The sequence below is a fragment of the Bufo bufo genome, chromosome 2, assembly GCF_905171765.1.
Source record: "Bufo bufo chromosome 2, aBufBuf1.1, whole genome shotgun sequence".
Taxonomy (NCBI): Eukaryota; Metazoa; Chordata; class Amphibia; order Anura; family Bufonidae; genus Bufo; species Bufo bufo.
Genome location: NC_053390.1, coordinates 154,411,064 through 154,483,152, shown reverse-complemented (window position 1 = coordinate 154,483,152; position 72,089 = coordinate 154,411,064). Strand labels below are relative to the sequence as shown.

At 44.4% G+C, this 72,089-nt stretch overlaps 1 pseudogene; it reads right to left on the bottom strand.

Moving 5' to 3' along the window:
• Positions 1-43,593: 43,593 nt before the first annotated feature.
• Positions 43,594-43,772, bottom strand: LOC120992978 (annotated as a pseudogene).
• Between the last annotated feature and the right edge of the window lie 28,317 nt (positions 43,773-72,089).

Below are 72,089 nucleotides of genomic sequence, written 5' to 3'. Positions count from 1 at the left end.
AAGGAGCGAGTCTTAAGAAACTTGCTCTGCTGAAGGAGCCCCCGCAAGGCAAAAGAGAAAGGGTCGGGACACGACCATGACTGGGACCAGTTCAGTCAAGAGTTGTCGCAGTCCAAGAAAGGATGTGAGGGGCCTGTGCAGAAGCCAGGAAATATAAAAAGAGAGTACCTGCTCATGAGATGGGCAAGAAAATCCCAGAGGCCTTGTCAGCTGTGTAAACTCATGAGGGTGACAAACCAAGCGCTGTTGTCCTGGGTCTGGCAGAATAAGGGGAAGACTGTAGGCCAGGTCGATGCCCATTCACGAGCATCTGAATTTGATGCTAGTGTTCACCCCTATGGGCTTGAACAAAGGAGGGGGGTTATGTGAGATAGTGACAGATCTCACAGAGGTGAGAGGCAAGGAAGGGGTGGATAGTGCGGTCCACACCCCTATTCCACCACAGGTGAGACCAGCTGGAGGTGCTCGGGCTGGCATAAAGTACTTCCCAGGGTGTCAGTCTAGGGGAAGAAGATTCGTTGTGCAGCAGGGTCCCACTGGAGGCTCTGTATTAGTGGTCTCAGCCGGGCTGGCTGAGGGATCACTGGGCTAGGTGTTAGTCGGAGCATTGGGGGACGCCGTGATGCCTGGGCGCAAGGTCACAAGGCCGGAGTTCGGAGGGACTACTGGGCCACACTCCCCCATAAAGGTACTGGAAGTGAGACCGTGTGTGAACAGGGCTCTATGCAGGCGGTTGTGGGTCACTGGGCTGGGAAAACCGCTTGTAATTACCGTGTGCGAACAGTACTTTAAGTAAGGTAGTAAGATACCTTGTTTAGTTAGAGCCCAGCCGGGCAGGTGTTTATTTTGTATGATTTAAGTTTGTTTTGCTGAGCATGTTTGGACCTTAAACTTGGTGTCTGGCGAAGATATTTATGTGAATGACCCTGGAGAAGAGCTAACCCCCCACAATAGTCATAAATAGAGATGAGCGAATCAAAGCTGACAAAGTGGAATTTGATCCAAACTTCAGAAAAAATTTGATTCGCACCGAAGCTGAATTTCCTCGCGATTTGTGGTAACTAATCGCATTTTTTCCTAAAATGGCTGCTGCAGGTGTGAGGCCATGGAGCAAGGTACTCTGGGAAGGCTGGATCACCCATAATGCCATGCATGCAGCCAATCAGCAGCCAGCCTTGTGATGTCACAGCCCTATAAATGGCCTCAGCCATATTGGATTCTGCCATTTTTTTTGTGTACTTAGTGCAGGGAGAGATGTCAGCAGGCGCTAGGGACAGTGCTAGAAAAAACTATTTACAAGTGCAGGGAAAGAATTTTCAAGGTGTAGGGAAAGGATAGGGAGGAATCATTTGACAGCATATATGTTGAACAGGGTTCAGTAGGGGAGGTTACAGCCTGGGTAATAGAAACATTCCTATTACATCTTGCTGCACTTACTGGGCACCTAAATTGCCATTATACAGCTCTGTATTCCAGCAAACCGTTGTTGTTATTGGGGTACAAGTGCTGTTTGATATAGCCATTAATAGGATTTATTACAAGGAAATATTTCCATGTCTTATTTGCCCTTGTGCAGTGCAGTTATATGTCCTGAAGCATTTTTGGGCTTATACTAGTGGGAAAAAAAAAAGGCTTATTAGCCGTTCTGTGGTGAAGTGATAAAATTACAACCCTTTTTGTTGTGTATTAGTCTCAAAAGTAAAATGTATTTGCCGTTCAGCTGTGCAGTTATATGTTCTAAAGCCTTTTGTGGCGTGTATTAGTGGAAAAAGAAAAAAAAATTGCTGTTCAGCAGGGCAGTTATACAGTTGTGTTCAAAATTATTTAACCCCCACTGAAATTGAGTGTTTTGGCCAGTTTGACATTGATTTTGATCATTTCAGTCATCTTGTTTACAATTAAATCAAAGAGGCACTTGTAAGTCAGACAAATATAACATAACATTTATTATGAAATAACTACAAATGTCTTTTCTGTGCTCACATCATTATCAGTTTTATTCAACCCCCAAGTGACATTCAATCTTAGTACTTAGTACAACATCCTTTTCCAGTTATAACAGCTTTTAAACGTGAAGCATAGCTTGACACAAGTGTCTTGCAGCGATCTACGGGTATCTTCACCCATTCTTCATGGTCAAAAGCCTCCAGTTCAGTCACATTCTTAGGCTTGCGCGCTGCAACTGCTTTCTTTAAGTCCCACCAGAGGTTCTCAATCGGATTTAAGTCTGGTGACTGCGATGGCCACTTCAAAATGTTCCAGCCTTTAATCTGCAACCATGCTCTAGTGGACTTGGAGGTATGCTTGGGATCATTGTCCTGTTGAAAGGCCCAACGTCTCCCAAGCCTCAGGTTTGTGACGGACTGCATCACATTTTCATCCAATATCTCCTGGTACTGAAGAGAATTCATGGTACCTTGCACACGCTGAAGCTTCCCTGTACCTGTAGAAGCAAAACAGCCCCAAAGCATGATTGACCCCCCCACCATGCTTCACAGTAGGCAAGGTGTTCTTTTCTTCATAGGCCTTGTTCTTCCTCCTCCAAACATAGCGTTGATCCATGGGCCCAAACAGTTCTAATTTAGTTTCATCAGTCCACAGAAAACATTTGTGGTTTGTCCACATGACTTTTGCCATACTGCAGTCGGCTCTTCTTATTCTTTGGAGACAGCAAGGGGGTGCGCCTGGGAGTTCTGGCATGGAGGCCTTCATTACGCAGTGTGCACCTTATTGTCTGAGCTGAACCTTCAGTACCCACATCTGACAAATCTTTTTTCAGTTCCTCAGCAGTCACACGGGGACTTTTCTCCACTTTGCGCTTCAGGTAGCGCACAGCAGTCGAAGTCAGCATCTTCTTTCTGCCACGACCAGGTAGCGTTTCAACAGTGCCCTTTGCCTTGAATTTGCGAATGATGCTTCCTATGGTGTCTCTTGGTATGTTTAACATCTTTGCAATCTTCTTATAGCCATTGCCCTTCCTGTGAAGAGAAATCACCTCTTCTCTTGTCTTCCTGGACCATTCTCTTGACTTCACAATGTTTGTAAACACACCAGTAAATGTCTAGAAGGAGCTGAGTATCACAGTCCTTTTACATCTGCCTAATTGGTGCTTATTATGCTTGATTGCTGCTCCTTGACATCCACAGGTGTTTTCAATACCTGATCGAAAACACTTGAATGAACCTCTGTTCTTAAGAGTGGTAGTCTTTAAGGGGTTGAATAATTGTGTCAATGAAGAAATCACAAAAAAAAAACATTTAATACTGTATTAAAAAAACAATTGATGTCATTTTAGTTGCATTTGGTTCTTTAAAAAGTCCTTGTAAGATTTCATTCTGAACACAATTACAAATGTACACTAAATTCCCTAAAACCCTTTACAGCATTGTGGGTTGAATAATTTGGAACACAACTGTATGTTCTAAAGCCTTTTGTGGTGTGTATAAGTGGAAAAAAAATAAGGGTCTATTTGCCATTCAGCAGTGCAGTTATATGTTTAAAGCCCTTTTAGTGTGTATTAGTGGAAAAAGAAAATACACTGCTCAAAAAAATAAAGGGAACACTTAAACAACACAATGTAACTCCAAGTCAATCACACTTCTGTGAAATCAAACTGTCCACTCAGGAAGCAACACTGAGTGACAATCAATTTCACATGCTGTTGTGCAAATGGGATAGACAACAGGTGGAAATTATAGGCAATTAGCAAGACACCCCCAATAAAGGAGTGGTTCTGCAAGTGGTGATCACAGATCACTTCTCAGTTCCTATGCTTCCTGGCTGATGTTTTGGTCACTTTTGAATGCTGGCGGTGCTTTCACTCTAGTGGTAGCATGAGACGGAGTCTACAACCCACACAAGTGGCTCAGGTAGTGCAGCTTATCCAGGATGGCACATCAATGCGAGCTGTGGCAAGAAGGTTTGCTTTGTCTGTCAGCGTAGTGTCCAGAGCATGGAGGCGCTACCAGGAGACAGGCCAGTACATCAGAAGACGTGGAGGAGGCCGTAGGAGGGCAACAACCCAGCACCAGGACCGCTACCTCCGCCTTTGTGCAAGGAGGAACAGGAGGAGCACTGCCAGAGCCCTGCAAAATGACCTCCAGCAGGCCACAAATGCGCATGTGTCTGCTCAAACAGTCAGAAACAGACTCCATGAGGGTGATATGAAGGCCCCACGTCCACAGGTGAGGGTTGTGCTTACAGCCCAACATCGTGCAGGACGTTTGGCATTTGCCAGAGAACACGAAGATTGGCAAATTCGCCACTGGCGCCCTGTGCTCTTCACAGATGAAAGCAGGTTCACACTGAGCACATGTGACAGACGTGACAGAGTCTTGAGACGCCGTGGAGAACGTTCTGCTGCCTGCAACATCCTCCAGCATGACCGGTTTGGCATTGGGTCAGTAATGATGTGCGGTGGCATTTCTTTGGAGGGCCGCACAGCCCTCCATGTGCTCGCCAGAGGTAGCCTGACTGCCATTAGGTACCGAGATGATATCCTCAGACCCCTTGTGAGACAATATGCTGGTGCGGTTGGCCCTGGGTTCCTCCTAATGCAAGACAATGCTAGACCTCATGTGGCTGGAGTGTGTCAGCAGTTCCTGCAAGACGAAGGCATTGATGCTATGGACTGGCCCGCCCGTTCCCCAGACCTGAATCCGATTGAGCACATCTGGGACATCATGTCTCGCTCTATCCACCAACGTCACATTGCACCACAGACTGTCCAGGAGTTGGCAGATGCTTTAGTCCAGGTCTGGGAGGAGATCCCTCAGGAGACCGTCCGCCACCTCATCAGGAGCATGCACAGGCGTTGTAGGGAGGTCATACAGGCACATGGAGGCCACACACACTACTGAGCAGTGAGTCTGACATCAATAGTAGGCAAATTAATGGAAACCCTATTAAAAGGGTTGTGGAACATCTAAAATCCCATGGATTGCAAGATGAAAAACAACATGGGTTTACTTCAGGGAGATCATGTCAAACAAATCTTATAGATTTTTTTGACTGGGTGACTAAAATAATAGACGGTGGAGGTGCAGTAGACATCGCATATCTAGATTTTAGTAAGGCTTTTGACACTGTCCCACATAGAAGACTTATCAATAAACTGCAGTCATTTAGCATGGACTCCCATATTGTTGAGTGGATTAGGCAGTGGCTGAGTGACAGACAGCAGAGGGTTGTAGTCAATGGAGAACATTCAAAACAAGGTCATGTTACCAGTGGGGTTCCACAGGGATCTGTACTGGGACCAATTTTGTTTAATATCTTCATAAGTGATATTGCAAAAGGCCTCGATGGTAAGGTTTGTCTTTTTGCTGATGACACAAAGATATGTAACAGGGTTGATGTTCCTGGAGGGAAACGCCAAATGGAAAAGGATTTAGGAAAACTAGAAGAATGGTCAGAACTCTGGCAACTGAAATCTAATGTGGATAAGTGCAAGATAATGCACCTGGGGCGTAAAAACCCAAGGGCAGAATCTAGAATATTTGACACAGTCCTGACCTCAGTATCTGAGGAAAGGGATTTAGGAGTAATTATTTCAGAAGACTTAAAGGTGGGAAGACAATGTAATAGAGCAGCACGAAATGCCAGCAGAATGCTTGGATGTATAGGGAGAGGTATAAGCAGTAGAAAGAGTGAAGTGCTTATGCCGCTGTACAGAACACTGGTGAGACCTCACTTGGAGTATTGTGCGCAGTACTGGATGCCATATCTCCAGAAGGATATAGATACTCTAGAGAGAGTTCAGAGAAGAGCTACTAAACTAGTACATGGATTGCAGGATAAAACTTACCAGAAAAGGTTAAAGGACCTTAACATGTATAGCTTGGAAGAAAGAAGAGACAGAGGGGATATGATAGAAACTTTTAAATACATAAAGGGAATCAACTCGGTAAAGGAGGAGAGCATATTTAAAAGAAGAAAAACTACCACAAGAGGACACAGTTTTAAATTAGAGGGGCAAAGGTTTAAAAGTAATATAAGGAAGTATTACTTTACTGAGAGAGTAGTGGATGCATGGAATAGCCTTCCTGCAGAAGTGGTAGCTGCAAATACAGTGAAGGGGTTTAAGCATGCATGGGATAGGCATAAGGCTATCCTTCATATAAGATAGGGCCAGGGACTATTCATAGGATTCAGATATATTGGGCAGACTAGATGGGCCAAATGGTTCTTATCTGCCGACACATTCTATGTTTCTATGTTTCTATGAGCATCATTTTGACTTGTTTTAAGGACATTACATCAAAGTTGGATCAGCCTGTAGTGTGTTTTTCCACTTTAATTTTGAGTGTGACTCCAAATCCAGACCTCCATGGGTTGAAAAATATGATTTCCATTTTTTTATTTTTGTGTGATTTTGTTGTCAGCACATTCAACTATGTAAAGAACAAAGTATTTCAGAAGAATATTTAATTAATTCAGATCTAGGATGTGTTATTTTTGTGTTCCCTTTATTTTTTTGAGCAGTGTATATTTGCCGTTCAGCTGTGCATTTATATGTTCTAAAGCCCTTTTTTTGTGTGTATTAGTGGGGAAGGGGGGGGGGGGGTTATTAGCCGTTGTGTGGTGAAGCAGGTAAATTACAGACATTTTTGGGTGTGTTTTAATTTCCTTTTTATTTATCTATTTGATCTAACAGTATGTCAGAAAGAAAAGTGCCAGACTCTGTACAGGGGAATAGCAGATGCCTAACTGTTTTTGGCGCAGGCACAGGTCGCAGCAGAGTAAGGGGGAGTGGCAGCAGGGGTCACAGGGAAAGGCCTGAGCTCGTGGTGTCATCTACCGGTCGTGTCTTGACCAGCAACCCAGCGGTTCTTGAATAGTTGACTCGAAATCAGACACCCCCAGCCAAGAATCAGTGGGTTTGTCAGACACAACCCATAGTTGGGTGGCCCATGAGTAGGCCCTGTGCCCTCACCTGTCCTCAACCTGCCTCTGTCCTTTTCTGTTCAGTCTGCCAGAGAAGTATTGTATGCTGTGGGCTCAGCTCCACTATACAGTGAGGATGAGCTACTAGAAGACAGTCAGCAGCTACTGGAAAGCCAAGATCTATAGGAGACATCTGCCGCTTCCTCCACTAGGCGGGCAAGTAGTGAGAGGATAGTGGCGTGGGAGCTGGTGTTGCGAGCGGTCAGGCTCCTGACCCAGAGATGGTTGAGGAGGACATCAGTGACGTGCAGACCGTACTCAATAATGATGATGATGTAGCTGATCGCACTTGGAAGCCAGGTGACGAAGGGGCATAATCATCATTGGGAGAAGAGGGTGGCGGCTTGCCCGTGAGGCAGCGGCAAGTCGCTAGTGTGGCCGGGAGTAGGCAGGGTGGCAGCAGTGGGAGGTCGGGAGCCAAACATGCCTGGGGAAGACCACCCGCTTCGCAGGAGCCTATCTGCCCGGGAAGTAGTGGTGCAGGGATTCATGGAGGCAGCGGCGGTAGCAGTCAGTCATTGCGTAGTGTTAAGGGTAAAATCACCTACTCGTCATTGTGGCAGCTTTTTGTTAAGCCGCCGGAGGAGATGAACATGGCCATATGTAGAATCTGTGGGCAGAAAGGGAAGCGTGGCCAGGGTGTCAATGTTGGCACCATGGCCCAGCGTCACCACATGCAGTGTCACCATAAAGTGGCCTGGAGAACCGTAGCTCCGATGTGGTGGTCCCACCTTCCGCAGCAACCGCTGTATCACTCAGTGGCACGCACCCGATTTCAGGCAGTCAAGGCTCCACCACCTCAGCCGAAGGGAGCTGTCTGTCCTTTCTATCATCTGCTGGTCCTGATGCTCCTGCTCCTTGCCCTCCTACTCTTCGTCAGTAATTCGATCACCAAAGCGATTGCCAAGAGACAACAGTATGTGTGCACTCATCCAACGCGCAGAAGCTGAAGGTGCTCCTGTTCAAGTTGCTGGTGCTGCAGTACCTCCCTTTCCAAGTGGTGGACTCTGCACCTTTCAGAGAATTGATGGCTTCTGCCGAGCCGAGGTGAAGAGTCCCAAGCAATCATTTCTTTGCCAAAAAGGCAGTACCAGCCCTGCACACACATGTAGAACAGAAGGTGGGCCAGTCCTTGAGCCTGTCTGTGTCTGCCAAAGTGCATGGCAGAGCCAACGTGTGGAGATCTAACTACGGTCAGGGACAATACATGTCCTTTGCGGCCCACTGGGTGAATGTGGTTCCTGCACAACCACACCAGCAACTTGGCCAGGTGACGCCACTTCCACCTCCACGTTCTCATGCCATTGGTCCTGCGACAATGTCCGCCTCTGCCTCCTCATCCTCCAATGTGTCCTCAGCCTTCACTGCAGGGAAAATTGACAGTGCCCTTCCTGCATGCCGTATGTGCAGGGCACGGCAATGTCACACTGTTCTGCACCTCGTTTGCCTGAGAGAACGGAGTCACACAGGGGAGGAACTGCTCCATGTCCTTCATCAAGAAATCGAATCCTGGCTTTCTCTGCGACATCTGAAAATCATGGAGACAGACAGTGGGAAGAACATGGTGTCGGTGCTGCGTCAAGGAGGGCTGAGCCATGCGCCCTGCATGGCACATGTGTTCAATCTGGTTGTCAAACGGTTCCTGAAGTCTTCCACCAATCTGCAAGACCTCCTAAAAATGGCCAGGAAACTTTGCATGCACTTCAGCCACTCCTACACCGCAAAGCACACCCTCCTTGAGCTACAGCAGCAGAACGGCATCCCCCAACATAGGCTGATATGCAATGTTTCTACCTGTTGGAATTCCACCCTCCATATGTTGGACCGACTATACGAACAGAGAAAGGCCATAAATGATTTCTTGATGATCCAAGCGAACAGGAGTACTCCTCTGTGTAAATTCGATGTCAGTCAGTGGCAGCTCATGCGTGACACCTGCCGTTTGCTCAGGCCCTTAAGGAGGCCATGTTATTTGTCAGTCGCAAGGACTATGGGATGAACGATGTCATTCCACTGCTTCGTGTCCTGGAACAGATGCTGGTAAATCTGGCTGGTCAGGGGATGGGAGACATGGCGCCTAGATCTCACGGCCACATGAGCCCTGTGGGGGCTGAACTGGAGAAGGAGGAGAACACTGGAGTACAAACAATGTGTAGCGAAATTGGTGTTTTTTCCACACAGGTGACAGGAGAGGAGGAGCAGGAGCAAGCAGAGGAGCTACAGGGCGATGAGGAAGACGAAGCAGAGGACCCAGACACAATGTGGCCGTGTGCAGTGGAGATGGACACAGGGAGTCCCTCCGCGTCACTTGCACAAATGGCCCGCTGCATGCTCACTTGCTTGCGTAGTGACAGCCGAATTGTCACTATTCGGCAGAGAGATGACTTCTGGCTCTCCACCTTGTTGGACCCTCGCTACCGGTCCAGAATGGGGGCCTTTTTTACACCCACCGAAAGGGAGTACAAACTAACTACTACTACTACTATGACATCCTATGTAGTCAGTTGGCCGCTGCCTATCGGCCCAATTTATCCGAAGAGATCTACGAAGGACTCGAGAATCAGTAATCTTGCCAATCTGGAATCCCAACCTACCGTCCACCATGACAGGAGCAGGTGGCAAGGAAGACTGTTCCAAGAGTTCCACATATCTCTAGAAAGATTTATGAAAAAAAAAAAAAAATTTCAGAGTCCGAGGAAGTTGTAAACGAAAAGCTACAGGATTAATCCCTTAAGGACCGGGCTCATTTTCACCTTCAGGACCAGGCCATTTTTTTGCAAATCTGACCAGTGTCACTTTATGTGGCGATAACTATAAAATGCTTTGACTTATCCAGGCTATTCTGAGATGGTTTTTTCGTCACATATTGTACTTCATGACACTGGTAAAATGAAGCAAAAAAAAATAAAAAATTATTTATAAAAAAATACCAAATTTGCCAGAAAAATATAATACATATTAATACCTATAAAAAAGTTATTACTTTACATTTCCCATATGTCTTCTTCATGTTAGGATCATTTTGGGAATGACATTTTATTTTTGGGGGACGTTACAAGGCTTAGAAATTTAGAAGTAAATCTTGAAATTTCTCCGACATTTTCAAAAACCAACTTTTGAAGGACCAGTTCAGGTCTTAAGTCACTTTGTGAAGCTTACATGATAGAAACCACCCAAAAATGACCCCATTCTAGAAACAACACCCCTCAAGGTATTCAAAACTGATTTTACAAACATTGTTAACCCTTTAGGTGTTCCACAAGAATTAATGGAAAATAGAGATACAATTTCAAAATTTCACTTTTTTGGCAGATTTTCCATTTTAATATTTTTTTTCCAGTTACAAAGCAAGGGTTAACAGTCAAACAAAACTGATTATTTATGGCCCTGATTCTGTAGTTTACAGAAACACCCAATATGTTGTCGTAAACTGCTGTACAGGCACACGGCAGGGCGCAGAAGGAAAGGAAGGCCATACGGTTTTTGGAAGGCAGATTTTGCTAGACAGTTTTTTTGGACACCATGTCCCATTTGAAGCCCCCCTGATGCACCCCTAGAGTAGTAACTCCAAAAAAGTGACCCCATTTTAGAATCTACGGATAGGGCGGAAGTTTTATTGGTACTAGTTTATGGTACATATGATTTTTGGTTGCTCTATATTACACTTTTTGTGAGGCAAAGTAACAAGAAACAGCTTTTTTGGCACAGTTTTTTTGTTATTTACAACATTCATCTGACAGGTTAGATTTATGTGGTATTTTTATAGAGCGATACCTAATATGTATACAATTGTTTTATTTATGTAAGTTTTACACAATAATTTCATTTTTGAAACCAAAAAAATCATGTTTTAGTGTCTCCATAGTCTGAGAGCCATAGTTTTTTCAGTTTTTGGGGTGATTATCTTAGGTAGGGTATCATTTTTTGTGGGATGAGATGACGGTTTGATTGGCACTATTTTAGGTGCATATGATTTTTTGATCGCTTGCTATTACACTTTTTGTGATGTAAGATGACCAAAAAATTTTTTTTTACACAGTTTTTTTTTTTTTTTTTTTTTTACGGTGTTCACCTGAGGGGTTAGGTCATGTGATATTTTTATAGAGCCGGTCGATACAGATGCGGCGATACCTAATATGTATACTTTTTTTTATTTATGTAAGTTTTACACAATGATTTCATTTTTTAAACAAAAAAAATCATGTTTTAATGTTTCCATAGTCTAAGAGCCATAGTTTTTTCAGTTTTTGGGCGATTATCTTGGGTAGGGTATGATTTTTGCGGGATGAGATGACGGTTTGATTGGCATGATTTTGGGGTGCATATGAATTTTTGATCGCTTGCTATTACACTTTTTGTGATGTAAGGTGACAATTTTTTTTTATTTAGCACAGTTTTTAATTTTTATTTTTTACGGTGTTCATCTGAGGGGTTAGGTCACGTGATATTTTTATAGAGCTGGTCGATACAGACGCGGAGATACCTAATATGTATACTTTTTTTTTATTTATGTAAGTTTTACACAATAATATCATTTTTGAAACAAAAAAAATCATGTTTTAGTGTTTCCATAGTCTAAGAGCCATAGTTTTTTCAGTTTTTGGGCGATTATCTTGGGTAGGGTATTATTTTTGTAGAGTGGTCTGAGCTAGATCCTGGAAGATGGAGACGACATTCCCGTCCCAGGTGATCTCTCCAGACTGCCGCGCTTTGGTGAGGATGGTCTCTTTAACCGGGAAGGCCAGAAACTTCCAAATGATATCCCTTAGGGGTGCATTTGTGGCTGGTTTAGGCCTTAGTGCTCTATGTGCTCTTTCCAGAATCACATCATGAGCCAATTCAGGGCCCAGGAGGGATAGGCAAATTTGAGTTATCATTTGCGGGATGTCGCTCGCGGCGACTGACTCCGGTACCCCGCGGAAGCGCAGATTATTCCGTCTGCAACGGTTCTCTTGGTCTTCCAAAGCATAATATAATGTGTTTAAATTCGATTGAATCGAGCCGATATGATGTGAAACCGCTTGTTGATGCTTTATAATTGCGGTTTGAGAGTCCTCTAGAACTTCCACCCTCCTTCCGATTTGTTTAATATCCTGCTTGATGGTAGACAGGTCGGAGCTTATGGGGTCGAGGGCTGCAGATAAGGAGGACATTAGCGTGTCTTTGAAGTATTCCCTGGATAGAGGGGAGTGTTTAAATCTTCTTCTCTTTCTGCTGTAGCTTCTGGCTGTTCTTTGTGTGAGCGGCTGCCTGAGCGCGGGGAGACCGGCGCCATCTTGCCTTCTCTAGCCACATAGGAAGAAGCAGCTTTTTTGATAAATTTATCCATTTCTCCCTTGCTCACGGCAGATTTCGGTGAGTCGGAGCCTTCACTGGGTTTTCGATCCCCCAATTTTCACCATAGTGATCTCTTAAAGCTTAATATCCAGGCTGTTAGGGCAGTTTCTCACACGGAGCTGAGCACTCACACAGCCATCCACTGCAGGCACTGGCTCTGCCCCCCGGTAGGGTATTATTTATTGTGGGATGAGATGACAGTTTGATGGCCACTATTTTGGGGTGCATATGACTTTTTGATCGCTTGCTATTACACTTTTTGTGATGTAAGGTGACAAAAAATGGTTTATTTAGCACAGTTTTTATTTTTATTTTTTAACAGTGTTCACCTGAGGGGTTAGGTCATGTGATATTTTTATAGAGCCAGTCGATACGGACGCGGCGATACCTAATATGTATACTTTTTTTTATTTATGTAAGTTTTACACAATAACAGCTTTTTTAAAACAAAAAAAAAAGATGTTTTAGTGTCTCCATATTGTGAGCCATATTTTTTTTTTTTTTGGGCCATTGTCTCAGGTAGGGGCTCATTTTTTGCGGGATGAGGTGACTGTTAGATTGGTACTATTTTGGTGGGCGTATGCCTTTTTGATCGCTTGCTGTTGTACTTTTTGTGATGTAAGGTGACAAAAAAATTGTTTATTTAGCACCGTTTTTATTTTTTACGGTGTTCATCTGAGGGGTTAGGTCATGTGATATATTTATAGAGCTGGTCGAAATGGACGTGACAATACCTAATATGTCTATATGACTTTTCCCTATTTTTTTTACTTTATTTTTGGAAAAGGACTCTTTTTTTTTTTTTTTTTTTTTTTTTTTACTTGAAACTTTAAATATTTTTTGTAAAACTTTAATTTTATTAACTTTTTTTTTCCACTTTCTTTTTTGTCCCACTATGGGACAGGGTCTGATCCTTGTTTCAATACAGCACAATACATCTGTATTGTTCTGTATTGAACTGTTAGTGTCTTACACTGTAAGACGCTAACAGTTGCCTAGGAGACCCAGCCTGGGGGCTGGGCCTCTTTCGCTTCCGTACATGACAGGCCCCAAGCCTTGGAATGGCTTGGGGCTGCCATGGCAACCCTCGAGTCCCCGCCACAGCAGCGCGGGGACCCGATGCATGAGGTGAGGGAGCGCAAATCTCCCATATGCAACGGTCAGTGCTGACCGCGGCATATGAGGGGTTAATCCACCGGCATCGGCGTTATTGCCGATGCTGGTGGATGCAGCAGGGATCCGGCTGTCAGTAACCGCCGGATCTCTTCTGCTGATCGGAGGTACCGCACGTGGGGGGAGGAACGACTGCAGGACGAGAGCGCTCGTCCTCTAGCGCTAAGTGCCGGCGATTGAGGACGGGCATTCTCGTCCTGGGTCGTTAAGGGGTTAATAATGGCACTGATCTTATATGGACCAATAAATCTTGGACCCAACTTCCAAGAAGGTACCTTCAACTTAATATTTTTTTGTGGACAGCCACTCAAAATCACCCACTCAGGTCTGGACCATTTATACGTTTCCTGTAAGCCACACGTTTATACTTGTTGCCCATATTCATCAAGTTATTTAGAATTTTCCGGCATATGGATGATAATGACGACGAAAAATGTTCTTTCTCATGGATACCAGAGGTATCTGACCTAGAAAATGTTCCAAATTGTGGGTGAAACCCATATTCCCGAAAAACAGCCACTTCCCAGTGGACTCCTGTCTACGATTATTTATGGCAAACTCTGCCAGAGACTAAAAAACAATGACCACTCCTCCTCGTTTAGCCGACTCCAGGTAGGCCAGGTTTTTGTAATCAGTGAACACAGTGATTGAATGAATTGGCCCTTCCAATCAATGACGCCATTCCTCAAAAGCCAACTTAATGGCCAATAGTGTTGATCGCAAATATTTTAATCGCTAATTTTTATCGAAAATATCGGCACTTCGAGAATTTGCGAATATTTGGAATATATATACAGTACAGACCAAAAGTTTGGACACACCTCATTCAAAGAGTTTTCTTTATTTTCATGACTATGAAAATTGTAGATTCACACTGAAGGCATCAAAACTATGAACTAACACATGTGGAATTATATACATAACAAACAAGTGTGAAACAACTGAAAATATGTCATATTCTAGGTTCTTTAAAGTAGCCACCTTTTGCTTTGATTACTGCTTTGCACACTCTTGGCATTCTCTTGATGAGCTTCAAGAGGTAGTCCCCTGAAATGTTTTTCACTTCATAGGTGTGTCCTGTCAGGTTTAATAAGTGATATTTCTTGCCTTATAAATGGGGTTGGGACCATCAGTTGCGTTGAGGAGAAGTCAGGTGGATACACAGCTGATAGTCCTACTGAATAGACTGTTAGAATTTGTATTATGGCAAGAAAAAAGCAGCTAAGTAAAGAAAAACGAGTGGCCATCATTACTTTAAGAAAAGAAGGTCAGTCATTCAGCCGAAAAATTGGGAAAACTTTGAAAGTAAGGGCTATTTGACCATGAAGGAGAGTGATGGGGTGCTGCGCCAGATGACCTGGCCTCCACAGTCACCGGACCTGAACCCAATCGAGATGGTTTGGGGTGAGCTGGACCTCAGAGTGAAGGCAAAAGGGCCAACAAGTGCTAAGCATCTCTGGGAACTCCTTCAAGACTGTTGGAAGACCATTTCAGGTGACTACCTCTTGAAGCTCATCAAGAGAATGCCAAGAGTGTGCAAAGCAGTAATCAAAGCAAAAGGTGGCTACTTTGAAGAACCTAGAATATGACTTATTTTCAGTTGTTTCACTCTTGTTTGTTATGTAAAAAAATTCCACATGTGTTAATTCATAGTTTTGATGCCTTCATAGTCAAAAATGACTATAGTTATGAAAATAAAGAAAACTCTTTGAATGAAAAGATGTGTCCAAACTTTTGGTCTGTACTGTATATATGTGTGTATATATATATATATATATATATATATATTCGTAATCGTGAATATTCTTTATATTTTTTTTTTAACCAGTACACAATATCCCTCCCTGCTTTTAGCTTGTGGGCCAATTAGAAGGCTGCAATATCTTTGTCTGCGCTTAGCAAGATCCCTGGCAACCAATAGTTGCCTACCCCTTACTATATAGGAAACTCCCCAGTAGATTTGATTAGTGTTGATCACGAATATTCAAATTTCGAATTTTTATCGCGAATATAGGTACTTCGAAAATTTGTGAATATTTCGAATATAGTGATATATATTTGTAATTTCGAATATTCGATAATTTTTTTTTTTTTATATTCGATTATTTTTTTTTTAATCAGTACACATGATCCCTCCCTGCTTCTAGCTTGTGGGCCAATAAGAAGGCTGCAATATAATTGACTTTAGGAGTAGTGTTGTTTGCGTATTTTGCTCTATATTCTTTTTTTTTTTCTTCGAATATTCGCTATATTGCTATATATTCTTGTTTTAGCAATATAGCGAATATTCGAAAAAAACCGAATATAGAGCAATTTAGCTAATATAGTGCTATAATATTCTTTGTCTAAAAGTTGAAAAATTCGCAATAAAAATTTGAAAATTCGAATACGAAAATTTGCATATTACACGATCATTATCTTGCCGATTTTTTGGAGTAAAAAAAAATCGGAGAATATAACGAATATTCGAATTTGCGAATATTCGACGAATATTCTACGAAATATTCGCGAAATATTGCGAATTTGAATATGACCCCTGCCGCTCATCACTAGTGTTGATCGCAAATATTCTAATTGCAAATTTTTATTGCAAATATCGGCACTTTGAGAATTCGCAAAGATCTAGAATATTAGGCAAAAAATTGGGGAAATATCGCAAATACGAAAATTGCCTATGCTGCTCATCACTAATGGCCAGCAGCTCTTTGTTACCCACATCGTAATTTCTCTTTGCGGCAGAGAGTTTGTTTTAGAGAAAAAGGCACATGGACGCCATTTACCAGGTGACTGGGCCTGCGATAAAATTGCTCCTACCCCCACCTCGGACGCGTCCACTTCCACAAAGAAAGGTTGTGATACATCCGACTGCACTAATATAGAGGCAGAAGCGAAGCACTCCTTAACAGCAGAATAGGCTCGCAATGCTCGAATCAGACCACACTGAGACATCCGTCCCTTTCTTAGTCATGTCAGTTAGAGGTTTTACCACTGTCGAATAGTTTTTAATACATTTTCAGTAATAGTTGGTGAACCCTAAAAAACGCATAAGAGCCTTCAGATTTTCAGGACGATCCCAGTTCAATACAGCATGGACTTTCTCTGGATCCATTTAAAAACCTGAAGATGACAGCAGGTAGTCCAAAAATTGCACCTCGTGTACAGCAAAACACACTTTTCTAATTTTGCATATAAACTTATTATTCCTAAGAATCTGCAACACCTGTCTAATGTGATCCTGATGTGTCTCCACGTCTGGAGAATAAATTAGTATGTCATCTAAATATATGACTACAAACCTCCCCACCAGGTGATGAATTTTTTTTTTTTCACAAAATGCTAAAAAACCACAGAAGCATTGGTCAACCCAAAAGGCATAACCAGGTTCTCAAAGTGACCTTCTGGAGTAATAAAAGCTGTCTTCCATTTATCCCCTTCCTTGATCCTGACCAGATTATATGCCCACCTTAAGTCCAACTTGGAGAACACCTTGGCACCAACAATCTGGTTAAATAAATCAGGAATCAAAGGATAACGGACAGTAATACGATTGAGTTCATGTAAAATCCAGACATGGCCGAAGACCTGTCTTTTTTTATTTTTTTACAAAAAAGAACCCTGCTGCCACCTTGGAAGGTTTTATGTGATCCTTAGCCAAACTCTCAGCAATATATTCTCTCATGGCCAGTCTTTCAGGTCCAGAAAGATTATACAGCCAAGACTTGGGTAACTTAGCCCCGGGGATAAAGTTAATAGGACAACCATACTCCCGATGCGGAGGTAAATCCTGACATTCACTCTCAGAAAATACATCGACAAAATCAGATATAAAAGAAGGCAATGTCTTGATTGGTAAAACAGAAAAAGATGTATTCATACAATTGTCTACGCAATAATCACCCCAATTCAGAATCCGTTTAGCTTTGCCATTCAATGGTTGGATTGTGCTTGCTTAACCATGGTAAACCCAGAACTACCGGAGCGGGGATACCCTCCAACATAAAGCACAGGATAAATTCCTGATGAAAGTCACCCACTCTTAATCTGATATTAAGCACAAATTGAGACAAACAAAAGGTGCAGAATCAATAGCAAAAATGCAAATGTTTTTCTCTAATGCACTCGGTGCCAAACCGTGCATACGAACAAACTGAGCATCAATCAGGTTCACCCCTACCCCGCTGTCGATAAACACCTCAATCCCCACAGTCTTTAACTCTAGCGCCACCTTAGCAGTCAGGAGAAATCGGGTACTACCAGCCAAAGACAAATGCACATTCTCTGACTCTCCTCTTACCCCTCCAAGAGTCAGATGGTAATTAGACATCCCCTTTTTTTTTTCTTTTTTACACTGAATGCATGGACATACATCGATAAAATGTCCCTTTTGTCCGCAGAAAAAACACACTCCCTTCCTACTACTAATACGCTTAAAAGCAGATCCAGGAGTAACTCCCCCTAATTGCATGGTTTTATCCCCAGACATAAATCTAGGAGTATTTTCGCCCAAAGTGTCAGAGGAGGACAATACATCATGTGATAGTACGTCCCAAGAGTGGGGGCCCCTAGATCTCTCTCTCTCAGGCGTATATTTATGCGTATGGCAAGAGACATAGCAGCCTCAAGAGACACCGGAGTTTCATGAAAGGCAAAAGCGTCCTTCAGCCTCTCAGATAACCACGGACAAAACTAGCTGCAGAAAGCCGGATCGTTCCACTCAGTATCCGTAGCCCACCTCCTAAACTCTGAACAATAAATTTCCGCAGAACGATCTCCCTGATGAAGGCCACACGGCCAGGGAGGTCCGATCTGGGTGATCATAGATCAGATTCAAGGCTTTGAAAAATTTGTCCACCAACCGGCGAGACTGCAATCCGGTCGGCAAAGAAAACGCCCCTGACCATGCATCCCCCTTAAGCAAAGAAATCACCACACCGACTCACTGTTCCTCATCACCAGATGAGTGTGGACGTAGCCTAAAATATAGTTTACATGCCTCTCTAAATATAATGAAATTATCACGTCCCCCAGAGAATCTGTCCGGGAGAGCAACTTTAGGCTCCAGACAGGTCTGGTAACCACCACCACCAGGACCAACAGCCTGTGGTCTCTGGATCTGAGAGACGGTCATGCAGAGATCAGCTACTTCCAAAGATAGACCCTGTAGCTGTCCTGCCAATGCAGCAAATCGTGTCCATGGCTGCACTCGAATTAACAAAAATGACTGTTTAGAATGTCACACCCGTGTGTGGGAGGCAGACACCACACCGGATGAAGAAGGAGAGGAAACAAGGAACAAGGCCTGAAAGCAAGGGAAGAAAGAAGTACACCTCCTAGTCAAATCCCTAGTCACAGTCCTGACTGGGTATCAGTATGAACAGACCCCAAAAGTAGGTGAGTTCATAGGGTGAGTTAGGTACTCCTGCATATGAGAACCTGGCGATAGTGACAGGACTGAGACTACTTGTTCCTCCAGAAAGGAAGGACGACCAGGAGTTTCCCTCAGGCCTACAACAAAGGCCAGGGGAAAAAACAACATACAGATAAAACAAAATGCAAAAGGGAAGGAAACACTTAACTTTCCAGTAGCTATGGCAGCAACAGGAACTTAGCTGAGAACCAAACACCAGCAGACCACAGATACCACTGAAGCTATAAACTGCATAGCATTGTGGGAGAAGCAACTATAAATAAGGAAAGTTAAATTACCACAATAGCAACACCTGGAGGTTAGAGGTGTGGCCAGAATCAGAAACACAGATGCCTATTGATCCACAAGGAAACCTGTCAGATCAAAGTACGTGTTGCCAGTCTCACAAATCTTCTGTCACCCACTGTGGCGGGGACGTCCATATGTCTCTGTACGTCCGTGACATTGCTATGGCTTTGTTATGTTATTCGGCACGCATTCTTTGCAGGTTAAAAATGCTCTAAAAATTTATTTCAGTTATATAAACTGTATGGCCAATGACCACATCATAAAACCATAGCAATTACGGTAAAACCAAGAGTGTTTTCAACAGCATTTTTTGCTGCATAGTCAAATCATTTTATGTAGCTAGCTGTATACAATCAAGTCAATAGAAAACTTTATCCAAACTAATAGGGGCTGAGAGCACTAAATGTGCCTATTGCAGCATAAACATTAAATATAGCCCTGGCACCAAACGTGTTTGTTATTTTCCTTATTTCTCTATTCACCTTGCTGAAGTGAACACACATGATCAGTTTCATCCTTCATCTGCAACCAGCCCTATATACTGTCAGAAGCAATGACACTTAGAGGGAGAGAGCTATAGCGTAAAGGACACACCCCGTAAAAATGTACAGTTGTGGCCAAAAGTTTTGAGAATTACGTAAATATTGGATATTGGAAAAGTTGCTGCTTAAGTTTTTATAATAGCAATTTGCATATACTCCAGAATGTTATGAAGAGTGATCAGATGAATTGCATAGTCCTTCTTTGCCATGAAAATTAACTTAACCACTTCCCGCAACTGTAACGCCGAAAGGCGTCATTGCGGCGGCTCCCCCAGGCTACGCTAACGCCAATAGGTGTCATCTCGCGTGAGCCGAGATTTCCTGTGAACGCGCGCACACAGGCGCGCGCGCTCACAGGAACGGAAGGTAAGAGAGTTGATCTCCAGCCTGCCAGCGGCGATCGTTCGCTGGCAGGCTGGAGATGTGTTTTTTTTAACCCCTAACAGGTATATTAGACGCTGTTTTGATAACAGCGTCTAATATACCTGCTACCTGGTCCTCTGGTGGTCCCCTTTGTTTGGATCGACCACCAGAGGACACAGGTAGCTCAGTAAAGTAGCACCAAGCACCACTACACTACACTACACCCCCCCCCCCGTCACTTATTAACCCCTTATTAGCCCCTGATCACCCCTGATCACCCCATATAGACTCCCTGATCACCCCCCTGTCATTGATCACCCCCCTGTCATTGATCACCCCCCTGTAAAGCTCCATTCAGACGTCCGCATGATTTTTACGGATCCACTGATAGATGGATCGGATCCGCAAAACGCATCCGGACGTCTGAATGAAGCCTTACAGGGGCGTGAACAATGACTGTGGTGATCACCCCATATAGACTCCCTGATCACCCCCCTGTCATTGATTACCCCCCTGTCATTGATTACCCCCCTGTAAAGCTCCATTCAGACGTCCGCATGATTTTTACGGATGCACTGATAGATGGATCGGATCCGCAAAACGCATACGGACGTCTGAATGAAGCCTTACAGGGGCATGATCAATGACTGTGGTGATCACCCCCCTGTCATTGATTACCCCCCTGTAAAGCTCCATTCAGATGTCCGCATGATTTTTACGGATGCACTGATAGATGGATCGGATCCGCAAAACGCATCCGGACGTCTGAATGAAGCCTTACAGGGGCATGATCAATGACTGTGGTGATCACCCCCCTGTCATTGATTACCCCCCTGTAAAGCTCCATTCAGATGTCCGCATGATTTTTACGGATGCACTGATAGATGGATCGGATCCGCAAAACGCATCCGGACGTCTGAATGAAGCCTTACAGGGGCGTGATCAATGACTGTGGTGATCACCCCATATAGACTCCCTGATCACCCCCCTGTCATTGATTACCCCCCTGTCATTGATTACCCCCCTGTAAAGCTCCATTCAGACGTCCGCATGATTTTTACGGATCCACTGATAGATGGATCGGATCCGCAAAACGCATCCGGACGTCTGAATGAAGCCTTACAGGGGCATGATCAATGACTGTGGTGATCACCCCATATAGACTCCCTGATCACCCCCCTGTCATTGATTACCCCCCTGTAAAGCTCCATTCAGATGTCCGCATGATTTTTACGGATGCACTGATAGATGGATCGGATCCGCAAAACGCATACGGACGTCTGAATGAAGCCTTACACGGGCGTGATCAATGACTGTGGTTATCACCCCATATAGACTCCCTGATCACCCCCCTGTCATTGATCACCCCCCCTGTCATTGATCACCCCCCCTGTCATTGATCACCCCTCTGTAAGGCTCCATTCAGACATTTTTTTGGCCCAAGTTAGCGGAATTATTATTTTTTTTTTCTTACAAAGTCTCATATTCCACTAACTTGTGTCAAAAAATAAAATCTCACATGAACTCACCATACCCCTCACGGAAACCAAATGCGTAAAATTTTTTAGACATTTATATTCCAGACTTCTTCTCACGCTTTAGGGCCCCTAGAATGCCAGGGCAGTATAAATACCCCACATGTGACCCCATTTCGGAAAGAAGACACCCCCAGGTACTCCGTGAGGGGCATATTGAGTCCATGAAAGATTGAAATTTTTGTCCCAAGTTAGCGGAACGGGAGACTTTGTGAGAAAAAAATTAAAAATATCAATTTCCGCTAACTTGTGCCAAAAAAAAAAATTTCTATGAACTCGCCATGCCCCTCATTGAATACCTTGGGGTGTCTTCTTTCCAAAATGGGGTCACATGTGGGGTATTTATACTGCCCTGGCATTCTAGGGGCCCTAAAGCGTGAGAAGAAGTCTGGTATCCAAATGTCAAAAAATGCCCTCCTAAAAGGAATTTGGGCACCTTTGCGCATCTAGGCTGCAATAAAGTGTCACACATCTGGTATCGCCGTACTCAGGAAAAGTTGGAGAATGTGTTTTGGGGTGTCATTTTACATATACCCATGCTGGGTGAGAGAAATATCTTGGTCAAATGCCAACTTTGTATAAATAAATGGGAAAAGTTGTCTTTTGCCAAGATATTTCTCTCACCCAGCAAGGGTATATGTAAAATGACACCCCAAAACACATTCCCCAACTTCTCCTGAATACGGCGATACCACATGTGTGACACTTTTTTGCAGCCTAGGTGGGCAAAGGGGCCCATATTCCAAAGAGCACCTTTAGGATTTCACAGGTCATTTACCTACTTACCACACATTAGGGCCCCTGGAAAATGCCAGGGCAGTATAACTACCCCACATGTGACCCCATTTTGGAAAGAAGACACCCCAAGGTATTCCGTGAGGGGCATGGCAAGTTCCTAGAATTTTTTATTTTTTGTCACAAGTTAGTGGAAAATGCTGATTTTTTTTTTTTTTTTTTTCATACAAAGTCTCATATTCCACTAACTTGTGACAAAAAATAAAAACTTCCATGAACTCACTATGCCCATCAGCGAATACCTTGGGGTCTCTTCTTTCCAAAATTGGGTCACTTGTGGGGTAGTTATACTGCCCTGGCATTCTAGGGGCCCAAATGTGTGGTAAGGAGTTTGAAATCAAATTCTGTAAAAAATGACCTGTGAAATCCGAAAGGTGCTCTTTGGAATATGGGCCCCTTTGCCCACCTAGGCTGCATAAAAGTGTCACACATCTGGTATCCCCGTACTCAGGAGAAGGTGGGGAATGTGTTTTGGGGTGTCATTTTACATATACCCCTGCTGGGTGAGAGAAATATCTTGGCAAAAGACAACTTTTCCCATTTTTTTATACAAAGTTGGCATTTGACCAAGATATTTATCTCACCCAGCATGGGTATATGTAAAAAGACACCCCAAAACACATTCCTCAACTTCTCCTGAATACAGAGATACCAGATGTGTGACACTTTTTTGCAGCCTAGGTGGGCAAAGGGGCCCATATTCCAAAGAGCACCTTTCGGATTTCACAGGTCATTTTTTACAGAATTTGATTTCAAACTCCTTACCACACATTCGGGCCCCTAGAATGCCAGGGCAGTATAACTACCCCACAAGTGACCCCATTTTGGAAAGAAGAGACCCCAAGGTATTCGCTGATGGGCATAGTAAGTTCATGGAAGTTTTTATTTTTTGTCACAAGTTAGTGGAATATGAGACTTTGTATGAAAAAAAAAAAAATCATCATTTTCCACTAACTTATGACAAAAAATAAAAAATTCTAGGAACTTGCCATGCCCCTCACGGAATACCTTGGGGTGTCTTCTTTCCAAAATGGGGTCACTTGTGGGGTAGTTATACTGCCCTGGAATTCTAGGGGCCCGAATGTGTGGTAAGGAGTTTGAAATCAAATTCTGTAAAAAATGACCTGTGAAATCCGAAAGGTGCTCTTTGGAATATGGGCCCCTTTGCCCACCTAGGCTGCAAAAAAGTGTCACACATCTGGTATTGCCGTACTCAGGAGAAGGTGGGGAATGTGTTTTGGGGTGTCATTTTACATATACCCATGCTGGGTGAGAGAAATATCTTGGCAAAGGACAACTTTTCCCATTTTTTTATACAAAGATATTTATCTCACCCAGCATGGGTATATGTAAAATGACACCCCAAAACACATTCCTCAACTTCTCCTGAGTACGTAGATACCAGATGTGTGACACTTTTTTGCAGCCTAGGTGGGCAAAGGGGCCCACATTCCAAAGAGCACCTTTCGGATTTCACTGGTCATTTTTTACAGAATTTGATTTCAAACTCCTTACCACACATTTGGGCCCCTAGAATGCCAGGGCAGTATAACTACCCCACAAGTGACCCCATTTTGGAAAGAAGAGACCCCAAGGTATTTCGTGATGGGCATAGTGAGTTCATAGAAGTTTTTATTTTTTGTCACAAGTTAGTGGAATATGAGACTTTGTAAGAAAAAAAATAAAATAAAAAGAAATCATCATTTTCCGCTAACTTGTGACAAAAAATAAAAAGTTCTATGAACTCACTATGCCCATCAGCGAATACCTTAGGGTGTGTACTTTCCGAAATGGGGTCATTTGTGGGGTGTTTGTACTGTCTGGCCATTGTAGAACCTCAGGAAGCATGACAGGTGCTCAGAAAGTCAGAGCTGCTTCAAAAAGCGGAAATTCACATTTTTGTACCATAGTTTGTAAACGCTATAACTTTTACCCAAACCATTTTTTTTTTACCCAAACATTTTTTTTTTATCAAAGACATGTAGAACTATAAATTTAGAGCAAAATTTCTATATGGATCTCGTTTTTTTTGCAAAATTTTACAACTGAAAGTGAAAAATGTCATTTTTTTGCAAAAAAATCGTTAAATTTCGATTAATAACAAAAAAAGTAAAAATGTCAGCAGCAATGAAATACCACCAAATGAAAGCTCTATTAATGAGAAGAAAAGGAGGTAAAATTCATTTGGGTGGTAAGTTGCATGACCGAGCAATAAACGGTGAAAGTAGTGTAGTGCCGATTTGTAAAAAAGGGCCTGGTCTTTAGGGGGGTATAAACCTGTGGTCCTTAAGTGGTTAATCCCAAAAAAACCTTTCCACTGCATTTTATTGCTGTCATTAAAGGACCTGCTGAGATCATTTCAGTAATCGTCTTGTTAACTCAGGTGAGAATGTTGACGAGCACAAGGCTGGGGATCATTATGTCAGGCTGATTGGGTTAAAATGGCAGACTTGACATGTTAAAAGGAGGGTGATGCTTGAAATCATTGTTCTTCCATTGTTAACCATGGTGACCTGCAAAGAAACGCGTGCAGCCATCATTGCGTTGCATAAAAATAGCTTCACAGGCAAGGATATTGTGGCTACTAAGATTGCACCTCAATCAACAATTTATAGGATCATCAAGAACTTCAAGGAAAGAGGTTCAATTCTTGTTAAGAAGGCTTCAGGGCGTCCAAGAAAGTCCAGCAAGCGCCAGGATCGTCTCCTAAATAGGATTCAGCTGCGGGATCGGAGTGCCACCAGTGCAGAGCTTGCTCAGGAATGGCAGCAGGCAGGTGTGAGCGCATCTGCACGCACAGTGAGGCGAAGACTTTTGGAAGATGGCCTGGTGTCAAGAAGGGGAGCAAAGAAGCCACTTCTCTCCAAAAAAAAACATCAGGGACAGATTGATGTTCTGCAGAAAGTATGGTAAATGGACTGCTGAGGACTGGGGCAAAGTCATATTCTCCTATGAAGCCTCTTTCCGATTGTTTGGGGCATCTGGAAAAAGGCTTGTCCGGAGAAGAAAAGGTGAGCGCTACCATCAGTCCTGTGTCATACCAACAGTAAAACATCCTGAGACCATTCATGTGTGGGGTTGCTTCTCATCCAAGGGAGTGGGCTCACTCACAATTTTGCCCAAAAGCACAGCCATGAATAAAGAATGGTACCAAAACACCCTCCAACAGCAACTTTTTCCAACAACAGTTTGGTGAAGAACAATGCATTTTCTAGCACGATGAAGCACCGTGCCATAAGGCAAAAGTGATAACTAAGTGGCTCGGGGACCAAAACGTTGACATTTTGGGTCCATGGCCTGGAAACTCCCCAGATCTTAATCCCATTGAGAACTTGTGGTCAATCCTCAAGAGGCGGGTGGACAAACAAAAACCCACTAATTCTGACAAACTCCAAGAAGTGATTATGAAAAAATGGGTTGCTATCGGTCAGGAATTGGCCCAGAAGTTGATTGAGAGCATGCCCAGTCGAATTGCAGAGGTCCTGGAAAAGACCAACACTGCAAATACTGACTCTTTGCATAAATGTCATGTAATTGTCAATAAAAGCCTTTGAAACGTATGAAGTGCGTGTAATTATATTTCACTACATCACAGAAACAACTGAAACAAAGATCTAAAAGCAGTTTAGCAGCAAACTTTGTGAAAACTAATATTTTTGTCATTCTCAAAACTTTTGGCCACGACTGTACATGTCCCCTGAGCTGTGATAAGTAGAGAGATGCAATGGAAAGGAAACTCCTCTTGAGAAATAACACGCCCCCTGAGTTGCTAGCTTGAAGAGAATCTAGCAAACCTATTGGAGCAATGCAAAAGGAGATCTCTGGATCTCTGTTAGAGATTGTTACATACTATACAATATCTGATTTCTCATTTTTTACATTAATCATGTGAAAACACCTTTTATACATGCTTGATAAATTTGAATGCATAAATAATCAAGAATGACTATTCAGTAATTAACGTGCATGTACATCTATGCTTTCTTTAAATGTAGAATTGATAAATGTGGTGAATACTTTGAAGTTTGTTTCTATAAAAAGGTTGGTCTGACATTTCATTTATTCTTCAGAATAATTAAACATAAATATCAGCTCAAGGCAACAGCTTTAGGTCATCCCATAGGACTTTGCCTGAATCACTTTAATGTTTCAAGTGTTCACTTTCTGCATAGTACTATCCTTAGTTCTTGAAACTATGTTTTATTCAACCCATTAAGGAATTGACTAATGATTAAAATCACAAGATATCTAATTGTCTTAAAGTGTAAAATTCCTGTTGGTGAGTTGTAAAACCGAATAATTACTTTAATCAGTTGCCATGATCAGCTAAAAATTGCAGGAGCCTGTAGAGAATTGTTTTTTATTTTATTTTAGTTGGATAATAATTGGTAGTAATTGAAGCTATTTTTAAAGTAAATACCTAGGCTTATAACCCATTTGGGTGTCATATTACAGTCATAGCTAGTGATGAGCGAGCACCTAAGTGTTTGTGTGTTCGGTCCGAACACATCGCGATATTCGTGCGCTCGGCCGAGCACCCGAGTATAATGGAAGTCAATGAGAGGCGACCAGGCACCCCCTGCTCGGATGAAAGGAGGGTGCCTGGTTCATAGGAAAAGGTCTGAAAGTGATGGAAACACCTCTGAAATCGATCAGGAACAGCAGGGGGACCATGTCTGGAAGCATCTTGGACACCAATGTCGCTGCTGGGAACCATGTTGTCCGAGTTGTACGCCACTTTTACAAACTGACAAAAAAACGCTCAAAACCCTGCCCCCCCCCAAAAAAAAAATCCTTTTTAGAGGCAAAATTGTTAGGAAACATTCTTTCCTGTAGATTCAATTGTATATACAGACCATATGAAACATTGGAGGTGAGGGCCTACAGGTGAGCAAACCCCATAAAACATTGTAATGAGGGCCTTATGGTGAGAAAACCCCATAAAACATTGTATTGAGGGCCTACAGCTCAGCAGACCGTATTAAACATTGGAGGTGAGGGCCGGAAGGTGAGCGAACCCCATAAAACATTGTAGTGAGGGCTTACAGCTGAGCAGACCGTATGAAACATTGGAAGTGAGGGCCTGATGGGGAGAAAACCCCATAAAACATTGTAGTGATGGCCTACAGCTGAGCAGACCGTATGAAACATTGGAGGTTAGGGCCTACAGGTGAGCGAACCCCATAAAACATTCTAGTGAGGGCCTTATGGTGAGCAAACCCCATAAAACATTGTAGTGATGGCCTACAGCTGAGCAGACCGTATTAAACATTGGAGGTGAGGGCCTACAGGTGAGCGAACCCCATTAAACATTGTAGTGAGGGCCTACAGCTGAGCAGACAGTATGAAACATTGGAGGTGAGGGCTGGAAGGTGAGCAAACACCATAAAACATTTTAGTGAGGGCCTACAGCTTAGCAGACCGTATGAAACATTGGAGGTGAGGGCCTGATTGTGAGCGAACTCTATAAAACATTGTAGTGAGGGCCTTATGGTGAGCAAACCCCATAAAACCTTGTAGTTAGGGCCTACAGCTGAGCAGACCATATGAAACATTGGAGGTGAGGGTCTGAAGGTGAGCAAACCCCATAAAACATTGTAGTGAGGGTCTACAGCTGAGAAGAACCGTATGAAACATTGGAGGTGAGGGCCTACAGCTGAGCAGACCGTATGAAACATTGTAGTGAGGGCCTACAGCTGATCAGATCGTATGAAACATTGTAGTGAGGGCCTACAGCTGAGCAGACCATATGAAACATTGGAGGTGAGGGCCTACAGGTGAGCAGACCGTATGAAACATTGGAGGTGAGGGCACACAGGTGACCAGACCGTATAAAACATTGGAGTGAGGCCCTACAGGTGAGCAGACCGTATAAGACATTGTACTGATGGCATATATACTTTATGGAACAGGAGTGGAGGAGGAGGAGTAAACAAGATTCAATCATATACCCTTTTTTGGAGGTGAAAAGGGTGCATCTGAATCTTGTGGATTAAGTACATTGTAAAGCATACATTTAAATTCCGTGTTTGTTTCTCATTAGATCAGCGTTCCTCTGGTGGAGTGGAGTAGTCAGGGGCAATCCAAGCCTTGTTCATTTTTATCTGAGTCAACCTGTCAGCATTGCCAGTAGACAAGCGGATACGCTTATCTGTTATGATGCCACCAGCAGCACTAAATACACGCTCAGACAAAACGCTGGCGGCAGGGCAGGCCAACACCTCCACAAGTTCGTGCCATGTGTCCAGCTTGGACACCCAGTAGTTGTAAGGCACTGAGGGATCATTTAGGACGCTGACACGGTCTGCTATGTATTCCTTCACCATTTTCCAAAACTTTTCCCTCCTTGTACCACTAGGCCATGCTTCAGGGTGAGGTTGCTGGCGGGGTGTCATGAAAGTGTCCCATGCCTTGGAGAGTGTTGCCCTGCCTTTGTTGGAACTGCTGTGTGTTCCCATTGTCTCCCTTCCCCGTTTGCCTAAGGAAGTACGGACTCTGCCGCCAGCTTTATCAGATGGAAAATTCTGGAGCAATCTCTCAACAAGTACCTTCTGGTATTGCACCATTTTACTCGTCCTCTCCACCACAGGAATGAGAGATGAGAAGTTTTCTTTGTAGCGGGGGTCGAGAGGCGTGAACACCCAGTAATCCGTGTTATCTAAAATGCGTATAATGCGAGGGTCGCGGGTAAGGCAGCCTAACATAATTTCAGCCATGTGTGCCAGAGTACCAACAGGTAAGATTCTCCTTCTACTCCTCCTCTTTGGCTCATCCACGCTGAACAGATGGAATTAAAGTTCCGCGGGTACTAGCCTCAGTAGCAGAGTCATCCTTAATTGTGAGCAGCGATCGTTTGAGTAGACACAGCAGTGGGATGGTTACTCATAATCGCATTATCGACACTAACCATCTGTGTGGATTCTTCAAAGTTTTTTAAAACCTCACACAGGTCTGACATCAATGCCCACTCCTCGCTTGTGAATAGTGGCAGTTGACTTAAAAGGCGACGACCATGTTGCAGCTGGTGTTCAACAACTGCCCTCTGCTGCTCACAAAGCCTGGCCAACATATAGAACGTAGAGTTCCAGCGCGTGCTCACGTCGCAAAACAGTCGGTGAGCTGGAAGCCGCAAGCGCTGCTGCAGCGTTGACAGGCCGGCTGAAGCTGTGGACAACTTGCGGAAATGGGCACACACGCGGCGCGCCTTCACTAGTAGCTCTGGCAAATTGCGGTATGTTTTAATAAACCGCTGAACCACTAAGTTTAAGACGTGGGATAGGCATGGGATGTGTGTCAGGTGCCGAGCTCCAAAGCCGCAACCAGGTTACGGCCATTGTCAGACACAACCATGCCTGGTTGTAAGTTGAGTGGAGACAGCTCGGTCTGGTCCCTTATACCCTGCCAAAGCTCTGTGGCGGTGTGCTGTTTGTCCCCTGGGCAGATCAGCTTCAGGGCCTGTTGATGTTTCCCCACAGCAGTGCTACACTGCTTCCAGCTAGCGACTGATGGCTGACTGCTGCTGGAGGTGGAAGTGGAGGAGGATGAGGCAGAAGAGGAGGAGAAGTGGGGGTTGGAGCCAGTTAAATAGCTGCTTGCGGAGACCCTGATGGATGTAGGGCCCTTAATCCTGGGCGTGGGTAGCACCTGTGCCATCCCAGGGTACGACTCACTCCCGGTCTCCACCACATTCACCCTGTGTGCGGTCAGGGAAATGTAGCGTCTCTGGCCACCAGCACTTGTCCATGTGTCCTTGGTTAAGTGGACCTTCCCAGTAACTGCATTGGCCAGGGCACGGGTGATGTTCTGGGACACATGCTGGTGTAAGGCGGGCACGGCACACTGTGAAAAATAGTGGCGGCTGGGGACTGCGTACCAAGGGACTGTGGCCGACATCAGGCTGCGGAAGGCCTCAGTGTCCACAAGCCTATATGGCAACATTTCAAGGGCCAGTAATTTTGAAAGTTGGCAATTAAGTGCTATGGCCTGTGGGTGGGTGGGTATGTGCGCTTGCGTTCAAATGACTGTGGTATGGACATTTGGACGCTGCACTGGGACAGGGAAGTGGATGTTGTTGCTGCTGGTTCATTCGAAGGTCCAGGTGCAGGGCGAGAGGCATCCGGGCCTGCGTCTTGGACAGGGGATTGGACAGCACGTAACACAGGGGAAGAGGAGGCAGTGGTGTGACCCGCAGACCCAGATTGTGGACCCAGGCGTTCGGCTCACTTAGGAGGGTGCTTGGATGCCATGTGGCGGATCATGCTGGTGGTGGTTAGGTTGCTAGTATTCATGCCTCGGCTCATTTTGGTACCGCACAGGTTGCAAACTACCACTCTTTTGTCCTCTGCACTTTCCTCAAAAAAGCGCCCTACTGCGGAACACCTACCTCTTGCTAAGGTTGATTTATGCATGGGGGTCATCGTTGTAATGGTTGCGGGCCTGTCTGGTGTGGGCCGACTTCTCCCTTTTGCAACCCCACTGCCTCTTCCAGCCTGTTGCGGTGCTGCGGATCCCTTTCCCTCTGTACTGCTGTACTCGCTCGGCTTTTCACCTTCCCATGTTGGGTCAATGACCTCAACGTCCAACACCTCCTGTTCCACTTCCTCACTCTGATCATCCTCCTGTCTTGACCTAACCACAACCTCAGTGATTGACAACTGTGTCTCATAGTCATCCACCTCGTGAACTAATGATTGACGTTCACCACTGTCATCTTTTTGAGGTCCCTCTTCAAGCATGCTGGCCGCGAGGGCCTAATAGTGGAGCTGAAAAGAGCTCCTCGGAATATCCGAGTGTGGGATCACTCGTTTAGCAGGCCTCTACATGGTGGGAGGAAGGATGATCTGAGCGAGGAGTTGGCTGACCAGACTCTTGGCTACAGAGACTGGAGTTGGTGGAAGAGAGGGTGGTGCTTAGCCGACTGGAAGCATTATAGTCAGCAAGCCAACCGACCAACTGTTCGCACTGGTCTGACTTGGACAGTGTTGTCGTGCGCCGCCTAGCTAAGTTGGACATGAAGCTGGGTACGGTTTTATAATTTTATTTTTTTTGTGCACTGGCAGCAGGCACAGTTTCATTGCGCCGAGTGCCACGACCACTGTCTGAACCATTAGTATAACGCCCACTTCCACGTCCCTTAGTGCTGGCCTTCTTCATATTTATGGATTTTTATATGGTTGTGACGCTGTTTTTTTTTTACTGTCCACAAAAGACAGTATTCAGATATAGGGCAGTATATGACACAGAACAGCACAGATTTTGGACAGTATTTTAGCCACAGATTATTGCAATCTGCAGTACAGACACTGTTTTATGATGTTGTTTATATTTATGACTATATTATTCCCAATATATGGGCCTGAAGTGCACAGACGGTACAGAAATGCAATGCACTGCGATTTAAGGTTTTAAACTGCAGACAAGAAAACTGGGTGCTGATTTAGTGAAATATGTATATGTGTATATATATATATATATATATACGGATTTTCAATTTTTCCCAATATATGGAATTGAAGCACTCAGACGGTATAAAAATGCAATGCGCTGTGATAAACGGTTTCTACCGCAGACAACAAAACTGTGTGCAGATTAAGTGAAATTGTGTGCAGATTCAATATATGGGACACCTTCTATTAAGATAGCCAATGAAGCGATTTTTTTTTTTTGTAAATTGCTGCCAACACACACAGTAGTCCTTAACCGCCTCCGGACCGCCTAACGCAGATTCGCGTTCCGGAGGCGGCAGCACTGCGCTCAGCGACGCATATACGCGTCATCTCGCGCGAGCTGAGATTTCCTGTGAACGCGCGCACACAGGCGCGCGCGCTCACAGGAATGGAAGGTAAGAGAGTGGATCTCCAGCCTGCCAGCGGCGATCGTTCGCTGGCAGGCTGGATATGTGATTTTTTTTAACCCCTAACAGGTATATTAGACGCTGTTTTGATAACAGCGTCTAATATACCTGCTACCTGGTCCTCTGGTGGTCCCTTTTGTTTGGATCGACCACCAGAGGACACAGGTTGCTCAGTAATATGTTGCACCAAGCACCACTACACTACACCCCCCCCTGTCACTTATTAACCCCTTATTCACCCTTGATCACCCCTGATCACCCCATATAGACTCCCTGATCACCCCCCTGTCATTGATTACCCCCCTGTCATTGATCACCCCCCTGTAAAGCTCCATTCAGATGACCGCATGATTTTTACGGATCCACTGATAGATGGATCGGATCCGCAAAACGCATACGGACGTCTGAATGGAGCCTTACAGGGGCGTGATCAATGACTGTGGTGATCACCCCATATAGACCCCCTGATCACCCCCCTGTCATTGATTACCCCCCTGTAAAGCTCCATTTAGACGTCCGCATGATTTTTACGGATCCACTGATAGATGGAGCGGATCCGCAAAACGCATACGGACGTCTGAATGGAGCCTTACAGGGGCGTGATCAATGACTGTAGTGATCACCCCATATAGACTCCCTGATCACACCCCTGTCATTGATTACCCCTTTGTCATTGATCACACCCCTGTAAAGCTCCATTCAGACGTCCGCATGATTTTTACGGATCCACTGATAGATGGATCGGATCCGCAAAACGCATGCGGACGTCTGAATGGAGCCTTATAGGGGGTGATCAATGACAGGGGGGTGATCACCCCATATAGACTCTCTGATCAGCCCCCTGTCATTGATCACCCCCCTGTCATTGATCACCCCCCTGTCATTGATCACCCCCCTGTAAGGCTCCATTCAGACATTTTTTTGGCCCAAGTTAGCGGAATTTTTTTTTTTTTTTCTTACAAAGTCTCATATTCCACTAACTTGTGTCAAAAAATAAAATCTCACATGAACTCACCATACCCCTCACGAAATCCAAATGCGTAAAATTTTTTAGACATTTATATTCCAGACTTCTTCTCACGCTTTAGGGCCCCTAGAATGCCAGGGCAGTATAAATACCCCACATGTGACCCCATTTCGGAAAGAAGACACCCCAAGGTATTCCGTGAGGGGCATATTAAGTCCATGAAAGATTGAAATTTTTGTCCCAAGTTAGCGGAAAGGGAGACTTTGTGAGAAAAAAAAAAAATATAAATTTCTGCTAACTTGTGCCAAAAAAAAAAAATTTCTATGAACTCGCCATGCCCCTCATTGAATACCTTGGGGTGTCTTCTTTCCAAAATGGGGTCACATGTGGGGTATTTATACTGCCCTGGCATTCTAGGGGCCCTAAAGCGTGAGAAGAAGTCTGGGATCCAAATGTCTAAAAATGCCCTCATAAAATGAATGTGGGCCCCTTTGCGCATCTAGGCTGCAAAAAAGTGTCACACATGTGGTATCGCCGTACTCAGGAGAAGTTGGGCAATGTGTTTTGGGGTGTCATTTTACATATACCCATGCTGGGTGAGATAAATATCTTGGTCAAATGCCAACTTTGTATAAAAAAATGGGAAAAGTTGTCTTTTGCCGAGATATTTCTCTCACCCAGCATGAGTATATGTAAAAAGACACCCCAAAACACATTACCCAACTTCTCCTGAATACGGCGATACCAGATGTGTGACACTTTTTTGCAGCCTAGGTGGGCAAAGGGGCCAACATTCCAAAGAGCACCTTTAGGATTTCACAGGTCATTTACCTACTTACCACACATTAGGGCCACTAGAATGCCAAGGCAGTATAACTACCCCACAATTGACCCCATTTTGTAAAGAAGACACCCCAAGGTATTCCGTGAGGGGCATGGCGAGTTCCTAGAATTTTTTATTTTTTATCACAAGTTAGTGGAAATTTATGTTTTTTTTTTTTTTCTTACAAAGTCTCATATTCCACTAACTTGTGACAAAAAATAAAAACTTCCATGAACTCACTATGCCCATCAGCGAATACCTTGGGGTGTCTTCTTTACAAAATGGGGTCACTTGTGGTGTAGTTATACTGCACTGGCATTCTAGGCGCCCAAATGTGTGGTAAGGAGTTTGAAATCCCATTCATTTTAATGGCAGGCGAACATGAAAAACCTCCAGGTCATATTTGCAGCCACAAAATACTTAGTAGATGCTCACACATAGTCCCACGACATGAACACTGACATACCAGAAGCATTAAGCGAATCTGCGATCTACAAGCATTCTTTTTTTATCTGCAAAATTTCGTCAAAGTATTAATCGCAAGAGAACATGCGCTAGAAAGGCGTGGCCTACAGCAACTGGTTTGCACCGACTAGCAATTAGATGGATGCGATGGTTGGAACGAAGTTCAGCGACGAAGAGGAAGTAAGTAATCTTACATCAAAGTAGTGTATTTAATTACATTTCACCTGCATGTCTGAACAATCGCTTTATATGCATAAAGAGTGTTATAAAAAAATCACCAGTGCGACCTTCTGCGATTCTCACTAGATATTATTGATTTTTGCACTAAGTATTCCTGTGACATCACACCCACTATGTTAGTAGCATATTTGTATGGAAAGCATAGAAATATTTTTAACATGCACGTTGCACATCCATTGTCATGCCGCACACAATATTCCGCACACACACAAACTATATACCGCACACACACACACACTATATACAGCACACACTATACAGTATACCACACAAACACTATATAACGCATACACACACTATATACCGCACACACACAGACACACACTATAAACCGCACACACACACAGTCTATAGATTATAGTTTGTATCCTGTTGGTCAGGACTCAGGAGAAGCTTTCTTTGTCAGACCGCCAGTATTTGCTTGTTCATTTAGAGTTACCCAGGGTGCACCACGGGCAGGCGAACCAGCTGTACACCCCATACTGTACCGTCACTTCACTAGACAGGTACATCTCTGCTTAGCTGGACAGTATCTGATAGCTCAGACGCCACCCACATACAGTCGTAATACAATCCCATCTTCTAACCGTAACAGTAAGGCTGCATGCACACGGGCGTGTTTTTTCACAACTACGGACCGTAAAAACCCGGGCTGCTGTCCTGCAGAGTGGACCAGCGCACTGTGTCATTGGTTGCTAACTCGCTATGACGCTGTGTGCTTCTTGCCACCACCGCTGTACAGTAATACACTTGTATAGATCATACAAGTGTATCACAGTACAGCGGTGGTGGCCGGAAGCGCACATCATCATAGCAACCAATGACGCCGTGCGCTCGTCCACTCTGCAGGACGGGTTTGTACAGTCCGTAGTTGTGAAAAAACACGCCCGTGTGCAGGCTGCCTAAATCTAATATTTCCACTTCAAAGCATTAAATACTTTTTGCAGTTTACTTGAGTAAATTATTTTCAATACTATTATTGTTAAAAATTGGGATTATATGCTTGCATTTTTATCTTGCAGCGGATGTTGGGGCGGGGATATGACCGCACCCGGTCCCACGCCGAGAAGCAGTGAATTGTGCAGGAGCTGGCCTATGAAATCTGGCGCCATACGGGTGTAAAACACAGCCGTCTGGCCATCATAAAAAAATGGTCAGACATGAAGCGAAGACACCCCCGTTTATAAAAAGAATCCGGGACGAAAAATGCCCACATACATGCGTAAATAACTTTTGTATGTTTTGCAAACACTCTGTAATGTATACAGTGCTAAGCAAAAGTATTCACCCCCCTTGACTTCGTTCTTTTTTTGTTGTCTCACATCCTGGAATTAACATGGATTGTTTGAGGATTTGCATCATTTAATTTGTAGAACATGCCCACAACTTAGACCTTTTTTTAAATTGGTTAATTGTGAAGCATACAACTATTAGGACAAAATAATAGAAAAGGTCAATGTGCATAACTATTCACCCCCTAAAGTCAATACTTTGTAGAGCCCCCTTTTGCGTCAATCACAGCTTCAAGTCGCTTTGGATAAGTCTCTATTAGTGTTGAGCGCGAATATTCGAATATCAATTTTTTTTTGCGAATATCGGCACTTCGCTAATTCGCAAATATTTCAAATATAGTGCTATAAATTAGATATTTCGAATATTCTTTTTTTTATTTTTTTATTGTTAGATTTTTTTCTTTCCCACTTCCCAAAAGTAGTTCTTACCTGTCCTTAGGATTCCTGGCTTCCTGGTTGCTCCAGTCAGTGCCCGTTGCCGCTTCTGACGACTTTCGTGCTCATGGAGCGTCCCCATCACCATGGGAACGTCTCCATACTAGAATGTACTGTCGGATTTGAGAATTATGTTGAAATCGCAATTCGATTAATTCAAGTTATAATAATTGAATTTCGATTTTAACTTAGCACTGCTATATTCCATATTAGGCTAGAATTAACGAATATGGAATATAGCAGTGCTAAGTTAAAATCGAAATTCGATTATTATAACTTGAATTAATCGCATTGCTATTTCAACTTGGACCTGGTTTACTATGGTTGGCTTGGTAGAATTAGCGAATATGATGAATGTATTCGTCATATTCCTCAAAATGAAGATAACAAAGTATTCTCCATCTTCGTTTTAGCTCCATATTCGTCAACTTCGCTAATTCTAGCAATCAAATAGAAAGGTTGACTATAGAGACAGCTGTGTTTAATTCGCTATGCGATTATATTACTTTGCTTTTTTTTAAAAAAAATTGAATAGTTAAATACTTGATTATTATAGTGATTCTATTTATATATAAAAAAAAAAAAGTAATATAACCGCAAAGCGAATTAAACACAGCTGTCTCTATAGTCAACCTTCCTATTTGATTGTTAGAATTAGCTAAATTGACGAATAGGTAGCTAAAACAAAGATGTAGAATACTTCGTTATCTTCGTTTTGAGGAATATGACGAATATATTCGTCATATTCGCTAATTCTACCACGCCAACCATAGTAAACCAGGTCCAAGTTGAAATAGCAATTCGATTAATTCAAGTTATAATAATCGAATTTTGATTTTAACTTAGCACTGCTATACTCCATATTAGGCTAGAATTGACGAATATGGAATATAGCAGTGCTAAGTTAAAATCGAAATTCGATTATTATAACTTGAATTAATCGAATTGCTATTTCAACTTGGACCTGGTTTACTATGGTTGGCGTGGTAGAATTAGCGAATATGATGAATATATTCGTCATATTCCTCAAAACGAAGATAACAAAGTATTCTACATCTTCGTTTTAGCTACCTATTCGTCAACTTCGCTAATTCTAGCAATCAAATAGGAAGGTTGACTAAAGAGACAGCTGTGTTTAATTCGCTATGCGATTATATTACTTTGCTTTTTTTTTTTATAAATAGAATCATTATAATAATCAAGTATTTAACTATTCAATTTTTTTTTTAAAAAGCAAAGTAATATAATCGCATAGCGAATTAAACTTAGCTGTCTCTATAGTCAACCTTCCTATTTGATTGCTAGAATTAGCGAAGTTGACGAATAGGTAGCTAAAACGAAGATGTAGAATACTTTGTCATCTTCGTTTTGAAGAATATGACGAATACATTCGTCATATTTGTCATCTTCGCTAATTCTAGATATCAAACCAATAGGAAAGTAGCCTTAAGTTAAAATCGCAATACGCGATTATTTAAATCGCATAATAATCGCGATAACTAGAATAATGACGAATATTCGATTTAGACGAATATTAAACAAATATTCTATCGAATATTCGCGAATTTCGTCGAAATCGAATATGGCACCTGCCGCTCATCATTAGTCTCTATGAGCAGTTGCCACATTTTACCACTGGGATTTTTGCCCTTTCCTCCTTGCAAAACTGATTCAGCTCCTTCCGATTGGATGGTTTGCGCTTGTGAACAGCAATCTTTAAGTCTGACCACAGATTTTCTATTGGATTGAGATCTGGGCTGTGACTAGGCCATTCCAACATATTTATATGTTTCCCCTTAAACCACTCAAGTGTTGCTTTAGCAGTGTGTTTGGGGGCATTGTCCTGCTGGAAGGTGAACCTTTGTCCTAGCGTCAAATCACGCACAGAGTGGGACAGGTTTTGCTCAAGAATATCCCTGTCCATGTTTCCCTCAACTCTGACCAGTTTCCCAGTCCTGGATGCTGAAAAACATCCCACAGCATGATGCTGCCACCACCATGTTTCATTGTGGGGATGGTGTTCTTTGGGTGATGTGATGTGTTGGCTTTGTGCCAGACAAGTGACGGACTGAACCATCACTGTGTCTGCAGTAGAAGCCTGAGCCTCCTTCCTACAGGCTATTGACCCAGGACTATGGAGACCCCCACTCTGACCTATTTGGGTTAGAGTGAATTATAAACCATTATTTTTTGGTTGAGTTTATAGGCCACATCTGTGTGTTTCAGGCCCTGCCAGTGCACAGTGTCACACCAGTGCAACTCATATCTGGTGTCATAGTAGATTACATTTAAAAAATAAACAACAAATAAAGACTGTAATAGAATAGCAGTCAGTTGCCTGCAAGTGTGTGTGTTTCAGGCCCTGCCAGTTCACAGTGTCACACCAGTGCAACTCATATCTGGTGTCACAGTAGATTACATTTAAAAAAAACAAAAAACAAATTTTGACTGTAATAGAATAGCAGTCAGTTGCCTGCAAGCATGTGTGTTAAAGCCCTGCCAGTGCACAGTGTCACACCAGTGCAACTCATATCTGGTGTCACAGTAGATTACATTTTAAAAAACAAAAACAAATAAAGACTGTAATAGAATAGCAGTCAGTTGCCTGCAAGCGTGTGTGTTTCAGGCCCTGCCAGTGCACTGTGTCACACCAGTGCAACTCATATCTGGTGTCACAGTAGATTACATAAAAAAACAAAAAAATGTTTTTGACTGTAATAGATTGGATAGCAGTTAGTTGTCTGCAAGCGTGTGTGTCAGGCCTACAGCGTCTACTCTGCCAACTTCTGCCAGTGCACAGTGCCACTCATATCTGGTGTCACAGTAGCTTGCACGCAAAGTACAACTAAACTAATCAAAAAAAATGACAGGCAGAGGCAGGCCACCCTGCAGGGGCCGTCCTGGTCGTGGTGCTGTGATTCCCTTTGGCCCTAGAATAATGCCCAGTGTTCAGAGGCCACGTACCCTGAACTCGAAAAGTTCTGAGGACATAGTTGACTGGCTAACACAGGACACCCAATCTTCTACAGCTTCCTTGATGCACCATCCTCCTCCACTCAGCTTCGGGCACCTCTCAAGTTACCACTCGCCCGCCTGCCGCCACCACCAACACTAGCACCACAGCTGCTTCACTTGATCTGTCAGAGGAGTTATTTACACATCAGTTGGAAGAAATGAGTGATGCGCAACCATTATTGCCAGAGGATATAGATAACAGGGATATGTCTCAGTCAGGCAGCATTACACACATGGATGTACGGTGTGATGATGATGATGTTGTACCCGCTGCTGCTTCCTTTGCTGAGTTGTCAGATACAAGTGAAGCGGTTGATGATGACGATGTGTCCGTGGATGTCATGTGGGTGCCCGCTCGAAGAGAAGAAGAACAGGGGGAAAGTTCCGATGGGGAGACAGAGAGAAGGAGGAGACGAGTTGCAAGGGAGAGGTCGTCAAAAGGAGCTAGTGGCACAGTCAGACAGCATTCATCGGCACCCGGGGTCAGCCAGATAGCACGCCAATCAACGCATGCTATTGCCACCATCAGAATGCCGTAATTGCAGAGCTCAGCAGTGTGGCATTTTTTTTGTGTGTCGGCCTCTGACAACAGCGATGCCATTTGCAACCTGTGCCAAAAGAAACGGAGTCGTGGGAAGTCCAACACCCACCTCTCAACCATCCGCCACTCCGTCTCTCGCCTTGAGCAGTTCCTTCTCATCTGCCCACAGTCAGGTGTCTGTCAAGGACATGTTTGAGCGTAAGAAGCCAATGTCAAAAAGTCACCCCCTTGCCCGGCGTCTGACAGCTGGCTTGTCTGAACTCTTAGCCCGCCAGCTTTTACCATACAAGCTGGTGGAGTCTGAGGCCTTCAAAAAATTTGTAGCTATTGGGACACCGCAGAGGAAGGTACCCGGCCGAAATTTCTTTGCACAAAAGGCAATCCTCAACCTGTACTCGATTGTGCAAAAGGAAGTAATGGCATGTCTGGCACACAGTGTTGGGGCAAGGGTCCATCTGACCACTGATACCTGGTCTGCAAAGCACGGTCAGGGCAGGTATATTACCTACACTGCGCATTGGGTAAACCTGCTGACGGCTGCCAAGCATGTAATGCGTGGGTCTGCGGAGGAGTTGGTGACACTGCCACGACTTGCAGGCAGGCCTGCTGCCACCTCCTCTACTCCTCCTACTCCATCCTCTTCGATAACCTCAAAAGCTGAGTCCTCTTCTGCTGCTGTGTCTTGCTCCACATCAACGGCACCCCCCCCCCAGCTCCCCAGGTGCTATTCAACATCCCGGATACAACAGTGTAACGCCGTCTTGGGGTTGACTTGCCTGAAAGCAGTGAGTCACACCGGACCAGCACTCCTGTCCGCCCTGAACGCACAGGTGGATCAGTGGCTGACTCCGCACCAACTGGAGATCGGCAAAGTGGTGTGTGACAACGGAAGCAATTTGTTGGCGGCATTGAATTTGGGCAAGTTGACACATGTGCCGTGCATGGCACATGTGTTGAATCTGATTGTACAATGCTTTGTGCATAAGTACCCAGGCTTACAGGATGTCCTCAAGCAGGCCAGGAAGGTGTGTGGCCATTTCAGGCATTCCTACACGGCCATGGCGCACTTTTCAGATATCCTGCGGCGAAACAACATGCCAGTGAGGCGCTTGATTTGCGACAGCCCGACACGTTGGAATTCAACACTCCTAATGTTCGACCGCCTGCTCCAACAAGAAAAAACCGTCAACGAGTATTTGTATGACCGGGGTGCTAGGACAGCCTCTGTGGAGCTGGGAATTTTTTTGCCACATTACTGGACACTCATGCGCAATGCCTGACAAACCTAGTCAGTCGCACTGAAGGCACCATCAGCGACATCATCCCATTTGTTTTCTTCCTGGAGTGTGCCCTGCGAAGAGTGCTGGATCAGGCCGTAGATGAGCGTGAAGAGGAAGAGGAAGAGTTGTGGTCACCATCACCACTAGAAACAGCCTTATCAGCATCGCTTGCTGGACCTGCGGCAACGCTGGAAGAGGATTGTGAGGAAGAGGAGTCAGAGGAGAAATGTGGCATTGAGGAGGAGGAGGAAGACCAACCACAGCAGGCATCCCAGGGTGCTCGTTGTCACCTATCTGGTACCCGTGGTGTTGTACGTGGCTGGGGGGAAGAACAGACTTTCAGTGAGATCAGTGAGGACGAGGATCGGGACATGAGTAGCTCGGCATCCAACCTTGTGCAAATGGGGTCTTTCATGCTGTCGTGCCTGTTGAGGGACCCTCGTATAAAAAGGCTAAAGGAGAACGACCTGTACTGGGTGGCCACGCTACTAGACCCCCTTTATAAACAGAAAGTGCCTGAAATGTTACCGAATTTCCGCAAGTCGGAAAGGATGCAGCAGTTCCAAAATAAATTAAAAAGCATGCTTTACACAGCGTATAAGGGTGATGACACAGCACAACGGGAATCTAACAGGGGAAGAGGTGAAAGTAATCCTCCTCCTTCCACGACCACGCTGGCAAGGACAGGACGCTTTACAGACGTGTTGTTGATGGAGGACATGCAGAGCTTTTTAAGTCCTACGCATCGCCACAGCCCTTCGGGGTCTACCCTCAGAGAACGACTCGACCGACAGGTAGCAGACTACCTCGCCTTAACTGCAGATATCAACACTCTGAGGAACGATGAACCCCTTGACTACTGGGTGTGCAGGCTTGACCTGTGGCCTGAGCTATCCCAATTTGCGATAGAACTTCTGGCCTGCCCCGCTTCAAGTGTCCTGTCAGAAAGGACCTTCAGTGCAGCAGGAGGTATTGTCACTGAGAAGAGAAGTCGCCTAGGTCAAAAAAGTCTAGATTACCTCACCTTTATTAAGATGAATGAGGCATGGATCCCAAAGGGACTGACAGTGGGCGATACATTTGACTAAAAAAGGCCTGGTGATGAGATGAGCTGCCTTGGGCTAAAAATGGTCCACACTCTGCTGTATTTTATCTCTGCATGCCGGATGACTTGCGTGACTTATCCGCCACCAACTAGGGTTCAAGCCGCAATGTTTTAGTGCTTTTTCTGCCTGGAAAACATAAAATTTTCTGGCCGCTGCTACAGCAGCGGCTGCAACAATACCTATTTTTTCAGTCATGTGTACATGCCTAATTTTTCTGGCCTCTGGTGCTGCACTGTGGTTGCAAAAACAAAACAAAAAAAAGGCACATACATGTGTCAATTCCCCTTCGTGATCGTTACCTTGTTGTGGTGAAGGGGCTTGCGTATCACAATGAAGTGACCACCTCTATGAGTGTGTTGGCAATGGCAATGTTGGCACACCCCAGATGATAAGGTCGTTGCTTCATTGTGAACAGACCAAAAGCGATCGGCTGAATAATTTTGCATAGAAAAAACATTAATTTTCTTTGTGATCATCTAAGGTGATCATTAAAGCCTACTAGGCCAACAATGGGCCCACACTGCAGAACATTGTTTTCTGGGTCACTTAACTGTCACTGAACTACCTCAGCATGACCATAGACTTTGAAAAAAAAACTGCAATCTCCCAAACGTGCGCATGAGCACAGTCATCACTACACCAAGATTGTCGCATAGAGGAATAAAATTTATGTCATAAGTGTATCAACTATTGACAACTCTTTGCGGTTGTCTAAAATGTATTCCATACACGTCCCCTGATAGGGGACGAAACAGGGATTAAACTAATAGGAATAGTACTACTTAACACACCACTCATATCTGGTGGCACAGTACATTGCACGGCGCACGTGCAGTGCCCCAAATTAGAAGTAGGAGGACCAACCAAGCATCTTTTTCCATCTCCCAGTTCCTAAAATCTATTACATACACCAGCCCCTCATAGGAGACGTAACAGGGATTAAACTGATAGGAATAGTACTACTTAAACACACCACTCATATCTGGTGGCACAGTACATTGCAAGGCGTATGCACAGTGCCCCAAATTGGAAAGAAGAGGACCGACCAAGCATCTTTTTCCATCTCCGGGTTCCTAAAATCTATTACATACACCGGCCCCTCATAGGAGACGTAACAGGGATTAAACTAATAGGAATAGTACTACTTAAACACACCACTCATATCTGGTGGCACAGTACATTGCAAGGCGTATGCGCAGTGCCCCAAATTGGAAAGAAGAGGACCGACCAAGCATCTTTTTCCATCTCCGGGTTCCTAAAATCTATTCCATACACCAGCCCCTGATAGGGGACAAAACAGAGATTAAACTGCTAAGAACAGATTTTTTTTTATTTAAAAAAAAAGAGGACAGCCTCTGCGGAGCTGGGTATTTTTTGGCCGCGTTACTGAACGCTCATGCAAAATGGCTGTAGGCTCATGCGTCCTTTTGCGGAGGTGACAAACCTGGTCAATCAAACCCAAGGCAACATCATCGACCTCATCCCATATGCGTTTTTTCTGGAGCGTGCCCTGCGAAGAGTGCTGGATCAGGCCGTAGATGAGCATGAAGAGGAAAAGTTGTGGTCACCATCACCACCAGAAGCAGCCTTGTCGTCGTCGATTGCTGGACCTGCGGCAACGCAGAGAGAGGAGTCTGAGGAAGAGGAGTCAGAGGAGGAAGGTGGCTTTGAGGAGGTGGAAGACTAACCACAGCAAGCGTCCCAGGGGGCTTGTTGTCACCTTTCAGGGACCCTTGGTGTTGTACGTGGCTGGGTGGAGGAAGAGACCTTCAATGACGTCAGTGAGGACAAGATACGGGACATGGCTAGCTTGGAATCCAACCTTGTGCAAATGGGGAGTTTGCGGTTGTGCAAATGGACTGTTTGCGGTGCATTAAACTGGGAGTTTGGTCTGTCACTGTGAAGCGGGAATAACTTTTACACTACCTAATCGATACAACATCATACCTGATGTTTTAAAGCACATTATTCCAAACCACTGCGCTCCACCCTCACCCCTGGCCCTGCCTACTTGCTTCCCGAGTCCTGATGACAGGGGACAACTGGACGACAGTCCCTAACTTAGGATATGTGCAGGGAAGACAGACAAGACAAAATACGGAACATGAACGGACCGGGTCAGAACCAAGAGAGCTACGCAGTACAAAGGGTTAAGCAAAGAATGGTCAGGAGAAGCCGGGGTCAAATACCAGGAGAGTAGAGAAGTACAAGAGGAGTCCTAAGAGAGTAGTCAGGTGGGAGCCGAGGTCACAATACCAGGACGGATACGCAGTACAGGAGGAGCAGGCAAAAGGATCGTCAGGGAACGGAATCAGGTGAGTATTCAGTAGTCCAACAAATAGCCAGGAACCTAGAAATTAACAGGCAAACTGTGGCTAGCAGGCTGCCTGTATTTATAGTGGGGAGTGAGGGTCATGTGACGTGGCCAGCGTCACATGACCGACAGACCAACCAGTTGAGCACCGAGTGATCAGCTTCGCGCTCAAGGCAGACTTAGGAGCAGGGAGCCACCCAGCTAGTAAAGCCGCCCTGGGAATGAGGTCAAACACAGATCCTCATTCCCAAAGCTAAGCAACAGTTTTGCGGGCAATGGGGGACTGAGTGCACCTTCGGAACCCCGTTACAGTACCCCCCCTTTTACGAGGGGCCACCGGATCCAAGACTTCAGGCGATGGCTTTTCAGGGTGTTCTAAATTAAATTTACGAACCATTCTAGGAGCATGAACCTCGCTGACAGGTACCCAAGATCTCTCTTCAAGTCCATACCCCTTCCAGTGAATCAGGTACTGCAAGGAGTTACGCACCTTCCTGACATCCACTATTTTAGACACAACATACTCGACAGCATCATTAACAAGAACCGGCGGAGGCGAGGCTTTCGATGGTACTACCGGTTCAAAATATTTTTTAAGTAGACATTTATGGAACACATTATGAATGTGGAATGACTCGGGCAGCTCCAACCTAAATGATACCGGGTTAATCACCTCCATGATCTTATATGGTCCAATTAAACGAGGAGCAAATTTTCTAGAAGCTACCTTGAGAGATAGATTTTTGGAGGACAACCATACTTTATCCCCAACCTGAAAGTTCACCCCCCCTTGAACGTCTACTATCGGCCTTGAGTTTTTGAGATCTTTGAGCCTTTTCTAGATTCGATTGAACCCGGGCCCAAACTGCACAGTTCGGAGGAGAGTTTATCAGCTTCAGGGTTAGAGGAGGAGACGGACGACCCAGAATGAAAACGGGGATGAAAACTTTGGTTACAAAAGAAAGGGGAGACCCCAGCAGAAGAATTGACATGGTTATTCAAAGCAAATTCAGGCAACGGAAGGAATTTGACCCATAATTGCTGGTCATCAGCAACATACAACCTCAGGAATTGTTCCACAGACTGATTAAGGCGTTCAGTCTGCCCATTACTCTCAGGATGGTAAGCGGAAGAAAAAGACAACAAAATTTTACATCTTTGACAGAAGGCCCTCCAGAATTTGGACAAAAACTGCACACCACTGTCTGAAACAATATTTTCCGGGATGCCATGTAAACGAACAATCTCTCTCACAAAAATAGACGCCAGGGTTTTAGCATTCGGAAGTTTAGACAGGGGAATGAAATGAACCACTACCCAAATCACAGTCTTGCCCTCTGCCAGCGGTAGGTCAGTTATAAAGTCCATCGAGATATGGGACCAGGGTCTACTGGGAATGGGTAGGGGTCGTAGGTTACCAGCAGGGCAAGTCCTAGGTGTCTTAGACCTGGCACAAACCTCACAGACTGACACATAGGACTTGACATCCCTGGTCAGAGTGGGCCACCAATAAGATCTAGAAACCAGATCCTTAGTGCCCTCAACACCCGGATGTCCACAAAAGGCAGAATCGTGACACTCACCCAACAGCTGGAGACAAAATTGTAGGGGAACAAACAACTTATCTGTTGGGGTGGATGCCGGTGCCAGATGTTGTTCAGCCTTAATGCGAGCCGAGATATCCTGGGTTAGAGCCGCTAAGAAGATGTTTGCTGGTAGGATGGATTCAGGCGGCGTCTCAGTGGGTTGAAAAGCATGGAAGCTCCGAGATAATGCGTCTGCCTTCACATTTTTACTTCCCGGCCTGAACGTTATGGAGAAATCAAAACGGGTAAAAAACAGAGCCCATCTGGCTTGTCGGGGATTCAACCTCTTAGCGGACTCGAGAAACATTAGGTTTTTATGATCAGTGACAACAGTTACTCGATGCCTTGCCCCCTCCAAAAAATTCCTCCACTCCTCAAATGCCCATTTAATAGTCAGCAGCTCCCTATTCCCTATGTCGTAGTTTCTCTCCGTGGGAGAGAATTTCCTAGAGAAGAAGGCACACGGTCTTAGGTTAGTGAGGCTAGCAGGACCTTGTGAAAGGACTGCTCCTGAGCCGTCCTCGGACGCATCCACCTCCACAATAAAGCGTCTCTCCTGATCAGGCTTGATCAGAATGGGAGCGCTACTAAATGCCTTTTTTAATGTTTCAAATGAAGAACTGGCCTTGGTAGACCAATTCTCTAAATCCGCCCCTTTCTTAGTAAGGTCGGTCAAAGGCTTAGCAATTACAGAAAAATTCATGATAAATTTACGGTAGTAATTAGCGAAACCCAAAAAACGTTGTAAAGCCTTTAAGGATGAAGGCCTTACCCATTCCTTAATTGCTAAAACCTTACCAGGATCCATCTTAAAAGCGTGAGGAGTCAAAACATGCCCTAGAAACAGTATCTCCTGTACACCAAAGACACATTTCTCTTGCTTAGCGGTTAGCTGGTTCTCCCTCAACACCTCTAATACTTGTTTGACATGGGACACATGAGATTCGAAATCAGGAGAGAATATCAAAATGTCGTCAAGATAGACAATAATAAATTTACCTAAGAACTCCCTAAGAATATCGTTCATTAAGTTTTGGAACACAGCTGGGGCATTGCTGAGTCCAAAAGGCATCACCTGATATTCAAAGTGTCCTATCGGAGTATTGAACGCTGTCTTCCATTCGTCTCCCTCCTTGATTCGGATTAGATTGTATGCCCCTTTCAGGTCAATCTTGGAAAACCAGGTTGCCCCCAAAACCTGGTTAAATAGATCCGGAATCAATGGGAGAGAGTATCTATTTTGGACAGTGATTTTATTTAATCTCCGGTAATCAATACAAGGCCTAAGACCACCATCCTTCTTTTTAGCAAAGAAAAACCCTGCTCCCATAGGAGAGACTGAAGGTCTAATATGCCCTTTAGCAAAGCTCTCCTTAATATAATCTTCCATAGCCTTGCGTTCGGTCCCTGAAAGATTATAAATTCGACCTTTAGGAAATTCGACACCCTCAATTAGCTCTATGGCGCAATCATAAGGTCTATGGGGGGGTAGAACCTCTGGAGTAAGGGACGAGAACACATCAGAATATTCCTTAATAACAGAGGGTAATGTATTAGACCTTACTGAAACCCCAGCCTGGACCACGGACAAGCATGAGTCACACTTAGGTCCCCATTTCACCAACTCTCCTTTGGACCAATCAATTGTGGGGTTATGTAAACGGAGCCAAGGCAACCCTAGTACCACCTCAACCGGTAGGTTCTCCAGGACTAGAAGAGAACATCTCTCAGAGTGGCACACACCCACGGACAGAGAAATTTCAGAGGTACATGACCTCACCGTACCACCAATCAGGGGAGTAGCATCAATAGCCATGACATGGATAGGTGTAGGTAAAGCAAACATTGGAATACCCAATTTACAAGCAAACTCAAAGTCAATAAAGCTGGCCACTGAACCGGAGTCAATAAAGGCCTTACCCGGCCACTTATTAACCCCCAGAGAAATTGTTATGGGTACCAAAAGCTTACCTTTAGAAAAATCAGGGTGTACCTGGTCTTTAGGTTGTCTTGCCTTAGGAGACTTGTCAGAGAGGACCCTCTTAGGACACTTGTTGATCCAATGGCCAGGATCTCCACAGTAGAAGCACTCTCCACGTCTGCGACGAAGATTACCCCGGGTCATGCCAACCTGCATGGGTTCCTCGGTGGAGACCTCAGTGTTGTCCCTGGAAAAGGCCTCTGGCTGGACCACCATCTGAGAACAGAACTGTCATTCTTGTCGTCTCTCTAACTCGTCTGTCAAGTCGGACAACTAGGGTCATCATCTCCTCTAAGGTCTCAGGAATTTGGTAATTGACTAATAGATCTTTTAAATTATCAGATTGACCAGACCTAAACTGACTCTTCAGGGCTGGTTCATTCCATCCTGAGGGGACACACCACCGTCTGAATTGGGTGCAATACTCCTCCGCAGGGAGATGGCCCTGAACCAGTGCCCTAAGAGCCGTCTCGGCTACCAGGGCCCTGTCTGGTTCGTCATAGAGGGTACCCAGGGCCTGAAAAAACCCCTCCACAGAAGTTAGACAACTGGCCCCAGGAGGTAACGAAAATGTCCAGTCCTGGGGATCACCCTGTAGTAGAGAAATGATAATCCCCACGCGTTGGCTCTCGGGACCGGAGGACACGGGGCGCAAACGGAAGTAGAGTTTGCAATTCTCCTTAAAGGAGAGAAACCTCTTCCGGTCTCCAGAAAAGGGTTCTGGGAGCTTGATCTGGGGTTCAAAATGTGGACTGGAGGACAGAGGAGTGGAAGAACCTTGCCCTAACTCACAAGAACGGAGTTTCTCTCCTAGCTCCTGCACCCTCTGTGTCAAGTTAGAAACATGGTCAGTCAGGGTAGTAAGAGGATTCATGATACAGTGGTTATTTGGCCTGTTAATCTGTAACGGTCACGTCCACACACACACACACACAGGAAGGATAGTGACCACTGCGCTCCACCCTCACCCGTGGCCCTGCCTACTTGCCTCACGAGTCCTGATGACAAGGGACAACTGGACGACAGTCCCTAACTTAGGATATGTGCAGGGAAGACAGACAAGACAAAATACGGAACATGAACAGACCGGGTCAGAATTAAGAGAGCTACGCAGTACAAAGGGTTAAGCAAAGAATGGTCAGGAGAAGCCGGGGTCAAATACCAGGAGAGTAGAGAAGTACAAGAGGAGTCCTAAGAGAGTAGTCAGATGGGAGCCGAGGTCACAATACCAGGACGGATACGCAGTACAGGAGGAGCAGGCAAAAGGATTGTCAGGGAACGGAATCAGGTGAGTATTCAGTAGTCAAACAAATAGGCAGGAACCTAGAAATTAACAGGCAACCTGTGGCTAGCAGGCTGCCTGTATTTATAGTGGGGAGTGAGGGTCATGTGACGTGGCCAGCGTCACATGACCGACAGACTAACCAGTTGAGCACCGATTGATCAGCTCGGCGCTCAAGGCAGACTTAGGAGCAGGGAGCCACCCAGCAGTAAAGCCGCCCTGGGAATGAGGTCAAACACAGATCCTCATTCCCAAAGCTAAGCAACAGTTCTGCGGGCAATGGGGGACCGAGTGCACCTTCGGAACCCCGTTACATTAGGAATGTTAGGTGATTTATGCCCTTTATGGATTAAAACCCGACTGCGTAAACTACGTAATTTTCCATGGGAATTTTGCCATGGATCCCCCTCCGGCATGCCACAGTCCAGGTGTTAGTCCCCTTGGAACAACTTTTCCATCACTATTGTGGCCAGCAAGAGTCCCTGTGGGTTTTAAAATTCGCCTGCCTGTTGAAGTCTATGGCGGTTCGCCCCGGTTCGCCCGTTCGCGAACATTTGCGAAAATTCGCGTTCGCCGTTCGCAAACGGAAAATTTTATGTTCGCGACCTCTCTAGTGTTAATTTGCTGTTGGGGGAGGAGCCTTTGTGGGAGTGTGTGTATATATAGCAACATAGTATTAGCTTGCTAATTATAGCTTGCTGCTTTTCCAAGGCTGCTATTCCAAGTGCTGATTTATAAGTGCATTGGAGATATTCAGGAGACTAACTTAGTCTAACTCAGAGTTTTTCCACTGTAGCAGAACTTCAGTGGTGTTTCTGGTGGATACTCAGACACTGTGTTTCAAAAGAGGTAAGGAATTTGTTAGACAGGGTATCACTATTGTCTGATTGCAAATGAGCATAGGCGAGTAAGGTGTTAATTTGCTGTTGGGGAGGAGCCTTTGTGGGAGTGTGTGTATATATAGCAACATAGTATTAGCTTGCTAATTATAGCTTGCTGCTTTTCCAAAGCTGCTATTCCAAGTGCTGATTTATAAGTGCATTGGAGATTTTCAGGAGACTAACTTAGTCTAACTCAGAGTTTTTCCACTGTAGCAGAACTTCAGTGGTGTTTCTGGTGGATACTCAGACACTGTGTTTCAAAAGAGGTAAAGAATTTGTTAGACAGGGTATCACTATTGCCACTGAGGAAGGGGAAAGCGTCTCCCCGAAACGCGTCTGGTGTGGAATCTTGGATAAATACCCCGCTTTTCATGAACATGAGTGCACTATAAAGAAGAAGAAAAAGGAATTTTTCCACCTTACAAAGACCTCAAGACGTCATTAACCTGCGCCTGAAGTCGTAAGTACGTGACCCTCACACCGAGTTAATCTCGGAATCAGCTGTGAGATACACGTGGGACGCGAGGAACTCCATAGCCGGGACGCCGGCATTCAACACGGAATAAAGGCTTACTCGCGAGTCCCAGCAAACCAAAAATCCAGGCAAAGGTAAGCCCACACAGTGGGTAAAAACTTATGAGGCATCACATTAAGTTATTCGAAGGGGAAATAACGAATTATACATACTAAGGACTTTTTTTGCCAGTAATTGAATCCGGATGAATCGCAACAATGTTGTGCTAATACAATAGAGACTGGATAGATTTTTTGCAAAGAGCATCAAGCGCAGAGGAATGCCACATATGTGCAGCGCTATTTGTATATTTACCCTTGGATATACCTTACATTAATTAAGGACATTCAGCGGCATTTCAGCACATACGTGCGTCTTTTATTCAAATATAGAACTGACCTGTACCACCATATCTGGTGTGTTTTTAGGATTGGTGTGTAATTGTTTTATGATATTCACCGTATGCAAAATTTGTAGGAGATATATCACCCATTAGGGCGAAGGCTGACCACGCAATTTATCCTCTTCCCTATTAAATCTAGGATCCAGCGGATCCACATTGTGGAAATTGTAGTGAGGATATTTTGGGTCATCGACCTCTGCCCAAACGGTGCAAGCATCCATTTCTCCAACTGTGTTTTATTATATTGTATTTTACCATATTGTTGTTTTATATTGTAATTTTATTACATGTCTTAATAATAAATTTGTCCTATATTTCCGTATATGAGTGCCCATCCATACTTTTTTACATTTAAATCTAATTTTGAGGGGTGTCTCAAACTCTGGTTGGTGCACCTACCCTGAAAGGACAGGGGTGAGTGGATATCTGAATTATTTTCTCAGGGTATCACTATTGTCCAAACAAGTAAGATTTGTTTGTTTAAAAATGTTCCCCTCTTTACAATAACAGACCTGTTTCTGTGCAGGAATTGTTGTGCTTTTATTTCAGGTTCAACTCTTCAGAGGTTTGGATACTGTCTGATCTGTAGACAGCTCTCCATAATGCAGCAGGAAATTACTTTTTTGAAATATGAGATTTGTAAATTAACCATTAAACAAACTCCGGCTGAGAATATTGCAATGCCACTGCTACAGAGGCCCCCTAGAAATGGAAGATGGGTTACTGTAGGTTCTGGTAGACTGAGAGTTGTGGATAGAAGACATGTCCCACAGTCTGTGGCTCTCCATAATTCATTTGCAGCACTTTCAGAGTGCAAGAGCAACATGGAGGATGGCTCAAGCACAGTGGGTGAGAAACAATCATCTCCCATGCCTAAAGTATGCAAGACTGCAGCCAAAGACAAAAAGGAGAAGGTGAGGATTGATAGTAAGCAGCTGTTGGTGGGCGATTCCATCATAAGAGGTGTGAAGTTTGAGGAGAATGGTGTTGTGAGATGTCTCCCTGGTGCTACCGCTAGCAGGGATAGATGACGGATCCTTAATATTGTTAGGCAAGCAAAGCAGGAAAGGGAGGTGGATGTTATTATCCATCTTGGGACAAACGATCTGGCTTGCAATGAGGTTTCAAAGGTGAAAGAAGCTTTTCACACACTTGGAAAGGATATACGGGAGGTTGCATAAACTGTTTCATTCTGTGCATAACCTTCAGCATGACAGGAAGATGCGCATTAAGGAATTTAATGTATGGCTTGGTGAATGGTGTCTGAACCAAGGGTTTGACTTTGTGTCTCATGTTAGCTCTTGTTGCAATGGAAAGGAACTGTACAAGAAAGATGGTTTGCATCTTTCTCTCAAGGGAACAAATGTCCTCGGTGAACTGTTCCAAGTATTTGCTAAGGAGCATTTAAACTAGGAAAGGGGGGCAAAAGAGTGATAATCCAGCAGTCCAACTTCCCCCCGGAACAATGCCAGAAGATGCCAGTAGCACAAAGGTTAAGAAATGACAAGCTCAGATTCTTGTCTACAAATGCTCGCAGTCTAGGGAATAAGATCAATGAACTTGAGGCTATAATGGCATCTGAGAATATAGATGTAGTGGCTGTTACTGAGACGTGGTTCAATGGGAGTAATGAATTGGGTAATACCAGGGTTCTCTCTATACAGGAAAGACAGAGAAGGCAAGAAGGGGGAGGGGTGGCCCTGTATGTGAAAGATAGCATAAAATCTAATTTGATACAAGTTAGCGAGAACAATTTAGAGTCAGTTTGTGTTACCTTGCAGCTTGATAATCATAAGGTAACTCGTGTAGGTGTGATATATAGACCACCTAGCCAAGTCAAAGAATTAGATGATCTACTAGTTGAGGAAATAGCTAAAATGACTTTGAAGGGGGAAGTTATCATTATGGCAGACTTCAATGTTCCTGATGTAAACTGGAAAACCAAAATAGCTAGTTCTGCCAGGAGTACAGATATTCTAAATTCCCTACTGGGATTATCTCTACAGCAAGTAGTTGAGGAGCCAACCCGGAAGGAGGCCATTTTACTTTCAATAGTTTTTTATTGTCAAAGTAATTACTCAAAGTACATAGCATCATTTGCTAGAAATTACAATGAGATTTAAGCAAGAAGTAATACTCCAGATCATCTTTTGATAGGAGAAATTCAAAGGAAAACAAAATCTAAATCAAAGAAAGCAATTGGCTTATTAAAGAACATATCCAGATCTAATGAATCATTGCAATAAATAATACAAATCATAACAAAACATAACACAGTCTAAGTCATGTCCTCACATGAATAATGATATACATACTTATGCACGCCAGCTACGTTATACTTCTACCTACATCAGCAAGGTTATATAAATAATTCTATACCCTTCATACCATGACACTCCCCTCAAGCTCCTAACCCAATCCCAATCTTTCCGGCATTGTAGGGATCGGACCCCTCCAAACCTCCCATGCCCGAGTGTGGCGAGGCACTTGGAAGGACTGGTGCGCTAACATATACTCATAAGATCTTGTCGTATCTACCATACTGATAATCTCCTGTATATCAGGTATATTTTCACTTTTCCAGTTTTTGGCGATTTAAATTTTGGTAGCAATCAGTAAGTGGATTATGATGACCCTATATTTAGATGGTAGTTTGTCTAGATCTATAAGAAGTAAAGCTAGAGCTGGGTCTGGAGAGATCTGGTGGCCCATAATCCCAGAGATCTTAGTAAATACCTGCATCCATAGAGCATAAATCCTTGAACATGACCACAGAATGTGTAACAATGTCCCTTTACAACCACACCCCCTCCAACATTGCACGCTTACATTGGGGAAAATTGCGTGTAGCCTAACTGGAGTAAAGTACCATCTAAGTGTAGTTTTAATGTATGCCTCCAAGTGAGAGGAGCATTTAAGGGTTGAAATGGCGATTTTGTTTGCAGCTGTCCATTGTGCAAGAGTGAATGACTGCATCAAATCAGTTTCCCAAGCCAAGAGTGGAGCCATTTTGAGAAATTTGTCCTTATCCCCTAAAAACATATATAGGAATCTTATTCCAGAAAATACTGAATTCGCTGCAGACCATCTGATTAACAGTTGAGTATGACCTCTAAGGCTAAAGGTTGGGTTGTTCCCCAGTGTATGTCTTATTTTAAGATAGGAAAAGACTTCTTTTTGAGGTATGTTTAAAGTTCACATAACAGTGTCAAACGATTTCAAGGTTGACCCTGACACAAGATCTGCTACTGTTCCTACTCCTCTATCTTTCCAACCCTTCATGTTTAGGTCTGTGGATAAGCATTGAAGGGATTCAATAGGAGTGAGATGAGCTAAAGATACCGGTCCGTTTGTACTTTTGTCATGATATGTTTTCCATAAAGCTATGGAGGTAGAGACATAATATGCAGGATGGATGCCTAAATAACTATCATGTAGTGCAGCCATGAGGAGGGCTCGCAAATTACGTCCTGGGATTTGTGACTGCTCAATGTGCACCCAATGTTTTCCCTCTTCTCCCTTCCACCAATCCTTGAGTTGGTTAATTCTGGAAGCTAAGAAATAGTCATATATATTGGGCAATCCTAGTCCCCCAGATCTTTTATGTCTATACATGATACTTCTTGCTATTCTCGGCCTAGTCTTACTCCAGATGAAGCTATTAAACATTTTATTGGCTGAGTTAAAGAAGGAAACTTTGGGAGTGAGTGTTGTTGAAACGCTGCGATGCGTCCCAGCCATGATAACTCCGATTTGGCCATATGATTCAATTCTGGTTGGAGAGACTGTAGAGGAGGTGGGAAGTTTGCTTTATATAACTCTTGGGGAGTGGCTGTTACCTTGAAACCCAAATATTGAACCATAGACTCCTGCCAATCCAAAGCGAATTCTCTTTTCATTTGGGTCAGTGTTTCCACTGAGATCCCTAGAGGAAGGGCCTGAGATTTACTTTCATTTATTTTGAAGTATGAAAGGGCTCCATAAGAACGTATGATATTCATAACTTTCATCAATGACACTCTAGGATTTGTTAATGATAAAATTATGTCATCTGCATACATAGATATACAATGCTGCCTGCCACCAATTTTAACTCCTGCCACCTCTGTCTCTTGTCGGATTGCCTGCGCCAAGGGTTCCAGGGATAGTATGAATATTAGTGGCGATAGGGGGCAACCCTGTCTCGTGCCATTAGACAATGTGAACGGGTCAGATAACACCCCATTAGTCAGAACACGGGCCGAAGGGCCAGAGTACAGAACCCATATGGCTTGTAATATGGGCTCAGGGAAGCCCATTTTATGGAGTACCGAGAAGACAAACGACCAGTTAACTCGGTCGAAAGCCTTCTCAGCATCCAATGTTACCAAAACCGTCGGTGTTCTCGTTCGGTTCACAAAATCAATCAGATTCAAGACTCTCCTGGAATTGTCAGTGATTTGCCGTCCTTTCACAAACCCTACTTGATTAAGGTAGGGATGATATATCAGCTAACCGGGCCGCTAGAATCTTTGCATAAATTTTCAGATCTGTGTTCAGTAAAGATATAGGACGGAAGTTTTGCGGGACTGAAGGTTCCTTCCCTGGTTTTGGCAGAGTAGCAATAACCGCCTCTAGCATTTCTTTAGGCATATTTACGGATGTCATGGCACGAGACAGGGCAGCATGTAAATGAGGGAGTAGGCTTTCAGCAAATATCTTATAATACGAGTTTGGGAGACCGTCTGGGCCAGGGCTTTTGTTTTGTGGCAGACCTTTGATTACCTTGGAGATCTCCTCCTGCGAGATAGGGTCCGAGAGGGAGGCTTTATGGACTTCATCTAAGGAGGGGATAGCCAATGAGCTCAAGAAATTCTCAATATCATCTGGGGAGGCAGGGATGAATCCTGATTCATCCTTTAGGTTATACAATTTTGAGTAATAAAACCTAAATCTGTTAGCTATGGCTTTTGGGTCATATAATTTGTGTGACTTAGATGAATCCCATAAGAATGCTATCTTTGATTTTAAGGATCTTGCTTTTACCCTGTTCGCCAACAATTTTCCTGCTTTATTAGCCTGCGAATAATATCTGGCCTTTATCTTTTTGAGCGAGAGTTCATAGGAATGCAAGCAACTTTCTCTAAGTTGAAGTCTAAGGAGTCTATGCTTGTCAGAGAGTTCAACTGAAGGAGAGGACTTGTTTTCTGCTTCCACAGCTTGGATTTGTGCTATGATATCGGTCTGATGTTTCTCTCTTAATCTTTTATGTATATGTCCTAGCTTTAGTAATATGCCCCTAATGTACGCCTTATGGGTAGGGATGAGCGTAACTTCGGCCTTCCCGCTCACCGCCTCATATGCGACGTGCCCACCAGGTGGAACTCTACCTTGCACATGCTGGACAGACTGTGCGAGCAGCAGCAGGCCATAGTGGAGTTTCAGCTGCAGCACGCACGGGTCATTCGCACTGCGGATCAGCCCCACTTCACCACCAATGACTGGGCCTCCATGCGAGACCTGTGTGCCCTGTTGCGCTGTTTCGAGTACTCCATCAACATGGCCAGTGGCGATGACGCCGTTATCAGCGTTACAATACCACTTCTATGTCTCCTTGAGAAAACACTTAGGGCGATGATGGAAGAGGAGGTGGCCCAGGAGGAAGAGGAGGAAGAGGGGTCATTTTTAGCACTTTCAAGCCAGTCTCTTCGAAGTGACTCAGAGGGAGGTTTTTTGCAACAGCAGAGGCCAGGTACAAATGTGGCCAGACAGGGCCCACTACTGGAGGACGAGGAGGACGAGGATGAAGAGGAGGTGGAGGAGGATGAGGATGAAGCAGGTTCACAGCGGGCTGGCACCCAACGCAGCTCGGGCCCATCACTGGTGCGTGGCTGGGGGGGGACACAGGACGATGACGATACGCCTCCCACAGAGGACAGCTTGTCCTTACCTCTGGGCAGCCTGGCACACATGAGCGACTACATGCTGCAGTGCCTGCGCAACGACAGCAGAGTTGCCCACATTTTAACGTGTGCGGACTACTGGGTTGCCACCCTGCTGGATCCCCGGTACAAAGACAATGTGCCCACCTTACTTCCTACACTGGAGCGTGATAGGAAGATGCGCGAGTACAAGCGCACGTTGGTAGACGCGCTACTGAGAGCATTCCCAAATGTCACAGGGGAACCAGTGGAAGCCCAAGGCGAAGGCAGAGGAGGAGCAAGAGGTCGCCAACGCAGCTGTGTCACGGCCAGCTCCTCTGAGGGCAGGGTTAGCATGGCAGAGATGTGGAAAAGTTTTGTCACCACGCCACAGCTAACTGCACCACCACCTGATACGGAACGTGTTAGTAGGAGGCAACATTTCAATAACATGGTGGAACAGTACCTGTGCACACCCCTCCACGTACTGACTGATGGTTCAGCCCCATTCAACTTCTGGGTCTCCAAATTGTCCACGTGGCCAGAGCTAGCCTTTTATGCCTTGGAGGTGCTGGCCTGCCCGGCGGCCAGCGTTTTGTCTGAACGTGTATTCAGCACGGCAGGGGGCGTCATTACAGACAAACGCAGCTGCCTGTCTACAGCCAATGTGGACAAGCTGACGTTCATAAAAATGAACCAGGCATGGATCCCACAGGACCTGTCCATCCTTTGTGCAGATTAGACATTAACTACCTCCCCTTAACAAAATATTATTGTACTCCAGGGCACTTCCTCATTCAATCCAATTTTTATTTTAATTTTACCATTTTATTGCTGGGCATCCCAAAGTTGAATGAACCTCTCCTCTGTCTGTGTGCCGGGGCCAAAATATGTGACAGTGGCCTGTTCCAGTGGTGGGTGACGTGAAGCCTGATTCTCTGCTATGACATGAAGACTGATTCTGTGCTGACATGAAGCCAGATTCTCTGTTACGGAACCTCTCTCCTCTGCCTGGGTGCCTGGGCCTAAATATGTGACAGTGGCCTGTTCCAGTGGTGGGTGACGTGAAGCCTGATTCTCTGCCATGACATGAAGACTGATTCTGTGCTGACATGAAGCCAGATTCTCTGTTACGGGACCTCTCTCCTCTGCCTGGATGCCTGGGCCTAAATATGTGACAGTGGCCTGTTCCAGTGGTGGGTGACGTGAAGCCTGATTCTCTGCCATGACATGAAGACTGATTCTGTGCTGACATGAAGCCAGATTCTCTGTTATGGGACCTCTCTCCTCTGTCTGGGTGTCGGGGCCTAAATATGTGACAGTGGCCTGTTCCAGTGGTGGGTGACGTGAAGCCTGATTCTCTGCTATGATATGAAGACTGATTCTGTGCTGACATGAAGCCAGATTCTCTGTTACGGGAACTCTCTCCTCTGCCTGGGTGCCTGGGCCTAAATATGTGACAGTGGCCTATTCCAGTGGTGGGTGACGTGAAGCCTGATTCTCTGCTATGACATGAAGACTGATTCTGTGCTGACATGAAGCCAGATTCTCTGTTACGGGACCTCTCTCCTCTGTCTGGGTGCCGGGGCCTAAATATGTGACAGTGGCCTGTTCCAGTGGTGGGTGACGTGAAGCCTGATTCTCTGCTATGACATGAAGACTGATTCTGTGCTGACATGAAGCCAGATTCTCTGTTGCGGGACCTCTCTCCTCTGTCTGGGTGCCGGGGCCTAAATATGTGACAGTGGCCTGTTCCAGTGGTGGGTGACGTGAAGCCTGATTTTCTGCTATGACATGAAGACTGATTCTCTGCTGACATGAAGCCAGATTCTCTGCTATGGCATGAAGAGACTGATTCTCTGCTGATGTGAAGCCAGATTCTCTGCTATGGGACCTCTGTCCAATTTGATATTGGTAAAAAAAAATAAAAAAAATATTTTAATTAATTTCCCTATCCACATTTGTTTGCAGGGGATTTACCTACATGTTGCTGCCTTTTGCAGCCCTCTAGCTCTTTCCTGGGCTGTTTTACAGCCTTTTTAGTGCCGAAAAGTTCAGGTCCCCATTGACTTCAATGGGGTTCGGGACGAAGTTCGGGTCGGGTTCGGAACCCGAACCCGAACATTTCCGGGAAGTTCGGCCGAACTTCTCGAACCCGAACATCTAGGTGTTCGCTCAACTCTAGTCTTCAGATCAGGAGAATAAATTAAAATGTCATCCAGGTAAACTACTACGAACCTCCCCACCAAATGATGAAAAATGTCATTGACGAATCGCTGAAATACTGCTGGCGCGTTCGTCAACCCAAAAGGCATAACCAGGTTCTCAAAATGACCCTCGTGCGTATTGAAGGCCATTTTCCACTCATCCCCCTCCTTGATTCTGATCAGAATGGCAAGAAACCTGACCCAACTGCATGGGTTCCTCCGCTACCCTAGAGTTACCTGTAACATCACCCGGGGAGGCAGTAGAGACGAAACCACTCACAGAAGGGGTACCTTGAGCGGAGGGATCCCTATACCTCTCTCTGATACGTCTATCTAGCCGTACTGTTAAAGACATGGCGTTCTCCAAAGAGTCTGGGTATTCATGAAAAGCAAGGGAATCCTTCAATCTTTCCGATAACCCCTGACAAATCTGACTACGTAACGCGGGATCATTCCACTCTGATTCAGTAGCCCACCTCCTAAACTCAACACAGTAAGCCTCTGCAGTAAGTTCCCCCTGAAACAAATTACGTAATCTCGACTCTGCCATCGAGACCCGATCTGGGTAATCGTAGATTAATCCCAGAGCCTTAAAAAATTCCTCCACCGACCGGAGGGCCCGAGAACCAGGTGGCAGAGAAAAGGCCAAGGATTGCGCGTCCCCTTTAAGCAGAAAAATAACTATACCTATCCTCTGACTCTCATCACCTGACGACGATGGACGCAGACGAAAGTACAATTTGCAGGATTCTCTAAAACGGATAAAGTCATCCGTACCTCCTGAAAATCGATCAGGAAGAGCCACTTTAGGCTCCACACAAATTTGACCTGCACCAGCTGCCAGAGCATTCTGACACCGTGTGACCGAACCCCATAGCTCACAACCTCTAGGGATACCCCCTGCATGCGGTCAACTAATGCTTCAATTGATGCAATCACAAAACCGCTGAGTAATGGCAGTCACAGTATGGCGGATTATAATGTCACGGCGGGCGTGCACTCAGACTCACAGATAACCCACCAACCAGGCTCTGGGCGAGAGACAGGGGAAGGGTCACCTCCTAGCTAATCCCTGACCTCTTTCCCTGCACTGCTCAGCCGACATGCAGACCTTTATGGTAGGTATGATGTGTCCCCGTGCCTGGGCTGAAACACCCTAAATTCCCTAAGATGGTGAAGAGGGGAAATAGGAGCAACCTGCTCGCACAGAACTTGGATGGGGGAGATGACACAAAACAACCAAACTAGAAATCACACTTATCTTTCTGAGCTGGAACAGACAACCTTCCTTCCTAGCTTCCAAGACCACAATGATTCCTATAATCCGCTCAGAGCACTGGGATGGTGTGCTATTTAAAGTAATGACCCCACCCAGTGCAAATGATAAGAGGCGGATCCAGCACGGCTCCAAAACAAACACTAAACTCGTGCTGCTATCCTGGCCGACCTCCGCACATCGTCAGAGCGGGGCATGACAGCACACCTGTGAAGTGAAAACCATTTCAGGGGACTACCTCTTGAAGCTCATCAAGAGAATGCCAAGAGTGTGCAAAGCAGTAATCAAAGCAAAAGGTGGCTACTTTGAAGAACCTAGAATATGACATATTTTCAGTTGTTTCACACTTGTTTGTTATGTATATAATTCCACATGTGTTAATTCATAGTTTTGATGCCTTCAGTGTGAATCTACAATTTTCATAGTCATGAAAATAAAGAAAACTCTTTGAATGAGAAGGTGTGTCCAAACTTTTGGTCTGTACTGTATATATATATATATATATATATATATATATATCCAGAAAAAAGAGCGGCACTCCGGTAGGTAAAAGCAAGTTAACCCTTTATTCACCCAGGTGGTGCAACGTTTCGGCTCCAAACATGAGCCTTCCTCAAGCAAGGATACAACTCAAGTGGTGACAATTATATAGGAAAATACAAATCATGTGATCACATATCACCCAGTGGGTGTGTTTACAAATCATGACAACAATAAGATAAATACATATAGTGTCACATAGTACATTGAAAAAATACAAATCGTTAATAAAAGCATGATCATGCGTGCTGAATATATCAGAATAGTGCAAAGTATATATAGATCAGTTACATTAAACTTGATCAAATGATGTGTCCACATTAATTGTACATAGGTGTAAATGATAAAAGGGGAGGAGCAAGGAAGTGGTATCGCAGACATACCCGATCAGCAGGGAGGCTCATTCAGCGCCACTGTGTTGGCGTTGTAGACATCGCTATGCGCAGGCGTGGCACAGCACCAATAGCAGACGTTAAACATGTGGGAGACGCTATGCGTCATCAGAGCTGGCCGGCACTCTTCTTCTTTTAGATCACTCACACTCAGCACCGCGGGGGATGGAATACACGGATGGTGTGTACGCAGCATACCACAGGAGGGGGCTACTCTATTATATTATGCATTTTGTTTATTTACATTATGGCATCCTTTAGTTTTGTTTTTGCTAGGTATGGCAGGCACCGGGGCATTGGCTTCAGTGGCATTACAGTACCGCTGATGTAATTTTTTTCTAATTTCTTTAGTATTATGTGTTGGGCCATTTACACTCTGCAGCATCTGTGTACCTTTAAGAGGAGATCCCTCTCGGGTTAGATGGTGGTTTGGAATCCGCGGCGAGACCCCTGCAGATACTGCGGATTCCGTGGTTGCGGTGGACTTTTTGCCTGGGTTGGGCATGTAGGCACCCTGATATTAGGGGAGCTTTGTGCCTTTTTCAAACCACCTATGCCCGATTTTGTTTTAGGTTGGATGCGCTATACAGAGTGATGATCTATGGGCAAGTCTCCAATTACCAAAATGGCGCATTCAGCTGAGCTCTCTACTGAGCATGCGCATGGGGCAATACATCGTGGCTGACTGGAATGACGTCCGAGTGAGGTATGAGTGCCGGCCAGCTCTGATGATGCATAGTGTCTCCCGCATGTTTAACGTCTGCTATTGGTGCTGTGCCACGCCTGCGCATAGCGATGTCTACAACGCCAACACAGTGGCGCTGAATGAGCCTCCCTGCTGATCGGGTATGTCTGCGATACCACTTCCTTGCTCCTCCCCTTTTATCATTTACACCTATGTACAATTAATGTGGACACATCATTTGATCAAGTTTAATGTAACTGATCTATATATACTTTGCACTATTCTGATATATTCAGCACGCATGATCATGCTTTTATTAACTATTTGTATTTTTTCAATGTACTATGTGACACTATATGTATTTATCTTATTGTTGTCATGATTTGTAAACACACCCACTGGGTGATATGTGATCACATGATTTGTATTTTCCTATATAATTGCCACCATTTGAGTTGTATCCTTGCTTGAGGAAGGCTCATGTTTGGAGCCGAAACGTTGCACCACCTGGGTGAATAAAGGGTTCACTTGCTTTTACCTACCGGAGTGCCGCTCTTTTTTCTGGATACATTAATTGGGGTTTCAAGTCCATTCCCCTTGAGACGTGCACCCGTACCTCTCCTCTGGAGCCAGTGCCGCCATTTTTCTTTATATATACACTCACCTAAAGAATTATTAGGAACACCTGTTCTATTTCTCATTAATGCAATTATCTAGTCAACCAATCACATGGCAGTTGCTTCAATGCATTTAGGGGTGTGCTCCTGGTCAAGACAATCTCCTGAACTCCAAACTGAATGTCAGAATGGGAAAGAAAGGTGATTTAAGCAATTTTGAGCGTGGCATGGTTGTTAGTGCCGGACGGGCCGGTCTGAGTATTTCACAATCTGCTCAGTTACTGGGATTTTCACGCACAACCATTTCTAGGGTTTACAAAGAATGGTGTGAAAAGGGAAAAACATCCAGTATGCGGCAGTCCTGTGGGCGAAAATGCCTTGTGGATGCTAGAGGTCAGAGGAGAATGGGCCAACTGATTCAAGCTGATAGAAGAGCAACGTTGACTGAAATAACCACTCGTTACAACCGAGGTATGCAGCAAAGCATTTGTGAAGCCACAACACGCACAACCTTGAGGCGGATGGGCTAAAACAGCAGAAGACCCCACCGGGTACCACTCATCTCCACTACAAATGGGAAAAAGAGGCTACAATTTGCACGAGCTCACCAAAATTGGACTGTTGAAGACTGGAAAAATGTTGCCTGGTCTGAGGAGTCTCAATTTCTGTTGAGACATTCAAATGGTAGAGTCCGAATTTGGCGTAAACAGAATGAGAACATGTATCCATCCTCTGATGGCTACTTCCAGCAGGATAATGCACCATGTCACAAAGCTCGAATCATTTCAAATTGGTTTCTTGAACATGACAATGAGTTCACTGTACTAAAATGGCCCCCACAGTCACCAGATCTCAACCCAATAGAGCATCTTTGGGATGTGGTGGAACGGGAGCTTCGTGCCCTGGATGTGCATCCCTCAAATCTCCATCAACTACAAGATGCTATCCTACCAATATGGGCCAACATTTCTAAAGAATGCTATCAGCACCTTGTTGAATCAATGCCACGTAGAATTAAGGCAGTTCTGAAGGCAAAAGGGGGTCCAACACCGTATTAGTATGGTGTTCCTAATAATTCTTTAGGTGAGTGTGTGTGTGTGTATATATATATATATATATATATATATATATATGCAGCGAAAATTTGAGGAACATCCACTATCAAGACACTACATGGAAAAACATGAAGGGAAATTTGAGGGTTCAGGTTTTTGTGGAGTAGAAATAGTGGAGGTAAATGAACGGAGGGGAGACTATATTAAAGCTATGTTAAAAATGGAAAGTGGATTTTTAATATTGACACACTGATACCAAAAGGCTTGAATTTGAAATAGAGTTGTTTGCGTTTTACTAAAGTGCAGGCAAATGAGACACGATACATGAAGAGTTAAAGAAAGAGCAACATCAGTAGATATAAAAGGCAGGTATTGGGAAGTGTCAAAGTGATTCCCTGACGAAGGACAACGCATTGTCCGAAACACGTTGATAGTTTGGCACTTGCAGTGATCTGTAGTTCGATTAGTGACGTCACTAGATTGCTCTAGGTAAGCGTGAGTCTATAAACCTAATAGCACGGAGCAATGTCACTGGCCGGGACGCGCTCCAGCAAAAAGCGATACCAGAACCGGATATATCCTGAAACGAAAGTCTGCAACAGGAGTGAAATAGAGATCACAAAAGAAAAGTCAACAGCAAGGTAATGTTGTTGTAGTATTGACATATGAATGTGGTTTCTTTCCAGCTAGGTTGTCAGGGATATAGCAGGGTAGGTAGTGCGCAGTACCTTGCAATATTGTGTTTGTGGTTTTTTTTCTTAGGCAGCAAGTCTTTGCGGTATTGTTGCAGTACTGCAGCTTACACACAGACACACCTGAGGAATCAGCGCCAGTGAATTATTGAAGCCTACTTTTTGTGAAAAAAATGCAATTTTTAATTTTCACTGCCAAGTGTTTCCTAATTCTAGGATACACCTTTGAGGTCAAAGTGCTCACTACACACCTTGAAAGATTCCTTAGGCCTCATGCACACGACCGTTGTGTGCATCCGTGGCTGTTGTGCCGTTTTCCCTTTTTTTTCGCGGACCCATTGACTTTATGCAGCCGCATCCGTGATCCGTGTTTCCTGTCCGTCAAAAAAATATGACCTGTCCTATTTTTTTGACGGACAACAGTTCACGGACCCATTCAAGTCAATGGGTACGTGAAAGAACACGGATGCACACAAGATTGGCATCCGCGTCCGTGATCCGTGGCCGTAGGTTACTTTCATACAGACGGATCCGAAGATCCGTCTGCATAAAAGCTTTTTCAGAGATGAGTTTTCACTTTGTGAAAACTCATATCCGACAGTATATTCTAACACAGAGGCGTTCCCATAGTGATGGGGACGCTTCTAGTTAGAATATACTACGAACTGTGTACATGACTGCCCCCTGCTGCCTGGCAGCACCCGATCTCTTACAGGGGGCTGCGATCCGCACAATTAACCCCTCAGGTGCTGCACCTGAGGGGTTAATTGTGCATATCATAGCCCCCTATAAGAGATCAGGGGCTGCCAGGCAGCAGGGGGCAGACCCCCCTCCCTCCCCAGTTTTAATTTCATTGGAGGCCATTGCGGCCCCCCCCGCCCCCCTCCCTCTATTGTAATATCATTGGCGGCCAGTGTGCGGCCTCCCCTGGCACCCCTCCCTCCCTTTATTGTATTATCATTGGTGGCCAGTGTGCGCCCCCCCCGGCCCCCCCTCCCTCCCTCTATTGTATTATCATTGGTGGTCAGTGTGCGGCCTCCCCCGGCCCCCCTCCCTCCCTCTATTGTATTATCATTGGTGGCCAGTGTGCAGGCCCCCCCTCTATTGTATTAATATCATTGGTGGCCAGTGTGCGGCCTCACCTCTCCCCCTCCCCCCGATCATTGGTGGCAGCGGAGATTCCGATCGGAGTCCCAGTTTAATCGCTCTGGGGCTCCGATCGGTACCCATGGCACCCAGGACGCTACTGCAGGCCTGGTTGTCATGGTTACTTAGCAATATTACAATATTAGAAGCATCATACTTATCTGCTGCGCTGTCTGTGACCGGCCGGGAGCTCCTCCTACTGGTAAGTGACAGATCATTAATTAATGCGCCGCACAGACCTGTCACTTACCAGTAGGAGGAGCTCCCGGCCGGTCACAGACAGCGCAGCAGGTAAGTATGATGCTTCTAATATTGTAATATTGCTAAGTAACCATGGCAACCAGGCCTGCAGTAGCGTCCTGGTTGCCATGGTTACCGATCAGAGCCCCAGCGATTAAACTGGGACTCCAATCGGAACTCTCCACTGCCACCAATGATCGGAAGGGGGGGAGAGGGGAGGCCGCAAACTGGCCACCAATGATATTACAATAGAGGGAGGGAGGGGGGGCCGGGGGGATCGCACACTGGCCACCAATGATATTACAATAGAGGGAGGGGGGGCCGGGGGAGGCCACACACTAGCCACCAATGATAATATAATAGAGGGAGGGAGGGGGGCCGGGGGTGGGGGCCGCACACTGGCCACCAATGATATTCAAACTGGGGAGGGAGGGGGGTCTGCCCCCTGCTGCCTGGCAGCCCCTGATCTCTTACAGGGGGCCATGATATGCACAATTAACCCCTCAGGTGCAGCACCTGAGGGGTTAATTGTGCGGATCACAGCCCCCTGTAAGAGATCGGGTGCTGCCAGGCAGCAGGGGGCAGTCATGTACACAGTTTGTAGTATATTCTAACTAGAAGCGTCCCCATCACTATGGGAACGCCTCTGTGTTAGAATATACTGTCGGATATGAGTTTCACGATCTAGCTCATATCCGACAGTATATTCTAACATAGAGGCGTTCCCATGGTGATGGGGACGCTTCAAGTTAAAATATACCATCGGATTGGAGAAAACTCTGATCCGATGGTATAATAGGGACTCCTGACTTTACATTGAAAGTCAATGGGGGACGGATCCGTTTGAAATTGCACCATATTGTGTCAACGTCAAACGGATCCGTCCCCATTGACTTGCATTGTAATTCAGGACGGATCCGTTTGGCTCCGCAAGGCCAGGCGGACACCAAAACGACTTTTTTTTCATGTCCGTGGATCCTCCAAAAATAAAGGAAGACCCACGGACGAAAAAATGGTCACGGATCACGGAAAAACGGAATCCGTTTTTGCGGAGCGCAAAAAAAACGGTCGTGTGCAGGAGGCCTTAAAGTGTGTAATTTCCGGACAACACATGAATGTTAAATAAACTATCCATTTCTAATTATTTATGGCTCATTCAGACGACCATATGCAGATCCATTCATTTTATTTTATTCCATAGTTCCATTCCGCGACCCCGCAAAAAAATATTGAGAATGTCCTATTCTTGTCCACAATTGCAGACAAGAATAGGCATTTTCTATGATAGTTCCAGCCATGTGCGGTCCGCAAAATATGGAATGCACACAGGCCAGAATCTGTGTTTTGCGGATCTGCAATTTGCGTCTCGAAAAACTCTGCAACCATTTGAATAAGCCCTTAATTGAATACCGTTTTGGCTTGCATGGTCATGCAGTCCTCACTGCAGGGTGGTAGCTTTTTGGCCACATCATGGTTATACCATGTGACAGAACCATAACAAAAACTGATGAATGAAAACTGCACCAATTTGACAGGATATTGAACTTTCATTTACTGCAAATTTTCTTGTTTTTGGTGCAAATGCTCTTCCGTTCTACTCAAGTGTATGACTTCATCATAAGATGCATTATTCTCACACACCTGACACTGAAGATAAAAACAGGTAAGGGATGAATATTCCATATTAAATGGATATAAATACCCAGTAACCAACGCTATCTCTGCAAGCAAAATGCTGATAAATAAGAAAACTATCGAAATGACAGCAATTAACTGAATGTTTTAGCTGTAAATGTTGCACATAGTTTGTAAATTGATGCAATTATTATATTATGTTGCTTGTATCTGATTCTGCACATGATAATGTTATCTTTGCTGTTCCAAAGAGGCAAAATCCCTTTTACAATTAAAGTATTAGTAGGAAGCAGATTATTGATAGGGATTTGAGCTTTTCCAATCTACAGTTAATGGGATTTGTGACACACTGCAGGCCTGCTTATTTTTGCCCTTTTTGACCATAACAGGCTAAGAGAAAATATGTGATAATGTGTTCTAATTTTATAATGAACTTGCAATATTATATTATTTAGCATTTGAATTTTATATTTCAAAAATATTTTATATCCTAGTAGTGAAACTTAGATTCTATGGATTGTGAGTTTTTCAGAACAGGAGCCTTTATCATTCTGCATTAAAAAAAAGGAATTATCTATACACAGTAATTAGTATTTAGTGAAGCTTCTCATCCACTTGTAGAATTATAATATAATGTTACATACATACATACAGTTTACATTAAAGGGTTGTCCAGATCTAGGTAGCCCACCTCCACAAATGTCCTTTCAAAGGGACAGTAAACCTAGAAAGAAAATAATAAAAGGGAGCATAAGATACCCTTGGCCACACTAAGTATGCATTATTTTCTTCAAGTTCTAAAAACAGGTAGTCTTGTAAAAGTCCTAGTTTTAACATGAATTTTAAGATTTAAGAATAAATAGGTTTACATAGTCAAAATGATAAAAATATTTATTAAGTGTGATTAAATATATATAAGGTAAAACAGACAATTCACATACAGAGTAGTAAAAGTAAATAATAATAATCACCTGGCATGCAACACATTAGGGGTTGCCACGCTACCAATGTAACACATGGCAAATGCCCCATGGTAATATAAGAGAAAAATAGTGACCTACAACATCCTACCTGGATGATGTTTCCATTGGAGCTGAATTATTTGTATTTATGCAGAAAGGTGTACATACCTCTCAGCCCTTCTTCTCTCATGTGTCCTGTGAGTTAACCACTCTGGGATGTGGCCTACTAGTCATCTGAGACAGAACAATGACTTTGTATGTGTTAACTAATCCTAACTAACCCTAACTCACTACATTACAAGGAATATAGAAGATAATATAATTATTAAATGGGAAGGAACCAATCAATATTTTATTTAAAAAAAAATTCTCTACACAATTTCGCTGAGAATACAGGGCTGTTCATTCCTTTTTGTTGGGCTGTCACTTGAGGCTTAGCTGAGGGACAAAGCTTAAAGTTCATACGTTCATTGTCACCTAATGCAGAGAGAGCGGTGGGGAAAGCGTCCTGGCTGATCTCCTATGAAACGTACAAGCGGTCTTAACTGGGCAGAAGAACATGGTTTCCAAACTAATTATCTGTTTACTCTAGGCAGCTTATAAGGTTCTTTTCATGGCCCAGATTTTTTATAGGAATGGTAGGATGGGTGGAGTGGGTCTGCCATTCCCTTCCCTACAGTAGAGGTTTTCTGGGTCAATCTCCAAAAGCTCAAGTGGTACTGGTGTATAACACTGGGTTTTCATGTAGCGGCAGCACTGGAGCCCCCACTTGTGGGCAAAGGCCTGCCCACATGTGGACGTCAAAGGACACATGGTTTGGGGGGCAGTACTGCACCTCTCTCAAATTCATGCTAGAATATAGAACCAAAGCTGCTATAAAGATAGACACAATATATATATATATATATATATATATATATATATATATATATAATCAATATATAAATATATACTTGTGTGTGTGTTTATATATATATATATATATATATATATATTATGATAAAGTGAGGGGTTTTGTCTGGGAAGGCAGGTATTTTCCTCCCAACATGTGCGGCTGGGCTGGCTGTCCTTAAATAGGCAGCTTTGCTCAGCAGCTGGGTCTCTGTTTTTAGGATCTGAGGCTTTGTGCCGTGCTGGGGGGTTGAGAGCCTCATGCTGGGGAAACAGGCCCCCTAAAGCCTGCTGTGGACTACTGGAGGCAGAACTGCCAGCAAGGTGACTTGTGTTATATGAACTTTCCATTGTGTGTGAATTAACACCAAGACTGCAAAGTTACGTGCTGTTTTGTGCAATTGCCTCAAGTGTGAATAAACACTGACGCTTTGAGTTAAGAACTTGTATTTTTGCCTCTGTACATGCGCCCGCTTACCCTATCTACCAGAGCTAAACCCCATAATTAGTGGAGGATGCGGGCAACAGTGATGGCCGAACATTGGCCGGGACGGTTCACGAATGCACATTCGCTAAAATGTTCGCGAACCGTGTGTTCGCGGCGGGCCCCATAGACTTGAATGGCAGGCGAACCTGAAAAACCTTCAGGTCATATTTGCACCCACCAAATAATTACTAGAAGTACACAAATAGTCCCACAACATGGACAGTGACATACCAGATGTATTATGCAAATTTGTGATCTCCATTCATAATTTTTTTCATTGCTAAATATCGGCAATGCAATTTCCGCTCATGCGTAAAATAGGCGTGGCCTACTTCAGCAACTGGTTTCCACCGATCCGAAGTTGGATGCGATCAGAAAAGATAGTTGGCAGCATTTTTCGCGACGTTGAGGAAGTACTCCTGATCACTGTAAGTAATTTGACATTAAAGCAGTGTATTTGATTAAATTTCACATGCATGTTATAACAATCACTTTATATGCAGATAGAGTGTTTAAAAAAAATGTGCCATTGTGAAAATCCCTCATGATGCGATTTTTTTTTTTCCGCAGTGCACACAATTTCACATTTTATAAGGTCTCAGTAGATATTAGTGATTGGTGCACTAGTTATTGTTGTAACATCACAGCACTATGTCTGTAGCATGTATGCACATCCATTTTCTTGCCGCACACTATATACCACACACACATATACACAGTCTATAGATTATAGTTTGTGTCTTGTTGGTCAGGACTCAGGAGAAGCTTTGTCAGACCGCCAGTATTTGCTGGTTCATTTAGAGTTACCCAGGGTGCACCACGGGGAGGCGAACCAGTTTTACGCCCCATACTGTACCTTCCCTTCACTAGACAAGTACATCTCTGCTCAGCTGGACAATATCCGATTGCTCACTCAGACCCCACACACATACAATCGCAATACAATACAATCTTCTAACCATAACAGTAAATCTAATATTTCCCCTTCAAAAACTTAAATACTTTTTGCTGTTTTGTTGAGGACATTATTTTCAATACTAGTATTTAAAAAAAAAATTGGGATTATATGCTTGCATATTTATCTTGCAGCGCATGTTGGGCGGGGATATCATCTGACCCGGGCCCATGCTGAAAAAAGAGGATAGTCCGACGAGCTGTTGCGGAATTTCAAAGTTAAGCACCACAGAATGGCCCTTATAAAAAAATTGTCCGATTCAGGAATCCAGAGCGGATCAGAGAGATCCGAGGCCGAACATGCCCAGGTACAATGCGTACATTACTTTTGTATCTCTCGCCAACACTCTGTAATGTATATATACAGTTATGCAAATAAGTATTTAATCCCTTTGCAAATGACTACTTAGTACCTGGTGTGACATGTAGCAAATCAGCAGGTTACATCATACATCTCTACCTTGCCATGAATATATACAGTACAGACCAAAAGTTTGGACACACCTTCTCATTCAAAGGCCTCATGCACACGACCGTTGTGTGCACCCGTGGCCGTTGTTTCGTTTTCTGTGATTTTCTGCGGACCCATTGACTTTCAATGGGTCCGTAGAAAATTCGGAAAATGCACCGTTTGTCATCCGCCTCCGTGATCCGTGTATCCTGTCCGTCCAAAAAATAGGACCTGTCCTATTTTTTTGATGGACAACGGTTCACGGACCCATTCAAGTCAATGGGTCCGTGAAAAAACACGGATGCACACAAGATTGGCATCCGTGTCCGTGATCCGTGTCCGTAGGCTACTTTCATACAGACGGATCTGATGACTTCGTGAAAACTCAAATCCGACAGTATATTCTAACACAGAGGCGTTCCCATAGTGATGGGGATGCTTCTAGTTAGAATATACTACGAACTGTGTACATGACTGCCCCCTGCTGCCTGGCAGCACCCGATCTCTTACAGGGGGCTGTGATCCGCACAATTAACCCCTCAGTTAGCGCACCTGAAGGGGTTAATTGTGCATAT